At 33.1% G+C, this 72,089-nt stretch overlaps 4 protein-coding genes and 1 pseudogene across 8 annotated transcripts; 3 read left to right on the top strand and 2 right to left on the bottom strand.

Moving 5' to 3' along the window:
* Window positions 1-2,500: 2,500 nt before the first annotated feature.
* LOC150029059 (D-2-hydroxyglutarate dehydrogenase, mitochondrial-like) lies at window positions 2,501-12,835 on the bottom strand. Its single transcript, XM_090297909.1, has 9 exons — window positions 12,831-12,835; window positions 12,022-12,142; window positions 5,320-5,420; window positions 4,267-4,375; window positions 3,393-3,498; window positions 3,079-3,164; window positions 2,876-3,001; window positions 2,635-2,766; window positions 2,501-2,518 (listed from the first exon to the last, which is right to left on the bottom strand). Exons 1-9 carry the CDS (start codon window positions 12,833-12,835, stop codon window positions 2,501-2,503), a joined length of 804 nt encoding a protein of 267 aa, XP_090154035.1.
* Window positions 12,836-30,775: 17,940 nt separating this feature from the next.
* Window positions 30,776-41,752, top strand: STY17 (ACT-like protein tyrosine kinase family protein). 4 transcript variants are annotated; one of them, XM_068612544.1, is made up of 16 exons: window positions 30,776-31,216; window positions 31,587-31,701; window positions 31,977-32,077; window positions 32,240-32,359; window positions 32,637-32,691; window positions 34,926-35,036; window positions 37,046-37,096; window positions 37,487-37,662; window positions 37,748-37,855; window positions 38,647-38,720; window positions 39,115-39,290; window positions 39,959-40,054; window positions 40,711-40,791; window positions 40,902-40,955; window positions 41,045-41,179; window positions 41,256-41,752. In XM_068612544.1, exons 1-16 carry the CDS (start codon window positions 31,017-31,019, stop codon window positions 41,319-41,321), a joined length of 1,719 nt encoding a protein of 572 aa, XP_068468645.1. In that variant the 5' UTR covers window positions 30,776-31,016; the 3' UTR covers window positions 41,322-41,752. The 4 variants fall into 4 exon arrangements, 3 of the variants coding, with proteins under 3 accessions (XP_068468645.1, XP_090154523.1, XP_090154524.1); XM_090298397.1 differs by having other exon boundaries at window positions 30,786-31,216; window positions 31,523-31,701; XR_016518541.1 differs by lacking the exon at window positions 39,115-39,290.
* Window positions 41,753-42,831: 1,079 nt separating this feature from the next.
* On the bottom strand, window positions 42,832-45,319 carry LOC137811007 (thiosulfate sulfurtransferase 16, chloroplastic). Its single transcript, XM_068612547.1, has 7 exons — window positions 44,678-45,319; window positions 44,502-44,582; window positions 44,131-44,238; window positions 43,943-44,016; window positions 43,367-43,437; window positions 43,215-43,268; window positions 42,832-43,128 (listed from the first exon to the last, which is right to left on the bottom strand). Exons 1-7 carry the CDS (start codon window positions 44,773-44,775, stop codon window positions 43,054-43,056), a joined length of 561 nt encoding a protein of 186 aa, XP_068468648.1. The 5' UTR covers window positions 44,776-45,319; the 3' UTR covers window positions 42,832-43,053.
* A 3,588-nt stretch (window positions 45,320-48,907) lies between these two features.
* LTO1 (NAD(P)H dehydrogenase (quinone)s) lies at window positions 48,908-53,552 on the top strand. Of its 2 annotated transcripts, XM_068612542.1 has the most exons (6): window positions 48,908-49,328; window positions 49,429-49,685; window positions 49,778-49,890; window positions 50,515-50,662; window positions 53,076-53,213; window positions 53,305-53,552. In XM_068612542.1, the coding sequence occupies exons 1-6, from the start codon at window positions 49,013-49,015 to the stop codon at window positions 53,377-53,379; spliced, it is 1,047 nt and encodes a 348-aa protein (XP_068468643.1). In that variant the 5' UTR covers window positions 48,908-49,012; the 3' UTR covers window positions 53,380-53,552. The 2 variants fall into 2 exon arrangements, 1 of the variants encoding a protein (XP_068468643.1); XR_016518540.1 differs by lacking the exon at window positions 49,778-49,890 and having other exon boundaries at window positions 48,920-49,328.
* A 16,201-nt stretch (window positions 53,553-69,753) lies between these two features.
* On the top strand, window positions 69,754-70,604 carry LOC150029060 (uncharacterized; annotated as a pseudogene).
* Window positions 70,605-72,089: the final 1,485 nt, after the last annotated feature.

Genomic DNA, 72,089 nt, shown 5'->3' on the forward strand with positions numbered 1-72,089 from the left:
AACTTTTATCTTAAAAATAATCCTCCAAGCATAAATGAAAAAAGGATAAACAATAGATATTTATAAACTTTTTGTCAAACAAAAATAGATATTTGCTATATTATATATATATATATATATATAACTATTTATGTTGACGTTTTTATCAATTAATTTCTTTAAGTGCTGGTTTTTTTCTTCTAAACTCCTGATTCCTAAACGTTTTATAAAACTTTTTAATTGTCAAATAAATTACAGTTAATATAAGTGTTAACTCAATATTTTATTTCAATTCAGTATAACAGTATTGTCCTTTTTATAAGAGTATTGAATATTGAATAGTTTGGAAAATCAAGTTTTAAACCTTGTAATACATAGAGATGGAAGATTAAAATTATCAATAGTAGATTAAAACTCATCTTGTGAGTGTAAATCTATCTAATGCATTTGTTTTGTCTTTTATAAAAGAATAAAATAATAGATTATATTATAACAAAATAACAAGCCTTTTTTTAAAGAGTTTTTCTTTTTGCTGAAATATACACATAAGAGTAAATAATTCTTTTTCTATTCCTTATAATATTTTGACCAAGTCAACTAGTTTATTTTTTATTTAATATTTTGAAATTGAAAACCAAAACAGTCATATATATCTAAATAAAATAAATATTGTTTATACTTTTGGTGCTAGTAAAACATACCATAATAATAATGCAAGTAAAAATTTAATATTATTAAAAAAAATATTAAATAAAAAATAATTTAAAAAATTTAGTAAATTATATACTATTTTATAAATTAAAAATTAGTATTTAAAGTAGTTTTTATTATTAATAACAAAATATAAATTAATTTTTAAATTGATTAAATGAAAGAACATGTTGCTATGTTGTTTTATCAACATAATTTTTTAATACATGCTTAGATATTGACTATATTTTATTGAAATTACATTTTTTCTTACAAAACTCACTTTCTATTTGATGAATTTCCATTGTAACATTGTACTCTCTAACAAGTATAAGCTCTTAATAGAGAATGCATTTAAAAGAATAAATTCCATGTCTCGTTTAAAAGAAATGTAATTTAATTCATAAATGTATCATTCTTCGTAGAAAATAATGTTCAAGAACGATGTAGTAGTAGATTGAATAATTCTTCTAAAGAGACAATTTGAATTCTTAATTTATTATAGAAGTGTTGAAATTAAACCTATTTGATAATCCATGTCTCCTTTCATCTTTGTTAATAAAGATGATTCATTAAAAATGTGAATACCAATGTTTGCATCATGATTTAATACATCTCTCTTTTATTCTGTTCTCTTCATATATATTATTGATTATATAAAAGTTATTCTCTTGCTCAAAATAAAAAAAAATAAAATTGTGGAGTCTGATTAATCTGAGAAATATTTGTTATAATTGTTTTCCCCTAATTGACGCCTTGCATTGACTTTCCCAAGTTGGGCACTGGCAATTTAAACCTCCAAAAAATGCTATTCTCATGCCAAATTCTGGTTTGAAGATAAACATATTCCAGACGTGATTAGTGGAAAACTTACATCACAGTTTGTGCTTTAGAAAAACTTTGGATCAAAACATTGCAACTCCGTTCACAGTAGAAGTAGAAACTTTAAAGATAGATCTACTGTTTATAAACACATATCAATCTCAGTTTTTGTTTTCCCCAACATTCTCTAGAATCCAATAACAAACTCATTCATGAATATAGAAAACTCATTCCAAATTCCAAAGAAAGCGATGGTCCATTTTTATCCGCCTAAGCTTGCAAAAATAATGCTAGCAACAATAATTAACTTTGTTTGTCTATATCGCATAATTCGCAAAATCTAAAGAAAAAAAAATAATGCTAGCAACAATAATTTTGTTTAAATATTTTATATTTTTTGTTGCAATAAATTAAATAAATATAAGAATTAATATCTATTTTATATAAATATATTAAAATTAAATATTTCATGAACAAGAAAACATAAAAAAATTATTATATAAACTATTAAAAACTATAATAATTAATTATATTATCAACTTCTCTTTATTTCAAAAACATCATTTTTAATATAGTCTATTTTTTCTGTTGTGGGTTATGTGGATACTTGCCCCACCCCTATCTGCAGGAACTGCTTACACTGAAACATTTATTTAAAAATGTAGGGAATTTTTTCACTGATCCTTTATTTTTGAAAAAACAATTTTAAATAAATATTATTAAAAAAAAAAATATATATATATATATATATATATCGTAATTTTGTTTGTGGTAATATAAGTATTGTTAACTTTGATGATGAAACACGAATATTTTTTTGTAATAATGTATGAATAAAAATAGTTAACCACTACATATAATTCTTGTCTAAACTGCATGACGTTATTCTAGAAAACTAAGCTCATAAAAAGATACAATATTAAGAATATGTTTGGATTATGTGGTAATTAAAATAGAGATAGGAAGTTTAATATTAAAGTAGACAGAAGATGTGATAAAGCAAAGGATCTTACGAAAGATAATCAATCTAATAAAGAGTGGGGAAAAGGGTGGAAAAGATATTACTAGTGTTACGAATTCACTGCATATAACATAATTGGTTATTGTCACAATGTAACAAAACACTTGATAACATTGTCTCACTTTTAGGAATTGAGCAAAAACATAAAGTTTTGCAGATGAGCTTATGAAGTGAGGAGAGTGAGGAAGAACTTTATATGGGTTGAGTATGTGATTGGGGTCCATCAAATTCTTGATCGAAGCCATCACTTGCACCTGTTCAATTTGATACTACTTCAGACATCCATTCATTTCACAAGTTTACGTTTTCAAATAGAAAACTGCAACTTGAATCAATAATAAGTTAATAACATAATATACATACAGTTTCAAGTGACTTGCTGTAGTAAATCTCGTTGGCTTTCATTAGTCCAATACCATGCTCAGCGCTAATACTCCCTTGGTGCTTAGATGTCCACTCGTATACAAAAGGTTCAATGTACGACAAAATCTGCAAATTTTATCACTGATAATGTCATGAAAAGAAAATTTGCATAACCAAACAGTTGTGTGCTATGCTAGAGCTACCTTGTCATCATAATGAGGAGTAGAACCGTTCAAATGCAAATTTCCATCTCCACGGTGACCATATCCAATTACATTAGCTGTATTACCTACAATTCAATAACAGATAAACAAATAAAATACAATATCATTCCTCTATGCACGATTGTGACCCGAGATAACTCATCTTCCATAAAAGCTATAGACTTTCTAGGACACAAATGAAGGAATCAAGCATATACTTACTACATTATGTCTGCTAATTTCCTTCTTAACTATACCACAAACTCAGAAAACAAAAATATAACTACATGGCAAAGTTATAGTTTGTTCCTTACCTAGTCTAGAGCGCATTTCTTCAACAAGATTGTACATGTGTTCAAGAGGTATTGATAAATCATACTTGTAAACAGCTCCTGCTTTCATCAATGCCTCTGATATACCCTGAAATCATTAGATAAAATCTAATACAACCAAATTCATCAATATTATTTTCATAAAACAATTAAAAATTCGTATTAAATTGAAATTTAATTACTGATGACAAATTATTGCTGAGAAAAAAACAAAAGAATAACACTTTTGGGGGTTGAGGAATCATCCTCTTCAAATTCCTTAAGAAAAATAAGAAAATGAATCTAGTATCTACAGCGTGGCAGTTATGTTTCTTCCACTCAATATGTTCAAACAGTTAGCTATTTTGTACATCTCATCAAGAGTATACACTGAAAAAGCATCCACAAGTGTCAAATGACAACAGCTGAAATCAGAACAAATATGATCAACTTGGCCCATAAAATGAAAAATAAGAATATTAGCACGATCAATTTAGCAGGAAATTCATTCCAAGAGTAATAGTACGAAATGATATAGAAAGTTTGAAGTGAAATGAAACCTTCTCTAGGATGAAACCGTCCGTAGAGCATTAACAGCCAAGCAAGTGGATAGTAAAAGTGAGTAGACAACAATAACTTCATATGACATTGGTATAAAGATTCCAAATACGAGGTGTATAGCTGATCTAACTTGGTCATGCCTTTTCACTTTCAAAAAGGAAGTATGAATTCAAAAAAGGTAAAAATACTGACTGCAAAAATTAGAAAACCAGCCAAGAAAACTGAAAAGTAGAACATGACAGGGAAATATGCTTAATTTTGAAAAGGGATAAAGCATTTTTTGAAAAAAAATAATAATGGAGTGAAAAATGTCAACCTCACGTAGAAGCCAAAATGATGATGCTTGATTTATGTCTTGTGCAAGAACACCATCAGATATCAATTCATTCTCCATGGAACCAAGTAGAAATGCTTCAAGCTTCTGTCTGGAGGAGGTGTCCAAATAAAGTCACATCATATGTGAAGGTATTTTAAGTGCATGCTCATACTTTGATATGAACGATCGTGTGTAGAAGTGTCTAGATCCTCTCGTAAGAGATTTCGAAGAACGATTAGGGTTTGGACAAAGGGAACCGATTATACCAAGAACAAGAACAATAATAGAGAATTGAGAAAAGGAAACAAACTGCATATATTATTCATATCTCAAATAATAGTTCAATACTCTATTTATAGAGTACTAAATATCATAAAATCCCAATAAAATTCTAACTAATTAAATAAATGATAAAATCCTAATAAAATCCCAACTAATTAAATAAATAATAAAATCCTAATAAAATCCTAATAAAATCCTAACTAATTAAATAAATGATAAAATCCTAACTAATTAAATCTTAACAACCTAATAATAATATTAATCAAATCCCAAAACTTTAGAATATAACATATTGATAATTTAAATAAAAATAATAATTACTAAAAAAACAGGAAAATAACTTAAGGAACGTTTTCAGACAAATTTTAAGGTTCGTACTTCATAGCACAGAAAATTTCATTTGGATCAATTCAGGATGCTGTAAGTGAAATTACGGAGGATAAGACATTTCTAATAACTGTCCCCTAATCACTTAATTATCAGACTCTGCAATTCATTCTTCCACCCAAAGTTTAAGTAGCTTTTAATGCCAGTAGAAAGCTGGGACGAGAAGGAACAAAATTTAGAATTAAACAAATCCAGTAAGGTAACAAATTACACTAATCTTTGTTGAAGGTTGCTAAATTACAATTTAAATGGAAGTACACGATTGATCAAAAGTCAGAACAGCAGAAATCAATGTAATTTACTCTGCTAAATGACTGAGTGCCTCATGTTAAAATGCAAGGATTTTTATTCACGCACACACAAAAAAATGAATAGACTTTTTACTTGTCAGAAGATTCATCACTGCCCGTTGTCTCAATCAGAACATAAAGGTTATGCAATGACGTAGGTATTGGATTTCGTGCACCTTCCAGGTGATTTAAAACCTGTCAGAAACCCAATCAAATCAGGATGACTAGGACCAACCAAGGGGAAAAGAAAAAAGTTCTGATTATTTTCTCAGCAGTGTAAGACCTAGGATTTTTTAGCAGTAATTTGTCTAAATCCAAAACAAATAAATAAATCTAAACTACTAGAGTTGTTATGATTGGAGAAAATTGTAAATATTACAATGATCAGATACTATGAAGCAATTCACGTAAAGTTCATAATGAATTCCATGACAACACATAGACAAGTTTGGAGGTCATTGTTGGAAACCATAGATCAAAGTCAAGTCTCAAGTCCCAAAGCATTTTATTCCTATATCATAGTATTGGCCAGAACTTCCTAATATGTTTTTCTTTGTTGTGTTTATCGAAGTCTACGTTTACCTTCTGTTGACCACAGACATTATGCATGATCGTGATGTTGGATTTGAACAGCAATGTTAAAGACTCCATAGAAGGTGTTTTGATGATGATGTTTAATGTTGAAGATGTATTGAGTATTTTAGTTTTTATTACACGTGGTTGAGAGTCTCTCACACAAGGTTTTCAGTTTAGTACACAATTTATATTAAAATTAATCAAAAGAAAATTTGTTTTGAAAAGTTAAAAACATGTAAAAAAAAAGTTTTATAACTATGTTAATCCATTAAGGTCTTTAAATGTTCGATTAAACTGTTCTTGGGATGTTTCAGAATAGGATAATTGATTATCTTGAGTTGGTAATCAATGCAGACATATAATATTGTACTCTGATTGATAAGTGCATGCTTTCACCAAATTGAGTAATTTTGGTGGAGTTTGCGGAAGCTTTCATGGATTGCTCACGGACAAGGCTCTCACATGGAGATCACGGTTGCCTTGAAGGTGCAGGACAAGTATGGAGGTGAGAGGTTCGGCCAGCTCACTTAGAAGATGAAGGTTGAAGACTAAACTTGTCTATCCTAGAGATGAAGTAGACAAGAGTGACAAATTGGCACACAAATTTGGCAGCAATTTCACTCTATGATTAATCTTGTTTTTACATGAGGTAGGTGTTGATTTTGGCTTAATCCCAAGTCCCACATCTGTGAGTTCATTGTTTGGGAGGAGGTTTGAGGGTTATAAATTAACCTCTCCTCCTTCACTGTTAGATATCCCAATTTGTAATATCTTCTCTCATAATAATAAAAGTGAGTTGTTTCTGCTGTGTTCGGAGATTAGGCTAAATTGGCCGAACTCCGTTAACAATTTTTTGGTGTATTTTTTCCTCTTTATCTCTTTTATTATTCCGCTCTGTTTATTCAATATTATTTGTCGGGTAGCATCAAGAGCCGAAGGTTCGCCTTGGGTTGTTTGAAATTATTTGTAATATTGAATATTATATTTTGAGTTTGTAATGGCAAATCAAGAAGAAGAAGCATGGGTGGCAAGAGGTTGTCAACAAAGCCATACAAAGGGGAGAAGACGAAGATCTAAGTTTAAAGGTCGAGCCGTTGCCAAAGATGAGTGTGCTTTCTGTCATGAGAAAGGACAATGGAAGAAAGACTGTCCAAAACTGCAGAAGAAAGGGAAGGCTCCACAAGATGCAAATGTTGCAGAATGCAAAAGTGATGTGGAATCAGATATTGTGTGCATTCAGATGTGTGGGGACCTGCCAAGACTCCGTCAATCGGAGGTAGGCATTATTTTGTCACTTTTGTGGATGATTTTTCCAGGAGAGTTTGGGTGTTTACTATGAAGAACAAAAATGATGTGCTTGAAATTTTCCTTAAGTGGAAAGCTCAAGTTGAAAACCAGACAGGAAGGAAGATTAAGGTTCTCCGAACAGATAATGGAGGAGAATACAAGAGTGATCCGTTCCTGAAGGTATGCCAAGATTGTGGCATAGTTCGACATTTCACTGTTAGAAAAACACCACAGTAGAATGGGGTTTCGGAGCGTATGAACAAGACACTACTTGTGGAGAAAGTTCATTGTATGTTGTCTAATGCTAAGTTAGGCAGAGAGTTTTGGGCTGAGGCTATGACATACGCTCAACATCTCGTCAATCGTTTGTCATCATCTGCTATAGATGGCAAAACCCCGTTAGAGGTATGGTCTGGAAAACCTGCAACTGATTATGATTCTTTGCATGTTTTTGGTTCTATTGCATATTATCATGTGATTGAATCAAAGTTGGATCCACGGGCAAAGAAGGCTCTTTTCATGGGCTTTAGTCCTGGAGTGAAGGGATACCGTTTGTGGTGTCTAGAGGCAAAGAAGACGATTATCAGCAGAGATGTTACCTTTGATGAATCTGCCATGTTAAAGAAGGTAAATCCAGAAGGAGCTGATAGTACTCCACAACAGGTGGAGTGTGCCCGGAAGCAGGTGGAGTTTGAGCCGATAGTGGTGATCCCAACACGAAATACCACAAGTGACTCTCCTATGGCAGAAGAAGAGTCGGATGAGGAAGAGGTTCCTACCCAAGAATCTCAACAACAATCAGCGCCAATTGCAGTTAGAAGACAAAGACGAGATATTCAGAAGCCTGCTCGTTTCATGGATATGGTTGCCTATGCACTTCTAGTTGTTGATGACATTCCATCCACTTACCCAGAAGCCATTTTGAGTTCAGAGAGTGGTAATTGGGCAGGTGCGATGGAAGAGGAGATGCAGTCTTTGAAGAAGAACAAGACGTGGAAGCTGGCACAATTACCAAAAGGTAAGAAGGCAATTGGGTGCAAATGGGTATTTGCAAAGAAAGAAGGATTTCCTAATAAAGAAGATGTTCGCTACAAGGCAAGGTTGGTTGCTAAAGGCTTTGCTCAGAGGGAGGGAATTGATTATAATGAGGTATTTTCTCCAGTTGTTAAACATTCCTCCATTCGAATTTTGTTGGCCTTGGTAGCACATTTGAATTTGGAGCTAGCTCAACTTGATGTAAAGATCGCGTTCCTACACGGTGATTTGAAGGAGGAAATCTATATGACTCAACCAGAAGGATACAAGGTTGCTAGTAAAGAAGATTGGGTTTGTAAACTTAGCAAATCGTTGTACGGACTGAAACAATCTCTGAGACAGTGGTACAAACGATTTGATAAGTTCATGAAGGATCAGAAGTACAAGAGAAGCAAATATGATCACTGTGTGTATTTTCGCAGACTTGAAGATGGTTCCTACATTTACTTACTCTTATATGTTGATGATATGCTGATTGCAGCAAAGAGCCAAATTGAGATTGACAGGTTAAAGGCTCAGTTGAGTAAAGAGTTCGAGATGAAGGATTTGGGGGAAGCCAAGAAGATTCTCGGCATGGAGATAAACAGGGACAAGGAGAGGGGAAAACTTTGGTTGTCACAGAAGCAGTATTTGCAGAAGGTACTACAACGTTTTGGTATACACGAAGATACAAAACCTGTAAGTACCCCACTTGCTCCTCATTTGAAATTGAGTAGCCGTTTATCTCCGACGACTGATGAAGAACGAGAATTCATGGCGAAAGTCCCATATGCAAATGCAGTTGGAAGCTTGATGTATGCAATGGTGTGTACAAGACCAGATATTTCACAGGCTGTGAGTGTTGTTAGCAGGTACATGCATAATCCAGGCAAGGGACATTGGCAAGCTGTGAGATGGATTCTACGGTACCTCCAAAATACCTTAGATGTTGGATTGACATTTGAGCAAGATGAATCACTTGGTCAATGCATAGTTGGATATTGTGATTCTGATTATGCAGGTGATTTGGATAAGCGAAGGTCTACAACTGGCTATTTGTTCACTTTAGCAAAAGCGTCAGTTAGTTGGAAGTCTACCTTGCAGTCTATGGTGGCTTTGTCTACGACAGAGGTAGAGTATATGGCGATTACAGAGGCTGTGAAGGAAGCAATTTGGCTTCATGGGTTGCTTAAAGACTTGGGAGTTGGTCAAAAACAACTTGAGTTATATTCTGTCAGTCAGAGTGCTATTCATTTAGCAAAGAATCAAGTCTTTCATGCACGGACGAAGCACATTGATGTTCGCTATCACTTTTTGCGTGAGATTCTCGAAGAAGAGGAGATTGTTCTCCAGAAGATTCACACTACGGAGAATCCTGCAGATATGCTCACCAAGGTGGTTACAAGGGCCAAGTTTGAACATTGTTTAAACTTGGTTAATATCTTGCACATTTGAAGTTGGCGCTCGGAGGCGCAAATTTGAAGCACTGCAAAGTTTGTTTTTGTTACGTTTTGAGAAGATTTGTATTAGGTGGAACTTGAAATTAAGTCAAGGTGGAGATTTGTTGATTTTGGCTTAATCCCAAGTCCCACATCGGTGAGTTCATTGTTTGGGAGGAGGTTTGAGGGTTATAAATTAACCTCTCCTCCTTCACTGTTAGATATCTCAATTTGTAATATCTTCTCTCATAATAATAAAAGTGAGTTGTTTCTGCGGTGTTCGGAGATTAGGCTAAATTGGTCGAACTCCGTTAACAATTTTTTGGTGTGTTTTTTCCTCTTTATCTCTTTTATTATTCCGCTCTGTTTATTCAATATTATTTGTCAGGTAACTCTGTTAGGGTTTTGTTTTAGTGGGAAAATTACCCGTTTTTCCCAACAGTAGGCTCCTCCTTTTATAGCAATGGAGGACCGATCAAGTAAAATTCAAATGCAAGAGAAATAGCTTTGGAATGTCCACCTAATGCATCTAGGCACATGGATCATATGAAACATATTTAACATGTGTTGAAAAGCTTTATAGCACATGTTTCATATGGATCATGTGGAGGTAGCCGTGCAACACATTTAACACATGGAGCATGTGTTAATTGTGTACTCTTTTACCTTGCTTAAAACCGGCCTAGGTGAATTTAAAGGTTTTAGAAACTCTAAATTAACCTAGGTTGATTTTATGTGCCAAAATTAAATTCTAAGAAAATTTACAGTAATTTCCTATTCTAATTTTGACAGTAAATAAATTCTACTTTACACTAAGCTTATGGCATTTTGAACATATAGAAGAACGTTTCTCTGCCATCAGTAGAAGTGTTCCAATCCTCTTGAATTCTTCTAACCATAGCTCTTGTAGTTGGCCCGGATCTTCTATGTGTTGGGCTTGAGCTGAAGCTTGAACTTGTATTTGGGCTTAGGCTTTATGCTTTGATGAATTGAAGGTCTTCTTGAATATGTTTGCATATTTCTTCAACCTAGAGCTATCCTCTTGATTTGGGCCTACAAATATAAACAAAAGTCTAATTAGACCCATACTTGCAATTAAATCAATAAACAACCTCTAGGTCTTCATCCTCCTTATTATATGGTTGTATGAGACTGGACGGTTTCCATCACTGATTGAATCAGTTAACAAAACAGATAGAACTTGGACTCACTCTTACATACCTTTTATGAACTCTTTTAATTAGCGTTTTCTGAACTCTATAAATAGAACTTGGATTCACTCTTACATATCTATAATATTACTTTAAAAAGCGAATTCATTGAGCTCATTTGAGCTGTTTTCAATTCAAGATTACAATTTCAAAAGGTTGTGTTGTGCTGCTGAAATGCTGAAATTGTCTTGTCAATTGCTTCTACTGCGAAATTTCTGATACATTTTTTCTTTTTTTGAGTTGATTGGGTTGGTATCCTCTTGGATTGTCCCAAGGGTAGAACGCATCCTCTTGTGTGTGTTCAAGTGTTGATCTTGCACTACTTGCGTGTGTTTGTTTTGCTTTTGGTGAGTGCTTGTACAAGTATTTAAAAAATAGTGGATTTTTAAGCTATTTTAAGGTTGAATAACTAAGACTGGATGTAGGATCATTTGTGATTTGAGTCGGTATCAATTTTTTGTGAAATTATTTTTCTTCTTCTATCTTCTTTATCTTGTTGTTTACCAATTTTTTTATCAATCTTAATTCCCAAATCAATTGCATTCATTTTTTCAAACTGAAACAATTTTAAAAAACTTGAAAAAAGGGTAAATCTTTTCAAAAAAAATTTTAAAATCAATTCACTCCCCTCTTAGTTTATGTAAGTCTTATATTCTAAGTCTTATATTCTCTTCTAACACATGACATTATGCAAGTGACAAAAAGGGAACACATGCATGACTTTCTACATAATAAGTATATGCGAACTTTAAGTATTTGAGATGTTAAATCCAATAAAAAAAAAGTAGGAAAAATACTAAAACTCCAACCAAAATGCAATTTCATCAATAAGACCCACTACCACTTTTATCTATAGTCTTTATCTTCCATTTGTATCTACTAAGTATTAAATCACTACAAGACATGCAACTTTGAATTTGTAGATTGTGTACATTATGTGATAGTTATTACTCTATTTCTTACTCCCGTGCCAAACATCTCATCCTCACTCACCATCAATGCTAACCTTTTTCTATATAACACATTCAGAATACACAAAAGACACAATTACATGCTTATGCATAGTAATCAATTTCTAAGACACGGGATTGCTAAAGTATCATTTGCACTCTTGTACAGGGCTTGCTGATAATATCAAGCACAAAGTTAACATTAAACAAAATTTATATCAAGTTTTAGCATATGAGCATGCATAAAAAAAACTTAAATGCATTTATAAGTAGCAACTACCACACAGATTAATTTCACTATGGTATCACTTGAGATTACCAAATTCATAGACTGAACATCCAGAAATTCAAATGCAGATAAAATCTCCCCAAGTTTCCTTTTTGCTTCCTGTAGCAGTTTCTGAAGTAGAAAAACAAAAGCAATCTGATAAGATGGATGCCTGTTTCATTCTGAAAACAAAAGGGAAAAACATATTGGCGCAATACATAAGCTTATACAAGAGTATGATACATAAGCTTATACAAGAATTTCACCTAATTGGTAACATAAGGTTCCTATATAGTTTATTATCTTGTCATTAGAGACCTAGTTTCACCATTCTTATTCAAAAGTGTTTGTGGTAAGGCAAGGATAAAAAAATTAAAATTAATTTGGAAGACAAGGACATGTTTAGTCTAATAAAAGGTTTTCTGTTTTTATTTCTTTTGAAAAAAAAAAAGTTATTTTCACCTATTCCCACACAAATCTTTGAAGACAATAAAAAAATAGAAAAAAGGCATTTATACAATTATATGCATAAAACATGAAATCGAAAATGAAAATATTTTCTCAAACCAAATAGGCACTAAGGGCTCTTCATTAATGAAAAAGGAGAAGAAAAAAGAAAACATATAATCCTTCCCATTCAGTCAGTACAGTATTTTCCAAAACATATAGGTGGTAATCTAGGGCAGGCCATGTGGGTCGGTCCTGACACGTCACCAAAAGGTGCGGGCCGGACTCACTAATATAGCCTATTGATTCGCTTGGTCCACCCTGCATAACCTGTCAGCCCGCATGGGCCAACAACGGGGCAAGGCAGGTTGGCCTGCTGGCCCGCGTAAATAAAAAAGATATTAATATCATACCCCATTCACCCATTATTGCAGTGTGATCTTTATTTTATTTTATTTTAAAAAATTGAATTAAATTACTAAAAAAATAATGTTTTATTTTAATCATCTAAAGGAGTTAGTATTAAGAGTGACAATGAATTTAGTTTTAAGTAAAGTCTTATATTTAAAATTTGTTAATAAAAAAATAATATAAAGAAGAGATTTCAATAGGATAGTTAAAAAATTAGTCTTTTTCATTAAAAAGGAAAAAATAAATGCAAAACAAAGCTTTAATTATTTTCAATCAAGCCTTCTAACAACTCTCATACTTGAATTTTAATTTTTCAGTAGTAGGAATAATATTTTTTTTATCATTAATGAAATTTTAATTTTTGAAAATAAAAATAAAAATCTTATGCGGGGTGACCCTAAACTCGTGGGTTACTTCTTATGCGGAGCGGGCCAGTAAAATGAGTCCGTACTTCTAGCATGGGACAGGCCAAACACGGGGCGGTCCAACTCCCTAATCTGGCCCAATAAGGAAAGTCTCACTAAGGTAATATAAATAAGACATATTCCAAGATTCAGGTACGTCATCATATACAGGTACCATCTGAACTTGTGTTACGAGAAAACAGAGAGGTTGAGTTTCATGTATAAGGGTTGGATCACCCCAAAACGAGAAGACAAATAGGTACGATGAGTAAAGATGAGGAAGGAGCTAGTAAGGAGGAAAGTTGAAGTACAATACTAAAGAAGAAAAAAAGTAATTTCAATAGTTCTCTGTGCTCCAATCTCCATTCGAGAACACATCCAATCCAATAAGATTAAGCTAATAAGCTAGTCCTGGTTAACTTAACCTATTGTTTTTCTTTTCTAACAATTTGCTACGGGTATACAGGGAGATTCTTTTAAAAACTCAATCCAAATCCAATATAATTGATTGCATTTGAAATTTGAAATTTACATCTATTTAATTGGATCAAATTAATTTAGATATTTTGAATTTAGTTTATGTTTGGATTTAAATTAGATTAAATCTATATCAATTTAATTTGGATAAAATTAATATTAAAATTGGACTATTATATGATAATTTTAAATGAAGTTTTATTTGAATTATATTGGTTATATTTTGTAATTAAAGAATTCAAAATATAAATTATTAATTTTGGGAGAGGAAAATACCCGTGTACAGTGATTACTAAAAACATGGTTCAATAAGAGAGGATACAAGTGTTTGGTGGTTCTTATTGAAATTTTTTGTTTTTTTTCCCTTTATACATATAAATATGCTTTGTGTTTATCTATTTTTAAAATAATATTTTCATCCAATTGAATGGAAATATGGATTTTGATTTGAAATTGTTTTATTAAAATAGATTGAAAGTGATATTGATTAGTATGGTTATGGATCGGATTTAAATATTTGGATTTATTTTTCACCAAAAATTTACAATTTGGTTCATCCCTCGTGGGAGGGAATTTGCTCATGTTGCTTTTAAAGAACTATGATTTTATGATTTTATGTTTTTACCAGTACGGATAATCAAAGTTTTGACCTTGCATATCGAATTGGTCAAAAGAAAGATGTCATTGTATATAGACTGATGATGTGCGGAACTCTTGAAGAAAAGATCTACAGGAAACAGGTAATGTTTCCACTTCTCATTATTTTTTGTAGAGTATCAATGCAATCGTGCACATGAAGTGCGTGTGGGTTATGTATGTCATAGTGTTGAGCTTTGGTCTACGACACTACGCAACATCAGAGTTTGAGTTATTAGCTGAAGAACGGTTGATGAGTGATTGTGTAATGAAGGTAATTGGAATGAGCTTCTGTATATGATCCATCGTTGAACTGTGCTGTAGAACATAGTAAACATAACGAGCATATAATATATAGGCTGCACTAATTTTTTATTTTGCCAATAGTCAATGTTACAGTGTTATTTGCTGATTCCGTGATACATTTTAATGCAAACCTTGGAGTTAATGGACAGGGTCTACTTAATTTATCAGGACCAGGATTCACAGCGATTGGTTTTTATCCCTATTTTATAGTATTCATGTAAGACATTGTTTATTTTCACCACCAATCTGTGTAATTTTACCGCCTTTTAAACACTTGATTTTCCCATCTGATCTGTCTTTATTTATATGAATTAGGAGATCTCATTTCTTTTTCACTAGACTAACTTTTTTTTCACTAATCTTTTCAAATTAATTTGTAACACGTTTCTTATTTTTATTTTATTTTTAGTGACTAAAACTATAGGGCGTTTTAGCCACTAAAAATATGAAGATATATCCCTTCAATTAACATTTATCATTTGTAACCTAGTGATACACCTTCTAAAATTTCTATTGCTAACACAAAGAAACTTTTGTGTTATGTTAAACATAAGATGAATGCAGAATCTGAAGAAAATATCATTATGACTACTGAGCACGGATATCTTCTCTCTTTACACCATGCCAAGATCTTGGGCTTTATTTGAGGTGCAATGGACTTTTTTTTTGTCCCTTGTGCTATTCTTTTGGTGGCGCAGTTGCACTCTTCTGATGCTTTTGGTTTTCGCAGCACTTTGATTATTGTTAATTCCATCTTTTAAATGAAACCAATGTGGTAACTTGGTTGTTTTGGACATTAACCAATGATGATAATACTTTTTGTGCTTATGTTTCGGTTGAGCATTATTTGGCCTTAGCTCCTACAACTTGAGTTTGTTTTTTTACATTTTTTATAGGTTGGGCCTGGATCTGTGTTGCGTGGTCCATTGAAGAATGCAACAACTAATGATGTGTATGTTTGGATGTTGTCAAAATATTATTAGGTGATTTCTCATTCTCCACTTTTTGTGTGTAGTTCTTCTAAATTTCCATATTTATGATTGACAGTGACGATGAAGATTGCCCCTATGAATTACTTCACCCCTCAAGATTGCAATGTGAACTCTTCTCTGTCTTTCACACTTGAGGTGCTTTATGAAGTATTGATGGTGTAATACATTTGGTTGTGCTTATATATATCCACATTTGAAACTTGAAAATTTTGTATGTTACCTTTCTAGATCTGCAGAGTCGAGGATATCCTTGTTGAAGGCCTTATAGAAGGTTCTGTTGTTCATTTCCACCGGGTCAGCAGGACCATAAGTGTTGAATCTTCTGGCATAATATCTGCCTCTGGAATGGGTATGCTTATTTGTTGTGTGTGTGGTGGTTGTCACTTTTGAATTCTAGTATCTGGATTTCCTAAATTGATTGTGTAAAAAAATTTGCAGGCTGTACTAGTGGTTTGGGCCATGGAAATATTCTAAGTAATGGTATTGGCAGTGGTGGTGGGCATGGTGATGATGGTGGGGATGCATGGTATAATGATGATCATGTTGAAGGTGCAGTTCATAATGGGATGCAAACCTGCCCTGTGAACTTGGTAGTGGAGGTGGAAGTGGCAACTCTACTTATATCTCAGCTGGAGGTGGTATCATAGGTAAGCCAAAGTTTATGTTAGGGGCTAGTTAATGTTTCTTTATGAATAATGGAAAACGTTGATTGCCACTAAATTTATTCTTTTATTCGTATTCTTGTGTTTGTATTATCTGTTAACCAGGTATTTCTATTTCAATATTATTTTTGTTCTGATTTTGCATAATTATTGAGCATGTAGTCGGTTAGTTTTTTCAGTCAACATAGCTGCATTTTTAACCAAAAATAAGTTGTCACCAGTATCTGATGTTATCTTTGCTATTTCTTAAATAGCTTTTAATTGCCATTGATGTTTTTTTTGTTCCATTTTTTTTTTGTTTATTTTATATCTATTGTTTCTCTGTATCTTCAAAGGAATATATTTTTATAGTTTTTTTTTCCCTATCATCTTGGTACAGGCTTCTTAGGTGGGCATCGATGCAGAGAATAATATAATGAGAAGGCAGTTAACTATTTTTTTCTCTCGGTTAGAAAATGAAGTATGATCAAAGAGATAAGTCCATTTGGAACAAGGACAAGGCATCCTCAAGATCTGAAAAAAGTTTTAAAATAAAAAAGAAGCAAAAATATATAAAGGAACAATGGGAAGCCCATGGATGCTACTTGAAACAGCCTTGGGAAGAACTCATGAGAGAAGATAAGAACATAAACCCCATTTATTTAAGGGCAATGAAACACCCTTAAAGATCTATGCACCCTGCTGCACATGATAATTGCCAATTATCACTTTTGGCCTTTCTACTCTTGTCAAACCCTTTAAATTGGTCTCCAAAGGACTGCTCTAGCATAGGACAACACTCCCAGTGGAGTGGTCATCACTCATTTCAGATCTTGAAACGTTTGAGGTCTGTGGATTTGTAACAAACTTTTTCTGTTAATCCTTTTTGGCTAATGTATTTCTTTTTGTTGGATGTGAGGGTTGTAATTAGAAGATGCCTTTTTTATATATTGTTTGCTTTGGTGTTTTAAACTTAATAAGTTTTAGCTTGTAATTTCAATAATTTAATTGGAATAGTAACAATGTGAATCATGAATTGTCACGTATGATTTCATTGTTTACTTTTGTGATAATTGCAATGAAAGTCATATCGAGGATGATTTCTAATAAATTGGCAATGTAAAAATCTTTAAATAAAATCTTTAACCAATATTAGATTGTATATGCTAATGGTAATGATTCCCCTCATTAGAACACGTGACATGCTTCTCTTGGGATTGGAAGGGAACTATGTTCAGCTTCAGGGGGTGATTGTAGTCCCTAACTTCTGAAAACTTAAAAATATCATATTTTTTGTTTTAATTTATCAACTTTTTCTTTCGTTGAAGTTTCTATTTTCTGTCCCTATTTCATTTCAGTTTCTGCCTTTTTGCCTTTTATTCGTGTTATAATGGAAATTTCATAACTTTATTATTTTATCTTCATTATGATAGGGGAAAGGTGTTGGGTATTAAGCCAGGACTAATTGGGTTGGGCTGAGTAGACACCATGTTTTAGTGAGTGGGCTTAATCATTATGTCCCTTTATTATCTCTATTTATCTCTATTTAAAGAGAGATTATTATACTTGTAATTGGTGTGCAACAGGATATAATGTAAACCTAATAGTTGCCCGTGTGGATGTAGGTTGCAGTTGGCGACCGAACCACGTTAAATCTTATGTTGTTTATTTTTTTTGCAGTTGATTCGTGATTGTGTGTATTGCTTCCGCGTGCATTTTTCCCATCAAGTGGTATCAAGAGCTTTGGTTTGTTTACATACTAGAGATCCGATCAGCAGAAATTAATCGACGAGACGTGGAAATTGCGTTTGCAGTAGCGTCCCAAAGTTAGGGTTTCGCAGAGGCGGCAGCAGTGTTCCAAAGCTAGGGTTTCACAGAGGCGGCAGCAGCATCCTAAAGCTAGGGTTTCGCAGGGGCTGCAACAGCGTCCCGAGGCTTAGGGTTTCACAGCGGTGCAAGGAGAGGCTCCCAGATCTGCTTCACAACAGCGGTGACCAGCGACGGTGGTGGTGCGGAGCGCCAGTGTAGTGGGGACTGCGACCAGGTCTGTTGGTGAGTGATTTTGGGTGGTGCAATTTTTGTGGTCTTGATTTAAAAAAAAAAGGATTGCCAAGATCTGAAATTAGTTGTACTGAGTATCTCGTCTAGTCATTTGAGATGGCAGAAGAAGGGAAGTTCTGAATTGAAAATTCGATGGTACAAATTTCAGTTGGTGGAAAATGCAAATTGAGGATTTGCGAGTTCAGTTACTGAGCACATCAATAAAACGAATTTGATCTTAGCCAGACTTATGTCAGTGGGCATTAAGTTCGATGATGAAGTTCAAGCTTTACTACTGCTTCTTTGCCTGACAGTTGGTCCGGAATGGTTACAGTAGTTACAGTTCAGCGGGATCCGATGGATTCACTTTTGAGAAAATTTGTGATCTCATTCTTGGCGAGGATGTCCGAAGAAGGAGTTATAGGGAATTATCTAGTGAATCGCTATATGTCATTAGAGGTAAGAAAAATATCAGAGATAGTGGGAGCAAGAACAAAAGAAGGAGTCAGTCAAAGACTCAGGATTGCTCAAGTGTAACATGTTGGAACTGTAAGGACGTGGGGCATTTCAGGAATCAATGCCCAAATGATAAATAAGTCAACAATGCAGAAGACTTCGCGGACGAGGACATTTTAGTCTGTTGCGCGGATAGCAGTGTGGATTCCTGTGTCATGGATTCTGAAGCATTGCAGAATCTAGTTATTGGAGACTTTGGAAAGGTAAGACTAGCAGATAACAGAACTCTTGATGTTACGGGCATGGGTGACATAGTGTTGAAGACACCAGTTGGTTTTTGGACTTTGAAGGATGTCAGAGTTGCTCCAAGCTTGACGAAAAGTTTGATTTTTGTTAGGCAGTTGGACAAACAGGGACATGAAGTGAAGTTCGGAAATCAGCAGTGGAAGGTCGTCAAGGGAAATCTTGTCATGGCCTGCGGAAGAAAGAGAGGTTCGTTATATATAGTCAGATTACCGTGTCTGAGGGAGTGACCATCCCAGTTCAGAAGATAAACAAAGTCCGGTTCACAGAATCTCGTGGGCAGAAGAGGGTTGTCTTTACAAAAGAGAAACCCAGAGCCACAGGTCAGATTCAGGATGAACGAGCATGGAAAGGTTCAGGTAGACCAATCAGAGGTACTTATGGCAGTGGGAGCACGGGTTGTGCTTCAGCTGAGGTTCCTAGACGACAGTGGGTTAGGAGAACCAGTATTCCAGCGGTTGAAACTTCTCTAGAAAATTTCTTGTTGAATATGGAGAGTGTTTGTTCTCAGGTTGTTCCAGGATCTGGCAGTTCCTATAGGTGGGAGTTAGTAGGAACAGAGAACGGGAATATGGAGAGTGTTTGTTCTCAGGTTGTTCCAGGATCCGACAGTTCCTGTAAGTGAGAGTCGATAGGAACAGAGAACGGGTCAGTGACTGACGTGTTGGAACTCAGGGGAGTTTTAACGAAGTTTTCAAAATGATTAAGAAGGCTTGTGACAACTAGTGGTAGTGGTGGAACATTGAGTTTCGTCGACAGATTACAGAAGTACATGTACACAGTTGAAGCGCAGGTGAACATTGTTCCGTGACTTCAAGTGGGAGATTGTTGGGTATGAAGTCAAGACCAATTGGGTTGGGCTGACAAGACCAATTGGGTTGGGCTAACAAGACACCATGTACACAGTTGAAGCGCAGGTAAACATTGTTCCATGACTTCAAGTGGGAGATTGTTGGGTATGAAGCCAGGACCAATTGGGTTGGGCTGAGTAGACACCATGTTTTAGTGAGTGAGCTTAATCATTGTGTCCCTTTATTATCTCTATTTATCTTTATTTAAAGAGATTATTGTACTTGTAATTGGTGTGCAATAGGATATAATGTAAACCTAATAGTTGCCTGTATGGATGCACGTTAAATCTTGTATCTTGTGTTGTTTATTTTTCTGCAGTTGATTCGTGATTGTGTGTATTGCTTCCGCGTGCATTTTTCCCATCAAAAGGATGATTATTTTTATTATTAATGAAAATATATCAAGTTTCTGATTATATATACATGTCACCCCCAAAAATCTGCAGATCTTTCAATATTTATGTTTTCCACTCATCATTCGATATTACATGGCCTTTTTCTTTTGTTAAAAACATTTCTTGGAGTCATTTCATTTACAAAGCTTTAGCATTGCGTAAGACTCTTACAATTTATTACTTTGTGGAATTTTTACCTTTGCAGTTTTGAAAGGCTTTGCGGGCTTGTCTTTTCTTTTCTCAATCTTTCTACTGTGCCAAAAAATATATTGTATTTTTTACTATTTCTAGCTCAGTGCTGCTGCTTTGAAGCTGTACATAAGGTTGGAAAAAAAGAATGTCTTCAAAAAGGTTAAGGGTGTTATGATAGTAATTTGGTGTTGGTGTTGAAAGGATTCTGTGTAACTATAAACAAAATACAAGACTAGATCTGTGTAACTAAATGTTCTAATAATGAACTCTAATGGCATATTGGTAGTTGAAAGTGCTAGATTTGCTGCAGATTTTCAATTAAAGATGTCAACCTTAGTTTTGGCTTCAACTCCGCTTAGTAGAACCCAGTGCCCATTTAAGTTACATGCAACCTTTGGCTACTAATGTTTAAATGATGAAAACATTTAAGTTTGTTTTGTTGCAATGTCATAGTTGCAAGGTTTTGGTTCATCATGTTTTGCCTGAGCCTATTCTGATTTGGCTACATCAAAATTGGTGAGGCTATCTGGGTGCTGCTGGTGAACCATTTGACTGGGTTACAGCTTCATATGAACCCGGACTAACCACTGCTTTGAGATTACTGGACTAGTAGTGTTACTCAACATAATAGAAGCTCTGTTTTTCCTTTTTGTCTCATGTTCTATTGCTACTTTCTTGCTTTCCGTTTTTGATGACTTAGCTGATGCCTGTACTTCTGAAGTTTATACTCACAGGCTTTTATATTTCTTGCTTGCCTCCAGGAATGTCCTGCTGGGACTTACAAAAATACTACTGGATGCCATTGTCCGGTTAATGACCTACCTCACCACGCTGTTTATTTTCAAGATTTTTTATTATTGGCATGATGACAACGTGTTGCATAGGTGTTGGAGACAAATAGAGTTGAGGAGTCCCAGAGTCATGTTCACAGAATGTACTTTATGGGACCTAATACTTTCAGTGAACCCTGGCATCTGCCACATATAGCTTCAGAGCAAATAATGGATGTTGTGTAAGCAAAGCATTCTTCTGTTTGATCATTATATAGATTCCATGGTTAAATTTGAGGATTTAAGCTCTTTTACTTGTAAACTATGTTATTTGGTTATGATATTGAGATGGAGATTTTCCAACACTTGACATGGCAGTTGTGAGAGTGAAGTCAATACATTTGTTGATGCGATTAATGCTATAGCTGCTTATCAATGGTGGTGTTGAATAAACTTTAATGTAATTTGTGGTTTTTAAAGTTAGAAGTTACTAGAAAAGAGTAGAATGGGAGTTTGGATATGTAAAAGGTCAAAATTTGTGAGTGAGATTTTAATTGTGTTGTTAGTGGAGTTTTAAGGCCATAATGAAGACTTTTCTAGAAGAGCTTCCTAAAGCCTATAAATAGGATGCTCTCTCAATTGTAAGATGCACCCAAAGAAAGAAATACAATAAAGAGAATTACAAAGAAGAGTGTTTCTTTAGAGAAATTCAAGTGTGAGTGATTGTCTGTTTTGTTTTTTTACAATTTGGTATCAAGAGCCAATGGCGAATGTGACGGGTCAAATACCGCTACCACGGTTAACGAAGGCGACCAGATATGACAAATGGAGCATTCAAATGAAAGCTCTTCTCAGTTCTCAGGATTCATGGGAGGTGGTCGAAGAAGGTTTTGAAGAACCAACAAATACTACGGGTTATACGGCAGCTCAAACCAAGGCATTGAAAGAGATGCGATCGAAAGATAAGGCAACTTTGTACATGTTGTATAGAGCTGTTGATGAGGCAATTTTTGAGAAGATTGCTGGTGCGTCCACTTCAAAGGAAGCATGGGACATATTGGAGAAGGTGTTCAAAGGAGCTGACCGAGTTAAGCAAGTGTGTCTACAAACTCTGCGTTGCGAGTTGGAGAACATGAAGATAATGGAGTCAGAAAGTGTATCTGACTACATCACGCGTGTACAGGCTGTGGTGAATCAACTCAACCGAAACGGTGAAACTCTTACCGATGCACGAGTTGTGGAGAAGATTTTGAGAACATTAACAGACAATTTTGAGAGTATTGTGTGCGCGATAGAAGAGTCAAAGGGCCTTGCGACGCTCACAGTCGACGAGCTCGCCGGTTCTCTCGAGGCACACGAGCAACGAAAGAAGAAGAAGAAGGAGGAAATACTCGAGCAAGCACTTCAAACCAAGGCGTCAATCAAAGACGAAAAGGTACTCTATCATCAAAATTCTCAATATAGAGGGCGTGGTCGTGGAAGTCGTGGAAACGGTCGTGGTGGAAAAGGCAGCAACCATGAAGGGTACTATAAGGAGAAGGAACAGTCGAGCCAACCAAATTGGCGTGGAAGAGGACGTGGTAGAGGAAGAGGCAGCCGATCGAATTATTCCAACATCGAGTGCTACAAATGTCACAAATATGGTCACTATGCGAAGGATTGTAACTCTGGCAAATGTTACAATTGTGGAAAAGTAGGGCATTTTGCAAAAGATTGTCGTGCTGATATAAAGATAGAAGAAACAACCAACCTAGCCTTGGAAGTCGAAACGAATGAAGGTGTTCTCTTGATGGCTCAAGATGAAGTCAACATTAACAATGACACTCTGTGGTACCTCGACTCAGGAGCAAGCAACCATATGTGCGGTCACGAGTACCTATTCAAAGATATGCAAAAGATTGAAGATGGTCATGTTTCATTTGGAGATGCATCAAAGGTGGAGGTCAAAGGGCGAGGTACGGTTTGCTACTTACAAAAGGATGGCTTAATTGGGTCACTCCAAGATGTTTATTATGTACCAGACCTCAAGACCAACATTTTGAGTATGGGGCAACTCACGGAGAAAGGTTACTCGATATTTTTGAAAGATCGACTCCTACACTTGAAGAACAAGCAAGGGCGTTTGGTTGCTCGAATTGAGATGGCAAGAAATCGGATGTACAAGCTGAATTTGAGAAGCATACGAGAAAAATGTTTGCAAGTCAACATAGAAGATAAGGCATCGTTGTGGCATCTCCATTTTGGTCACCTACATCATGGTGGACTAAAAGAATTAGCAAAGAAGAATATGGTGCACGGGCTACCCAACATGGACTACGAGGGAAAATTTTGTGAAGAATGTGTGCTCAGCAAGCATGTGAGAACCTCGTTTCCAAAGAAGTCTCAATATTGGACTAAGCAACCTCTCGAATTGATTCATACCGACATATGTGGACCAATTACTCCTGATTCCTTCGGCGGTAAAAGGTATTTCATTACCTTTATCGATGATTTCTCACGAAAGACTTGGGTTTATTTTTTGAAGGAAAAATCCGAGGCATTTGAGGTGTTCAAAAAGTTCAAGGTGATGGTGGAGAGGACAACTGATAAACAGATCAAAGTTGTACGATCTGATAGAGGTGGCGAGTATACTTCAACGGCTTTCATGGAGTATTGCGAGGAGCAAGGCATAAGGCTATTTCTAACTGCACCATACACTCCTCAAAATGGTGTGGTCGAGAGGAAGAATCGGACCATTCTCGACATGGTTCGATCAATGCTTAAGAGCAAAAAGATGCCAAAGGAATTTTGGGCGGAAGCTGTGCAATGCGCCATCTATGTGCAAAATCGATGTCCACATGTGAAGTTAGATGATCAAACACCACAAGAGGCATGGAGCGGACAAAAGCCAACAGTTTCTCATCTCAAAGTGTTTGGTAGTGTGGCTTATGCACACGTACCAGATCAACGAAGAACGAAGCTCGAAGAAAAAAGCAAAAGGTATGTTTTTATTGGGTATGATGAGAAGACAAAAGGATACAAGCTCCTTGACCCAATAAGCAAGAAGGTGATGGTGAGTCGTGATGTGCACACACAACTCTTCAAATTCTTATCATCCTCAAAAGAATGGTCAAACTGAAATTAAAAACATAGCTCTTTCTACTATACCTAGAGTAATCATGAAGTGCACACACAACTCTAGAGATGAGCATGCATACAATAGAGTAGTCCACAAGACTACTAATATTTCTACATTTGAAATTATATGTGGACTTAATTCTCTTTCTCCTTTTAAGTTGTTAGCATTTCCTAAAGGAACTATGCCTAAGGAAAAAGTAACTACTATTCGAAATTTTACAAAACATAAGAGGATTAGAGGACACATACAACCATCAAAAGGGAAATATTGTGAAAAGTTGCCAAAAACAAAAGAAAAACAAAAATGGCAACTTCATACAATCAAGTTTTCTCCAATTGCTCACACTAACTCTTTTGCTTTGTTTCAAGATTCCCATAGATGGACATTTGATCCTGGAGGACGAGCCTAGTTTTCAAAATAAGAATAAGATTGTTGTTCGAGATCAAACATGTAGATCTGAGGACAGATCCTCTCAAGAAGGAGGGGATGATGGAAACCATCCAGCCACATACATCCACATAATGATGATGAAGAAGAAGCATTGGATTTGAGGACAAATCCTTTTCAAGAGGGAGGGGATGATGGAAGAGGCCCAAGCCCATGATAGAAAAAGCCCAAGCCCAAGCCCAAATACAAGTTCAAGCTTCAGCTCAAGCCCAACAAATAGAAGATATGGGCCAACTAAGCATCATTGGATGTCTTTCTTTTGTAATTACTTTTGAGTATTTTTAGTAGAACATAAAAGGGAGGTGCAGATATAAATATAAGAGGTGCAAATGTATAAAGCTAAGCCACACCTTCCATGTGACATAAAAAGAAGGTGTAGGTGTAGATTTAGGAGGTGCCAAAAAAAAGAAACCAAGTCACACTTTCATTGTGACTATGAATTGGCTCCAAATTCAAATGCTTCTCATTTGAATTTCCCTCCACTTTCTTTTGAATTTCCAGCCCTCTAAACACTATAAATAAGAGGGCTTGGCTCATGTATTTAGAAGATTGAATAGAGTATTGTTATGCTGCCAATTTAGTGCCATACATTACTCCTTGCCTAGCTTCTAGGTTTTAATCTTCATTTCACCACCTTCAAAGGGGCTAGCCGAACCTCCCCATTTCCACACTCTTCATGCACCTTCAAGGTCACCACACCTCTTAGAAGGACCTTGTCCATCTCCTCCATTAAGCTTCTGCACCATCATCAACAAAAATCCAAGAAGAGCTCATAGGAATGCCATCAGATCAAGGTTTGGACCTGTTCATATAATTGTTGAGCTTGTGAAGAGTGAAATATTTGATATTCGATTGATTTCCTACTGAATTGTGTTGGTTTAGAAGCATCTCTTGATCTTGTTCTGAGTTACATTCATTTGATCCAATGGAACTGTTGAGTTCGTTAAATATGTATAACTAGATACGTGCTGAATGATCAGTTTTTTTATTTATTATTTAAAACATGGTTAGTTGTACTTCTATAGTTAATATCTTATGTCAGTTTATTGCATTACGTTTGATTGTATTATTATTTTTTGTAGACAGGTTACATGATAACACCATTAATTCAAAACTATTTGGCATGTTGATAGCTAGTGGGAGATAAAGATTAATGTATGTTGTAATTTTGAACGAGTGTTTCTTTTTTATTTGTAAAATAGCTGACCTCACTGTAGATGAAATGACAATCAGAGGTTCTTAAAATTAAAATTTGAGCTTTCCACTCAACCCAAATACAAAATTGGATAGCAAAAATTGCTCACCAATGAATCATAGAATTGTTTCAGAGTAAAATGCATGCACATTCAAGATTGATCCAACATGTCAAACAATTTATTCCTAAGGAAAAGAGCCATACAACAGTGAATAAATAATTGGGCCCTTGTTGCCACACTCAAGTTGCACATCACATAAATATCAAAGAAAAAATAGCCCATGTAAGGCCTACAAATCAACAAAAAGGCATTAATATTACTCATACTAAGAGTACTGCACTACTTCAGTACAGAAAAAGCTCGCAGGTTTCACTTTGAACAACAGAGTTCAAAATAAAAACTTGTCAGTTTGGAAATAACACTAAAGAATCCAATTCCTGTCAGACCCATACACATTCAGTGAAATTTTTTTTTCATAATTTGTATAACTGATAATCATGAAAGGTAAGCTATGTTTGAAGGTCTTCCCAATTATTTATGGAAAAAGATTCCAGTAAAAAATATATCCAGATCAAAGATATCGCTATCATTTAGTATAATGAACTAAACAGTAAGGACTAAAGAGGAAAAACATGATAACAGGTTAACGAAGTTCCAATTATAAATACAATTATTTTGGTTTCTTTTTTTTTTTTTTGGTTTGGCAGAAGGTTTTTTAAAATTAATTGTGATGGTATTAGACTTAGAGAACCACATCTCAAATGCAACATCACGGAAACATATAAATAGTTGTTAACCTCAGATACAAGATTTCAGACAAACAAATATAACAAATTGTCATATAACTCATGTCCCTATTATAACCAGAGAATGTTAACCAAATAAGGGAAAAAAAAAGAAAAAAATATTACACTTTTTGTGCGAGTGTTTGTTATTATTACCTTGGGCATGTTATCTCGGTTTACCGAACCTCATGCCGATTAAAAGTAATTAATGAAAGTAATTAACGGACGAAACCCATGTGGAATGTGGAAGTGAAAAGCGACAATAAGGGTAGGTTACACGCGCGTGTGGAGAAACGCCGCGGGGAGAGAGGGGAGAGCAACGGCGCCACCATGGAGTGGTGGTGGGAATCATGAGTGAAGGGATTGGTTTGTGTTTTGGCTTTTGCTTAGTTTTAACAATTCTCATCCCTTATAAATTATTATTATTATTATCATTATTTTATGTTAATGTTTTGCAAGTCATAGTCTATGACTATTTTATGTTATTTATAAAAATTTATGCTATTCTCATCCCTTATAAAAGTCATATCACAATTTTATGCTATTTTTCATTGATTAAACATATAATAAATGCATAGCACTATTTTATGTTATTTAAAGATTCATCTATGTCACTATTTTTATTATTAAAATTCTCATCAATCAAATATAATTATTTTATAATGTCTAAAGACTAATTTATTAAATATGACTATTTTATGTTATCTAAAGACTCCTCAATTAAATATTACTATTCTATGTAATTTAATGACTCATTTATCAAATATAGAATAAATGTATGCAGTTACTACACAAAAATCAAATTTTATTACAAGAGCAGATCATCTGATTGTTGTTCATCTTGCTTGAAACCCAAGATGTGTCTTGAAGTATATTATTCCACTTTAAATTTGTTCTGAATTTGCTGTAAAATTTACAAAAGGAAGTGGAATTATTCTAATTTAAGAACTATTATTGATATAAACCGATAGATGACTAAGGACACAACAAGAACTTCTCAAAAGGGGGTCAATCATCTCATTATATAAAGTTGGGTCCCACCAAAACTCGAGAAAGCATCAACAGAAGAAGAAGCTAAACCATAGCACCTAAAGTTCTTCCTGCTAGTCTTCTTAAATGTTTAGAATATGTTGTAAATAAGTTGGGCTCACTTGAGGGTCCAAATAGCAAATATAGGCTAGAATAAGGTATCTTAAGTATAATAGGGGGTGTGGGTAACATTTTAGCTTGTTCCTAGCCCCTTTGAAGACATTTTGACCTAGTTTTCTAGAAGGACAAATCTAGGATGCGGGATTGACTTAGTAAAAAATCCTAAGGTTGCCCATTTTTTCCCTTTTCCCATTCTACCTTGTTCTCCAAGGCTCCTTCACCTATAAATAGAATGCCTACCTGGTGTATTTTACAAGTTGAAATTATAGTAAAAAAATTATGCACAATTTTTTTTTGAGTAGTGAGTGAGTCTCCTCCAAATTGATCTTATCTTGTGGGTCATGATGCTCTCAAGTGGCGGCCTCCTCTCACCTATCTTGGTGGTTCCACCCCATCAAGTGGCGTGATACACCATTACTCTACCATCCATAAGTTCTTCTTTCATCATCTCTTCCATTAATCTATTTCCATTCCATTCTTTCATAAAATGTTCTTATTTTTGCTTTTTTGAATTACATTCGGTCTTTTCTTTTGTTCTTATTTTGCTTGTTCAATTCTGCACCATAATTGTCATCATATTCACCATATAATTGTGTTTTCCTTTTGTCTTTGTGAAATGAACCTTCACATCTACTTAACCATTTGTCCAGTGAGAATTTTCCTTAGGTTTTCACTCTTAATTGTTTAACAATCTCAATATAATTCTAAAAGTGTCACCTAAATGAACAATCCTAAAATCAACTCACATCAGTTATCCACTTAAGTGGTCTCTGCCAAGTCAGTAAATAAATGACTCATTAACTATTATTTGAAAATCGTTAACTGTCACGACACTTAATTCTTGCTAAAACACATTTTTCGTAGTTTCCCTATTATGTTTGAGAAGATTATTTTAGAACTGTATAGTGTAAAGGTTATGAAATATTATCTTTTATTTAATATTTTTTTCTTCTAGTGATTTGGTAATTAAGATATTGTCGTTTTGGTACTCAAGAGAGTAAAAGTAGCTAGATAGCTAAATACTATATAACCCACTGCCAATGTTTATGTTCTATTCCTGTTGTCTTTAGCCATAATATTTTCTACTAGTAGTTTTGTTAATGTCCTAAAATTTTGCTAGTAGCTTTGTTAATGTCCTCTCACTTATCTTGGTGGTTCCACCCCATCAAGTGGCGTGATACACCATTACTCTACCATCCATAAGTTCTTCTTTCATCATCTCTTCCATTAATCCATTTCCATTCCATTCTTTCATAAACATGTTCTTATTTTTGCTTTCTTGAATTACATGTCTTATTTTTTGAAATTTCACATGTTAAGCTCAATTCTTGTGGCCTGCAAATATTTTCAGGTCAAACTATCGCACCATAAACTTCATTTACCTTATCAAAATAACAGCTAACAAAAAAACTTCAAAAGTATTCTTAAAATTAATAAACAAAATACAACTTAATAAGCATAACGGCAGGTCTAGGCACCACGAGGTGCATATCACTTTTTTTATCTTTCTTCAGAACAAGGGACATGACCATCTGCATAAATGTCAATAATAGAATTCTTGTTAAAATTAAGATAAATTCAGACAATATCATAAAGACATATATTCATTTATCATCTATATACAAAGTGTGATAATTCATGTAAATTGAAATAACAATAAATAGAAATGGACTGAGGTTTAATCACATGGTTTCAAAATTCAGATATTATATCTATATTTCATAATTTTACCATATAGTAAGAAAATATAGTTATAATAGTAAAAAAACAATTCTTTAGAAGTGGTTTTTCCTTCTCAAATAGTAAAATACTCATTTCAAAGCTTCGGAAAGCTATTCTTAGATAGGTGAATTAAGCTTTAGAGTATAGTTTATTCTTCAAGAATAATTTTGTTAGACATGATTTTGGTACTATGCTAATATAATTTAGGAGTTAAGATGAATATAAAATTATAACAAAGGTTAGTTAAAAGTCTAAAAGTAGAAAATGTTTTAGATGTAATAATAATCCTAAAAACATCTAAGAAAGTTGTGGAGGTTGGAAATATAAACAAAATAATATCTTCAATAATTTAAAGTTTTAAATTTTTTTCCATAAATGCTAAACTCTAATATTACTAAACATGTTTATTAATTTTCCTAAAAACAGCACTTTTAATTGTAGTCGTTTTTCAGTTTCATTACCAGTAAAAGACATCCTTTCCAATTTTATTTTTCAGGAATATAGTAACTTTTTTTAAAGCAAATTATCTAGATGAAAAAACAGTTAAATTAAACGAAAAATCCCTCAGAGAAAGGTACATTACATCAGATTCCTAAACTTTTGCTATTAATTTTGTTTGTTTTATATTCTTCCCATTACAGATCGTGCTCTCAAAACGACCCCTAGTCCTAGTAGTAGTGCGATGAAAAAGAAGCTTCTATGGTTTGGTAGGCCCACAATTTTTAATCCGAGAGGATAAGGATTGAGGATTACAAAAAAGCCCATATTCCCGAATAAACCATAGACAGAGTCCCCGTGGGCCCATTTTTTTTGTATTTACTTATTTTTCACTCGTTTTCCAAATTTGATATTATATTATTACAATTATTATTATTTTATTTAGTCCACAATAAAAGAGAGAAAAAAGCATCTTGATTTATTCGGAGATGAGATGCGGAAAAGAAATATTTAATTATCCAATAAGCAAAGTTTCAATTTGCTGTGTGTGCCCACTTTGGGCGGAATGCGGGGCCCACGCTGACGTGGATAGCTGGGAACAAACACTCAGCGCCGAAGCAAAAACACTCATTAGTACCTGGAAAGAGAACCCAACCAAAGAAGCAACAAGATTAAAATAAAAACGAGACTCAAAAAGAGTTTTCCGTCAACTGAATCTCTATCGTCTCTCCCCTTCCCCTTTCCTTCCCTTCCTACCGTTTTCTCATCTCTCGATTTCGCTTCTTCTTCCGTTCTCACGATTCTCTTTCTCTGTTTCTCTCCCTCGCTTCTTCTTCTTCTTACTGTGTGTGGTGCTGATCGCTTGTATTCATGGTGATCGAGCATGACATTGAGAGCTGCGGGAGCAGAGCAGTGCAGTTGTCGCACGCTAGCCACCCTCGACACCAACGCCAGAAACTGGAGGTGTACAATGAGGTGCTGCGGCGGATTCAGGATTCCGATTGCGAGGAGGCGCATGTTCCCGGCTTCGATGATCAGCTTTGGCTTCACTTCAATCGCCTTCCTGCTAGGTCTTTCACGATGTTTCCGAATTATTTAACTAACTCGATAACTAACCCCTATTATCATGTTCTCCTCTATATTTGATTCTCGCTTCTTCCTTTTTTGTAAAAGCGGTGAAAATGATTGATAGGGGAGGTTATGACCAGTGATTTTGTATATTCCTGATTGTTTGTGTTTTTTAACTGATTCCTGCTACTCGAGTGTTTTTCGTGTTATTTTTAATTTTGATGAGATTTGAGAAAAAAAAGATGAACAAGGAAGAAGATATCTGAGTGATTCTTTTTTTTGGCCTTTTTTTACTTTACTTTTGTAAGTGGATTTGCCAGAGTGGTTTTTGTACGAGTCTGCTGGTTGGTCACTCTGATTGCTACTACATAGGTACGCGTTGGATGTAAATGTTGAGAGGGCAGAAGATGTTCTAGCTCATAAGAGATTGCTCAAGTTGGCGGAAGATCCTGCATCTCGACCTGCATTTCAAGTTCGCTTAGTACAGGTAATTAAAACACACATTCATAAAACACCGATGAATGGTAATATAAGGTTATTTTCTTTATTTTGTATTTTCCCTAGTTTTGACTAAGGCTAGATGTTTTCCCATCAAATGAAGAATTCAGTTTTTTAGACGTTGTGGAGGATACATGGAACTGTTTTTTCCTTGACTACGCTGTTAGCTGTTAGCAAGTTTGGAACTATGCAATCATTTACTTTATGCGCTCTACTTCAAGTACAGAGACTTGCTAGTTTATAACAGTTTCATCCTTAATGCAGGTATATCCTTTTGGTGGTGCAAATTATGCTGATTCCATTCATTCAGATCCTTCTGAAATAGAAGATGCACAGAGTTCTCTTAACTATTCTTTAAAGCAGGGGTATGGCATGTGTAATTTTGTTATCAGTTTTATTTCCATCCTTGCAGTTGCTCAATAAGTACAATCCTTTTTTATTATCTAAGCTCTTGTTTTTATGTTTTCATTTGTGCCAATTATTTAATTTTTAATGTCATTTCTTTGTCTCTCTCTTGGGTAAAACAGAATTCATCCACCGCCCACATTTGGTTCATCCTCTAATCTTGAAGCTCTTGCCCTTCAAACAACCAAAAATAACATTGAAGATGGGGGAAGTGCTATGAGTGTAACACCATATTTTCACAGGTAATGGGTATCTCTCTTCAGCTTTAGTTAGTATCGCTAAAATGTGTCTTTTGTTTATAAAGTAGAAACATGTATTTTATGATAAGGTTGATAAATAGACTAGGATAAAATCTCACACTTTGAATATAATATTTTTGAACTGCAAGTCTCTTGGTTTATTATTTTTGTCCAAGTTTTTAGAGAGAGCGATGTTGCAGAATATTTAACTTTTAACAGTTAATAAATATATAATGTTTAAAAGTTTAACTAGTACTAATCTTTTACTTATAAATTTTAGGCCCATGCACGAGATTACCTTTTCAACAGTTGACAAGCCTAAACTCCTTAGTCAGGTGGTTAATTCTCTTTATTTTTAAAAATGTTGTGATGCTTTTGTAAACGGTTCTTTAAAATTACTGTTATTTTATTTCATATAATCCTTGTTATATTTTCTTTTCTACTGTATTATTCAGCTTTTGACATGATAACAAGCAATATCACTCGCTTTTCTCGACCATCAATTGGGTTAGAGCACTTATCGTAATGTAATTCTATGCAGGATACAATTATGACTGTAGTGTCTTTTGTATTTATTATGGGCAAATTATTTGCCAATTGCTGTCAAATTAAAATTATATGTTAGAGAGTTTTCATTGTAAAGTACTACAAGTTGTAATTTTGCCCAAATATTATTTTTTCACATAGATTAGATTGAGAGTTTATGAAGGTACAACTGTCAAAAACTAAGAAAATCATTCACAAACGCATATAATAATATTTTCAGATGTCATCTCTACATTTTCTGTTATTGTAACTTTTTAAACTCTAATAGGGATGCACTCCTGTAAATATATGATTAATTGTGTAATATGAAATGCAAAGAGAGGAGTGTTTTACTTTAACTCTTTTTTGGTGGGAGTGGTGTTAATGATTACTTGGGCCTATTATAACTTCTCTTTTATACTCTGAAAAGGGATAATTTCACTTGTGCTCAAAACTGTATTATCCGGATAACTAGATCTAATAGGTTTTAAGAAGACCTCCAAACACTGAGAGGACTACTTCTTGATTTTGCAAATGTTGTGGCCAACTCATTGATATCCTCACACTAGGATACAAATCTTTGGAGTTCTTAAGCAAGTTTAGTTTTGATACATTATCAATGTAAATAGTTTTTCATTCACATCTATTAAGAATAAAGAAAATAAATATAGGATTAAAATCCCTTGTATAAAATACACACATAGGATTGTTTATTTATAGATGAAAATAATAGTATAATAACGTAATAGATTTAGTGAAAATATCTACTAATTGATCATTCGAATTAACAAACTCATCTTGATTTCTCCATACACAATCTTTTCTCGAATGAAATGACAATCAATCTCAATATGTTTGGTCCTTTCATGAAAGACGAGATTTGAGCTAATATGAAAAGCACCTAATTATCACAAATGAGTGTCAGTTGAGTGACCTCTCCAAATTGCAATTCTTTGAGTAACTATTTAAGCCAAATAAGCTCACAAGTAGTTGAGGCCATAGCTCTATATTCTGCTTCAGCACTAGATCTTGCCACAACATTTTGTTTCTTACTCTTCCAAGAAATCAAATTATCACTAATAGAAACACTATCTGGAAGTGGATCTTCTACCAGACAGAGATTTTGCCCAATCTGAATAAGATACAACTACAGTATGATTATTGTGACCATATAGCAAGCCTTTTCCAGAAGAATCTTTGATGCACTTAAATATACGAATGACTGCATTCCAATATTAACACATGGGAATTAAGGAATTTACTCACCACACTAGCTACAAATGAAATATCAGGACGAGTAACTATAAGATAGTTCAATTTTCCAACTAATATTTTGTACTTCTCAGAATTTGAGAGAGGCTCCCCCTGACTAGGTATGAGTTTGACATTAAGATCCATAAGTGTGTCAACAAATTTTGAATTCATTAATATAGTTTCCTTCTAAAGATCCAATGCATACTTCCTTTGAGAGATAACAATACCACTGTTGGATTGTGCTACTTCAATCCCTAAGAAATATATGAGTTTGCCAAGATCTTTGGTCTGAAAATGGTGACAAATATGTTGTTTTATTTGAGAGATGTCATGATGATCACTACCTGTAAAAACAATGTCATCAACATATACTACTAGATAGATACACCCAACCTTGAGTGACGGTAAAAAACTGAATGATCTCCCTCACTGCGATTCATACCAAATTGCTGAACTACACTACTAAACTTTCCAAACCAAGCCCTAGCAGACTGTTTGAGGCCATATAGAGATTTGCGAAGATGACATACCAATCCAACATAACAAAATAACAAACACTATGGACTAAGTTCGTTACATTCAACAACATCTAATGATGATTTATCACATTATTAAATAACACTTGCATGAGGTGTCAAATTCATTGCATGATTTAACAAGGTTATTGGATGTCAATGTAATATTTTTCACATGAAGAGTGGATTGAAATTAAATTCTTCATTTGTAAGATAGAATGTAACAACTATGTTTTATATTATGGCAGTCTATCACCCTTTACTTTGCATTTCAGTTAACATCAATACTTGGTGAGATGGGATTGAATATTCAAGAAGCTCATGCATTTTCCACCACTGATGGATTTTCTCTAGATGTCTTTGTTGTTGAGGGATGGCCCAATGAGGTAGGATGAAAGTAGTCAAATAATTACCGCATAAAATAACTAGCAAGTATTTTGGGAAATAGAAAGACTTTATGCATGCCTTGATCAACATCTAGCCATGAGTATTTGCAATTTTGATTTTGTAAAAGGATATATAATACCTTTAACTTCTCATCTCTTCATGGTATGCTTACCTTTTCATTTCAATAGATGATGTGTGATTACTTATGTTGTCTCTGTGGCATTTCTGACAAACTTATTTTACAGATATAAATTGATAAATATGATGGTTTATGACAAATTTAGAAGACCGTGGGGTATGTTATTGAATAATGTGTCATTAATTTATTTTTGCTTTATTAACATGCTGCAAACGATATCTTCAGCCAACAAATGTAAAACTTTCCAATTTAAACAATTTTGAAGGATGCAAAATAATTTGAAATCATAGCTAATGAAGAGATTTTTTGTTCCTCTATTAAAAAGAGAAACGTGAGGAGAGGGAGAACGAGGCTGATCACAAAGTGAGGGATGCTGCCACCTGATGTCCATCCCAATAATAGCCAAAGCATGATTGTTGTTGTTGGTGTTGGAGCCAAATTTTTGGGCACCTGTTAAGTAGAACAGGGAAGGAGGATTTCATTACATCATTGCCCGATAAAAGTGGAGCATGGTTCAATTAAAAGTAAAAATTAAGAGGAGTACAAACTTTGTTCTACAAGAAAGGCCAAAGACTAGGATTGATATATAGTCCAACAACATATTGTGCTCCCTTTGTGGTCTTTAGCGTGTTTTTAGTAATAGGGAATGCATCATTAGACTTTGCCACTGACTGCTTTGGATATCCTCTTCTGGCTTATTGAAACTCCACTCCATTAAAATATAGTTGTTTCCCATAGTTCAAATAAGACAGGCATCTATAAGTCTCAGTAGTCTTTATCATCAGGCTTACAAACAAGAAGACTCAAGTAAGGCATAGAAGGAGTCCAACACACCTCTTGCTCTTTTTGGATCACTATCCACCCAAACTCTATAGGTCCTTATTGCGATGCAGGGTTGTAGCTGCATTGATGAATTATCATCAACTTGTTATGTTGATTGACACAATCTCATCTCGCCTTCTTTCGTTGGTACGCTGACTTACTGACTTGGATCCATCCTACTGATGTTCTGCCATCATATTCTGTTTTGAGGAAGATATATACCTGGATGATGAGCTAATCCATGAATGCCACTATAATGCATACACTGTTCCTGGAGAATTTGAAACAATGGTGATTGAATAGTTTGTAACATTCCCAGGCTCATATCCTCTGAACCTGGGTGAAGGTTTTATATAGTCTATTCTAGTATCTGCGAGAGATATTAGAAAAAAGTATTGTGTTCTAGAGTACTAGACATTAGTCTAATCTACAAATGTGTTGAGTGGGCTGTTTGGCATAAGAAATCACTAGGGCAACTCTGTACTTGATGTTAGTGCTTCAGAAAGAGCAATGCAGGATAAGATCAAAGAGGATATACCCATCATGGGTTCAAGTCTGATGGGTCTTCATGCTGCCTTTAATAGGATGATAACAGGAGCGTACATAGAGAAGTACCATGTGTGGCCAAAATGTGTGTTTTCAGATGTCAGAAAGCCTTACCATCTCAGAGAGGCATGGTGACAAGAGGGATATAGCAATAATGGAATTGCTATATCAATAAAATTTTAGAGGAAGGTTTGGGGACTCTTTTTGTGTACATCCAAATTGACAAATAACATTTTGTTGAGTTACCTTTTTATTTGCAAGCTTTTATCTTTTCCACTTCTTTTGTTTACTAATGTAATGGCTCCTTGCAAGAGTGTTGAGCTGTCGTAATTTATCAGGATTTTGAATCTTTTGCTATTCAATACATTGTTTGTTTTACTTGCAGTTTTTACATGTTCATGATTGCTCTATTTTTATCTAATATTTAATTTTATTTCCGTTTTCAGTTGTGTTTTTGATATCCAAACTTATTGTATCTATTGTATATTTTTTGGCCATTAGGAAACTGAGGAGCTGAAAGGTGTGTTAGAAAAGGAAATTTACAAGGTTAAGGTATATTCTCCTTTTTAATTATTTTTGCTGGAGATGTAATATGACAACCATTCACAAGTTTACACTTAACACCTTAACTTTTGGGATTGAGAACTCATGAAAATTTCAAAATAACAAGTATTTTTGGAAATATCTTAATTATTTAATAGGTGCTATGAACTTTGATAAAATTACACATATTCAAGATTAATCAGGTAAGATGAGATTATTGTAGTTTGGTTATGTTAGAAAGGATTGATATTAATTTGAAGTTTGAACTACATTTGAGTAATGACAATGTCTGTTAAAATAAAGTTTTCTTTGCATCCATGCACTTCATGCAGACTACTGAATTTCATTCCTCCTTTTGTTAAGCACTTAATGATATAAACTTTCTTATTTGCTTTGCAGGAGCAAAATATGTCCAATCAGGGCATACATTATGCTGCCAATGAACATTACCAGACAAGGATAGAACCATCCCCTCATTGCATTCAAATACCAACTGATGGAGCGGATGTCTGGGAACTTGATACCAACCAGCTGAAATATGAAAACAAAGTTGGCTCTGGGTCATTTGGTGACTTGTAAGTTATTTTTGCTTGATTATATTGGAACTCTACTGATCTTTGTAGCTGAGGTCTCTCTCTGCATTTCTTTGAAATTCCTTAGGTACAGAGGTACATATTGCAGTCAAGATGTTGCTATCAAAGTTCTCAAGCCTGAGCGCATAAGTACAGATATGCTGAAGGAGTTTGCACAAGAAGTTTATATCATGAGGTTTGTTTACATGATTGAATGTAATCGGGGAGCTTATATTTACCATTACCGAGATATTTATTTCTCATGCTTTCCTGCCTTGTGTTTGTAGCTTCCACTTTCTTGTTTATAATTATTCATTTTGTATTATATTAGATGATAATCTGGCTTGCACAACCTATAACTACAACGGAGGAATGGAAGTGATGGAGGACTTGATGTTCTTTGATATATTGTGCTATTAGTTACTTATTTTCTATTGAGGATTATGCCTTTCTTACCATTCCCGTAAAATATGAACTAGTCCGACATTATACTTCTGGCTAGATCTTTTCTGACTTATTTTTATTTCAGTTTGAAAACCAACAACCTATACTGCTGCTTGATTAAAGTGAATCATGCTGTAATTTATTTATTTTGTTTCTAAAAGTGCTGACAATTCTGTTATATGATTTCAATTCCATGAAATCGGCATCATAGATAGACTGTTAAAATGCCTGTATCAAAGGTTCATGAACATTGTCTGAATTACAATTATGGCATTAACTTCCATATTTGTCTGACTTATTTTATAGACCATTCTGAAAAGGAATATATTAACTAAAAATAATATCTCAATTTCAGATATTCACTGCATCAAATTCTTCTGAAAATATCTAATATTATTTCAATCCTGACAACTTCACTAGTTCATGAAACTTTTTATTTATCCTAGTTTGTGAGTATTAGTGGTTGGTGTGGTGATATGGTATCCTTGTAGTCCCTAGCAATCATTTTTCCTTTACCAACTACCATTTATCTTGGGGTTGCAGGAAGATTCGACACAAGAATGTTGTTCAGTTCATCGGCGCATGTACCAGGCCCCCAAATCTTTGTATTGTTACTGGTAAATAGGAAAGAATCCTGAGACTTTATGATGTCACACAATTATGTTTCAAGGAATTTGTTTGTTTAGAGGGTGTGCTTTGGTTTAATGATAACGCTACTGTTTTGTGGATCAACGAATTTAGTTATTGAAACAACCTCTCTGCCATAAGTAGAGGCTGCATACATTTTGACCCTCCTCACACCCGTTAATGTTGGAAGCCGTGTGATGCCTTCCTTTTATATTCTTATTCCTGCTTTATATTTTTAATTTATACTAGTTTTAGAATTGGTATAATATCTGTGCTTACCTATATTTGTTTTATCAAGTAATTCTAAGATGATTTGGGTGCCTTAATGAGTCCCCTGGTAATGCAATGTTAATGCTTATGTGCTCATGTTTATGACTTTATCAGAGTTTATGTCTAGGGGAAGCTTATATGACTTTCTGCACAAACAAAGAGGTGTATTTAAGCTTCCATCTTTGCTAAAAGTAGCAATTGATGTTTCCAAGGGAATGAACTATTTGCACCAAAATAATATAATTCACAGGGACCTCAAGACTGCCAATCTTCTGATGGATGAAAATGAAGTAAGAGGATTCCATGAATATTGAATGCACACATTGATACTGTCTGTTGCATTTTCTGTGTTATTAGGTCCATGTTTCTATGTTCTGTGTATAATATTTTGGTTTTGTAATATAATTTTGCTACTTTTATGTTCTCTATTCTCAAATATCGTCATACTTATAATCTTTTATGTTTTCGACAAAACTAAAGGAGATTTGTTTCCCTATTGGAGGTATTATAAGTTGAATTTGGGATTTAACTCCTTTAAAGAAAGGGAGTACATTTTACTGAATAAAGAACAACTGTAGTCATTGATTACAAAATCAATGGTTGAAATTGTTATAAAATACATGCACATATCTCAATCATTGTTTTCCAAATCAACAGATCTAACTGCACTTTAACCCATCACTGAGGAGCCAAATGCTTAAATCTAAAAGGCTACTAGCCTTGTGCGTATCTTTCACATTTCTTATTCATACTAGTATTTGGTCCTATATTTATCATTGAATGAAAATTGTTTGTCATCTTGAATCACAATAATCACTATAGTTTATTATTTGTACAAATAAGTTTAAGATGGGTAACTGTGTGATGCTGGGCTCTTGTTAGAATACAGTAAAATATGAGGTACGAACACGGACCTGAGATGAAAACATCACTAAAATAGGTTGTTGTTCTTCAACAGGTGGTAAAGGTTGCTGATTTTGGGGTTGCTAGAGTGCAAACTCAGTCTGGTGTGATGACAGCTGAAACTGGAACATACCGTTGGATGGCTCCCGAGGTATGGATTTTCTTGGATTTCATGGTACTTCCTGATTGATGTTTTTGGTGACATCATTGATCATGGTGAAATACCAATTCAGGATCAGTATTTGTTTATGGTAGGCACTTATGTTCTGCCTGGTTGAAAATTGAGAAATATGGTGGTGGACAGGGAAAACATTTTTTTTTAATAATTTTGGGTTGTGTGGTGAGGGCAAGGTGAGCATGAGTGTAAGAAAAGCATCCCAGGTGGAATTCAGTTCTGGGCAAAGTCGACCCACTAGAGTGTTTGTGATGGAGAATTTTAAACTATTAAAAATATACTCGTTGGGATTATCTTATATTTGTTATATTGATATGGAATTTTTGTTGTTGATGTGAATATTTTGTCATATAGATATTGAATTTATTGTGTTTGAGTATTGAACTTATACTTACGATTTTATTTCAATTTTATCTTTTATTCTTTCTTGGCTATTTCCTTACAAAGTATGCAGTGGTTTGATTCTTATTCCTCAGTTCCATTCTTATTTACATCTTTATATAACGTGCCTTAATACTTGGACTATAAGGCATTTACAATTTAGGGCATGTGCTTTGGTTTGCTATTTTTTAAGAATTCAGCTGTTAGTGGTACCTTAGATCCCTTTCCATCGATTTGACTTTTATTTGAAGGTCATTGAACACAAACCATATGATCAGAAGGCAGATGTTTTCAGTTTTGGAATAGCTCTCTGGGAGCTTTTAACTGGAGAAGTGAGTACTTTCATGCCAGACAGTGGGTTTTCTGCTTTGTGATTTGTTCTCTTTTTGTCTCAAATGATGATCAGTCTTATACTTATTGATATGCTATTTTTGTTAACCAGCTACCATACTCTTGCTTGACCCCATTACAAGCAGCAGTCGGCGTGGTGCAGAAGGTTTTTATTCTTTTTCTTTTGCAAATAATTTCATCGTAAACAATTTCTTGTGTATGCATAATGATTCTATGTGCTTAAATTACTATTAGGGCCTAAGGCCTACAATTCCAAAAACCACACACCCAAAACTTTCTGAACTGCTTCAGCGGTGCTGGCAACAAGATCCGACTCTCAGACCAGATTTCTCTGAAACAATAGAAATTCTTCAGCTCATAGCAAAAGAGGTAAAATTAATTATTAAATTTGAAAACCAATGCAGAGTTGGACCAGCTGAGTAATTCAGTTTTATTTTTCTACCAGGTCAATGATCACAAGGATAAATCACCCCATGGCTTTCTCTCAGCTCTTAGACGGGTCCATCATTGATACTGATCTTGATATTAGATTATTACACGACAGTATAGCCTTTTTGTCCTGTATAGTAGTCAGACTCTGACCAAATATCTATTGAGTTGGTTGTTTCTACTCTTGAAAAGATTCGGTTCTATTATGCTTGCCTTAAATTTCTTTTAGAATCTTCGTCTTTCTCCCAGTTGTCTATTCCAACTTGTTCGCCTGTGGATAGGATGGATACAAGATTAGTGAAGGTCGAAAATTCAAGGTATCATTTACAATTAATTTTTTGCTAATTGTATTCCATGTGTTTTGACTGGGAGTTTTTTCGATGCACTCCCTTGTATCCAAACCCTTTAAGTGGACTTGTATAGGCGTTGTATGTTGATACTTGAGATTTACCAAGTTTAACTGTAATAAAATCGGCATATTATGTTATGCAATTTTATTCAAAGGGTATTAAACACTGGTTGTCATAATTTGTTTAATGACAATATATATATGTATATATATATATATATATATTTGTATATTTGTATTAAAATTGTTCTTTTAATGGCAGTTTAGAAACTGGACATTAGCAATCAATAATTAAAAGAAAATATCGTTGTTCTTTTAAAGGTGGTTATAATAAAAGTAAATAAAGTTATTATATATAACAGTTTGTGATTCGATGATAGTAACAGACTATTTACTCAACTATTCTCTCTTCGTCCTAACAAGTCGTGAATTATTTTTCTTCAAACACGTTTCCTTTGCAAATAACACACAAGCTTATATTGATGCAAGTCTTCTGCTAGCGCTGATGCTACCAAATACGCTAAGCACTAAATTCCAATAAATATTTTTCTTTAAAAATAAATGGGACCATAAGGAAATAGAACTATGTACAAATTTTGACATGTATTGTTTTTCTCACGTTACTTTTTTCTCAATGAATTATCAAATTTGTTTAACTAAATATTTATCAAGAATTAATCAATAATTTTTCAATTGGAATTGTTGTGTGGATAAAAAAAGAAATAAGAAAAAGAAAAGAGGGAAAGGAATAAAAATGAATGCAGTAAAAAAGGTATTATACGAATTGACAAAAATAATAAATATGTAATAGTATAAAACAATTCCCCAGTTTAAATTGTATTTTAAAAAATTATCTTGATACAGGGCTGGTCCGAAAAGACAAAAATGTTCTGGCATCCAGAGAACACCACCATCTGCAAATGTATCATCACCATTCTCAAATCAGTAATCCACTAACCAATGTTTACCATGTGCACATGGAATGATCTTAAGCAAATTTGCCATGAGCTTCTAACTTATGAAATTATAATAACTATCGAGTGCTGAAACTGAGAGCCGAGTCCTATTATATTGGATGAACCCAAAGTTTACCCAATACTTTTTTCTTACCCAATTTTGGAAAGAAAAATGAAACTTGTTACCAAGTTGTATCAAGTTTTGGCCTCACATTTTTTCATTAATAAATATATCATGGTTCGAATTGGAAGTAGAGGAAGACGAACACCACGTCAAGGCATGAGAGTTTCTTTGCAAAGTTTGATAAACATTAAACTTTTTTATTGTTTATATTGACAAATTCACACAACCCTCCTTTTTCCACATTTACATGAACTTTTCTGGTATCAGATTTCCTTTTGTTTTCATGCTGATTAACACTGTCTTGGTGAGATGTTTCCGCATTTCCATGCATGCGACTCCTCCCAAAACTTATTCTATATACAACTGCAGGTCCAACAGGAACACTTCATCGTTCTGTTGGAAGTCCATTTTGTGTCCAAGCTTCAAAACCACCAGCCATGTCTGTGATTCCTGTGAACCCCTGCATAATCAAGAAATTTTAGTCACGCCGTGTACAATCTTTAGTCACTTCAAAAATTAAGCCGTTGAAGAAAACAAAATGCTCACAGCAGCTAGCAAGTCACTTGCAGCCATGATAGATCTTTTACCAAGCTGGCACCCCTGTGAAACCACAAGTCAACATCTGAATTAAGCAAAAGTGCTTAAAATAACATAGAACTTAATCACTCAACAAGAGCTTTAAGAAGATATGCACTCACAACTATAATTTCATCATCTTTTCTGAAATTTGAGGACACCTCTCTAATGAAGTTGCTGTTCTTCGTCATCCCTGAATACATGAATGATGGAGAATCTATATTGAGATCATGGAATATAATAACACAGCAAGAAGAAATTTTCAGATCATAGAGTAAAGTTTTGGTATCGTAAGATATTAGAAAAAAAAATTACCTAGAACCACGAGTCTCTAGTGATTTGTATAGAAAAAAAAATTGGCTAGGGGTTAAAAAGTTAATAGAAGAATCTAAATTTAAAGAAGAATAAGCTATTGGATCAGGTAGCTATTTTTTCTGAGTTGTATAAAGCTTTTACTCTGTCAGCAAATTAGCAATTATTTAACTTTTTTAAATAATTTTATAAAAATTAACAAATTAAGCAATCACTATTGAAATATAGTGAAAAAAAATCTTTAAATAGATATTAAGCAATCATACTTTTTCTTTTTTGTAATGAAAACAAACTTCGAGATTAGGAATGAACAAAGTAGTTATTACCACTAGCCCAGTATCACTTAGATTATTATTATGAATTAAGTTTGAAAATTGAAATGGAACCTGATCCAACTCTGAACATGAAAGGTATGTTAATTGCGCCAGGAACGTGTCCTTCAACGAACTCTTCCGTGGTCCTGCAACAAAACAGGGGAAAGAAAAGATAAAATTTGGGTTGATTCTACAATATGATTTAAAAAAAGTTCTGCACTTCTTCTGTTACCTGTTGTAATTAATATTCAATCACTTACCTCACATCCAAATATCTATGACCAGCTAGAAGAAGCTCGTATGCTACACGCACAGGCACAGAAGTTGGAACAACAGCCTCCAAAGTCCCCTTCAGTGCAACTTCCCTCCTTCAATTAACCAAAAACCAGGTTCATTTGATTGAAAAGATTAAATAAAATAAGTGAAATGAAATATAATAATACTTAACACTCTATTTAGACTTAGCACCTTAGCTTCCAAATATAAACATGATCCTATTTTGTTTAATATTGTTCTCATCTTTTTCTTCTACTAAGAGTGTGATGAGGTAGAATACAAGTGACTCTACACCTTTTTTCCTTTTTTCACTCATAAAAATAATTTGTTTACACTCACTCATGAACACGCTTACCGGAAGTTTGGAAACTTGGGTTGTGGAACGTTCACGTTTATTCGTCCCCTATGAGGATTCATGGAGTTCAGAACTGAAAACCTGTGACAACACTTTCAAGTTTTAGAAAATGTAATGAAAAAGAAGAGAGAAAGATGATATGATTATTGTATGAAAGAATGGGTAAATTATTTAACCTGGTGCGGCACAGATTGGGTGAAAAACGAGGAGAACAAGAGGGAGGGACACGGAAACAAGCGGCGGAGACATCAAACGTTGCTGTTGTTGTCGTCATTTGTTGATACTATTTTGGAATGGAATGTGGTACCAAATGCAGTGTCTATGGTTGCCGCTTCCAAGCTCATATTTGAAAGGGTGCTCCAAAACCATTGGCCCCACACCTTTGTATTTCTTTATATTAATATATTCATATAATATAATGTTTTAAAACTGATATTTAATTTTTTCTTAAATGTTCATGAGATCATGAAGAACTTTGGTGTGTGAGTGAAATTGGAGATCCAAATCTATTAGAGATATAATAATTTATTATATATAATATATAAATACATGTAAACTTCACTTTATAAATTTGATTTTTATTTAAGTGAAGTTTTCATTTACAATAATAAGTGTGAAAATGAGCCAGAGATCAAGATATATGATATGAAAACAGTATAAATTTTTATTTATGAATAAATAAAATATAACTGTTGAGAATATTAGAAGAGTTAGAGTCACACATAAAGGAGACAATGACTTTGATAATTTCGTCACGACCACGCAAATGGTTTTTTCAAGATTCTTCTTCTTGATTTTTCTTATATTAATCCATCTCCACTGTTACACAAGAAATGATTGATTTATTTATATAGGATATATAACATTTTTGTGAATAAATGGATTATTGGAAAGTGTTGTTGTGAATGTTCACAATGGTCATTTTATATTTGTATGAGCTAATTTGTGAAATAAATTTGATCGTGAGTTAAGTATCTGATAATAGATATTAAAAGATGAATTTTAAACTTAATTAATTTTATAAAACTGGTTTCTAAAATAAAGTTTTCATCTTAGTGTATTATTGATTGTTTTGTTATATAGAAATTTGTGCAGAAAAATGAGAGATGCAGTTATTGTTTTGGATAAAATCTGCGAGATGACACGTAAATGTGTGGTATTTTAGATAAACAAGGAAGTGGAGTTGGCCCACCACCACCACTCTGGATAAGTATCCACCTCACACAGCCCATCGGATTTGGGTGGAGAGATTCTTTCACACGTGGCACCACATCCTCTACCCACCTCATGGACCTTCTTTCTTCGGCCTACATATTTTCACACCTAGATCATTTAATGGGCTTTCACCACCTTGAGATCATTGCTTTCTGCACCCCAGGATTTTAAGCTGCACCCCATGAAGATAGTGAAATGTCTCAACTCTTGCTTCACATTTGTAAAAAAAATCTGACTTTTTTTTCTTTTCTTTCTTACTTTATCTTCCTTCCTTCCTTACTTTAAAAATAGTGTATGCGGGACTTTTTCAAGACCACATACTTAAATACTTTTTTTGTGTACTTAGATTCTTTTTCATTTTTAATTCAAAATTATATTGTACACTAGTTTAGTCTATGAAAATGTTTTCATTAATTTATAAAAATATTGTCATTATTAATAAACATAAATTTTGTATTAAAAAACAAATGTTATTTTAAAAAAATTGTATTAGAAATGTATTTTGTAAAATAATCAATTTGATCTTAATTAAAGACTTAAAAAATAAATATTTATAAAATTTATATTTTGAAATAAAGAGAAATATAGAGATGATGGATTTTTATAATTCACACAACTGTATATAAATAAATAGATTGTTTCTTTAAAAAAAAACGACCATTCATGTATTCAAAATTGTATGAAAAAATAATATAAGTACATATGTAGTGTATAGAATTGTTAGTATATAGATATTAGAATCCAAAGTTTCAATATATATTATTTTCACACTGTGCTTTAAAAATATTATTCGTTAAAATATAATGTTAGTTAGATTATTAAGGTGGGTCGGTTAGTTTATTTTTTATGAGAATGGAGCTCCTACACCCGTATATTCAGGTTCTTGAATTTCAGTTTTACTCATTAGAAGTTTATATTTCAATATATATATATATATATATATATATATATATATATATATATATTGAAATATATTATACTGGTGCTTTTTATTAAAAAAATAGCATTATATTTTTATAAACTCTGTCCTGTCTATATATTTATTTTATATTTTTTATTGAACATTTTAAAATACAAATTTTTAAAAAGTAAAACTGAAAATTCAATAGCCTAATGGAGTGTAGCAGCTCCATGTCATCAAAATAAACTAACACCCATCTTAATAACCTAACTCACATTATATTTTAAAAAATAATATTTTCTGAAATTATTCTTCTGGAATTAGTAACTTTTCATGAGTAATATTAAAAGAACAAAAATTAATTTTAACTTATGAAAGTTTCTTTTTTCAAACATGTTCTAAAAAGAGGATTAGCAAATAATAATTACCGTTAATAATAATAATAATAATATATCTATAAATTCTTTAAAACTATTTTCTTTTACACAACTTTTTATTTATTTTATTTTTATGTTGTCATTTCATTTTATTATTTTATTTTAATTATTTTTTTATTTTCTAATGATTAGAGAGTTATCGGAGATTGGATTTAAAGAATTAAATAAAATAATTACTAAGCAGTCTTGTGGATTTAAAAAACAGTTTTTTGAATTTAGATAAAATATATTGGTAGAATAGATGCAAGAGAGCAGTTTTTTAGATTTAAATAAAATAATTTTGTTTTGGGAATGTGTTTTTGCATATTCTCCTCTCCACTTTATCCAAATTTTCCGTTTTACTTTTTTACTATTATAGATTATTTATCATTCTACTTTTTGTCTATTTTTTAGCCTCTCTTCTCCCTGTAGATGTTATGTTTTGTAATTCTTTAAAAAAAAAAACAGGCTTCGATTTCACTTTTGTTCAATGCGGTCCATGTGAACATACTCTTAAAGCCGTATTCTCTCTTTTTGATTCAAAGTTTATTAAATCAGTTTACTCTTAGTATAAAATATAAATATATATTTAAGATAATATTATTTATTCTACTCGTGTTTTTCTCATCGTAAATCACACAAAAATTCTCTATTAAAGAGATAAAGTTAGTAATACAAATTCTAACAATTATTAGACCATATATTTAATTAATTCATTTACTAAATATCCCTCGTGTTAAACGAACTATCATTATAAATAAATATTATTTAAAAAATTACAACCTACCTAAAATAGTATCTCATAACCTTATAATGTTTTTTTGTCATTTATTTTATATTCTCTTTTTTTTCTAGATTTGCTGAGAGATCTCAAACATTTCTTAAAATCCATACATTATTAAAAATATGTAATAGCAACTGAATATTCTTGACTAGATATCCATGTTCACGCCTTAAGTTGTGCCAACATGAAAATTTGCACACAATTTACTATGCCCTTCTTAAAGATAACTTAATTATTATTTTCCATATTTCCCCTATGTGACATCTTGATAATGTAGAGAAGAAATGTACCACTAATCCTAATTAATTTATTTCACATTCAATTTTTGTTTAATTTTTATAAAGTTAACGTGCTATAAACATAAAATATTAACAACAAAGGAGAGATGGAAAATATACGAGAAAAGAAAAATAAAATAGATCTTAAAATTAATTAATTTAATAATTATTTTTAAAATTTTAAATTTTCAAAATAATTATTTATTAGAAATAAATTATTCTATAAAAAAAATTATAATAAGTCCCTTTTTTTCTTCATTTAAAAATTATAAATGATCAATTTTATAATTCTATACCACAAATTATTATAATAAATATTAGTATATGAATAAATTACTAAAAAATTATAATTATTATATAATAAATATTTTTATTATAATAAATCAATTAATATTATAAATTAAAATTTTAAATATATCTAATTAAGATTAATTAAGATTAAATTATTATCATATATAACTAACTACTACTACGTTGATTAGTATAAAATATTCAAAATCACCTTAACTTTTTTTTCTTTTTATATTTTTTGAATTATTATAACGATCTTTCAATTTGCATATTTTTTCCATTTAAGGAATTAGTAGACTAAAAATAGAAACCTATTCACATTATATGAGTAAATCCATTTAAAAAAAATGTATGCATCTTTTAATATGTATTTATATTTATTAAAATAAAATATAAATTTATCGTAATAATATGTGTTAATAATAATATTTTTTTTATTTAATTTTAATATTAAATATAATTATATATAAATGAAAAAAGTAAAAAATATCAATACATATATTTGTAATTTTAATAGTAATAATAATAATAATAATTTTTCTTTGACTCTTGGTCTTGAGATTGTGGATCTGTGAAGGATAGGAATGGTGAGTGAAGAGTAACCGGAGACTGTTAAAGCTTTCTGAATGGCTACTACCTTAGCCTTCGCCGCGCCGTCACTATCTTCCTCTTCTCGCGTTTTTGTTCGTCGCGCTCCGATTCCTTACCACCGTTCTCCCAACCACCTCAGGTTGCCGCCTCTCAAATGCTCCTCTTCCGAGCCGGAAACCGCCATGTCTCCCGCAGACTGGACTCACAAGTTGATTGCCGGGGCTGCTGGTTTTGGATTCCTCGAAACCTCGTACCTCACTTACCTTAAGCTCACCGGCTACGACGCCTTTTGCCCCGTCGGCGGTGGCACCTGCTCCGACGTACTCAACAGTGATTACGCAATTGTTTTCGGTATTGCTTTTTAACGTGAAATGCGCCATAACTAACTGAATTTAACAAATTGATATTGGAATTTGCGTTATGAACAATATGGTTGTTTTGCAATTTTCAGGTATTCCTCTTCCGTTGATTGGGATGGCTGCGTATGGCTTGGTTGCTGCGCTAGGTCTTCAATTGGCTTCGAATAAGTTGCTTTTTGGGATTAACAAATCAACTGCACAAGCAGTGTTGCTTGGAGCGACAGCCTCCATGGCAGCTGCTAGTGCGTATTTTTTGTACATTCTAACCACGAGATTCTCTGATTCGTCTTGCTCCTACTGCTTACTTTCGGCTTTCTTGTCCTTCACCTTATTTTTCGTTACACTGAAGGTCCGTTCTGTTAATCTTTTATCAATGTGTTTATACTTATTTCCCGTGTTGTTGCTTAATTGGTACTTTCTTTTTTGGAATTTAAATAATAGGACCTTGGATTACAAGAGGTGTCTAAAAAACTGGGTCTACAACTTCTTGTTGCTAGCATAGTGATTCTCACGCTGAACACCTCCTATAACAGTTCTAAATCTGGATCCTCAAGGTGAATTTGTCACTTGCTTAGGACCTTTTAGATCACTTTAATTTGTCTATTCCATGTGGTGCAAATGTGCAATTTTACTATAATGTATCAATCGATCACATTGCCATGTCTCAAGCTTGGACAAAAGTAGATGAAAATCTAATCTCTAACTGTCATTTTCTCCTGGCTTTCCTTACTGTCTGCCAACATTTTCTTGTTCTGGGTATACCTTTTTTTCCCATAAAATTTTACTGTCTAGCTTTTAGGTCGTGGTCAATATTTCCTTACCTGGTGTTTCTTTTTATTGGATGTTTCAATTTTAACTGTCCTTCGTTTTTATCTGCCCAAAACCCACATATTAGAGTTTCAGCATAGATAGATATCAAAATGGAAATTGAGCCCCTGTCTATGACATTTTAATTTATATAATGTTATAACAACATGATGCGCACGGTAAGAAAAGGGTGATTTTTTTACTTACAGGATTTTGGTGTGTATGTTAGGTTTATTCTTTCAAATAAGCTACGCCTGGTTATATGTTTGTTTTTGCCTATTCCCATTGGAAATGAAACCAAAGTGAAAGCTTGTGCTTGCAATGTACAATCTGAAATGCTCAAAATTTCTGTTATCTACTAATTTTGACAGCCTGGCTGAAATTGAACTGCCATATTATGCAACTGAGATTACAACTCCGTCAAGCCCTTTCGCACTATCTCTTGCAAGGCACTTGCACTCCGTAGGAGCTAAAATGTATGGTGCTTTCTGGTGTTCACATTGTCAGGAACAAAAAGAGGTATATGGTCACTTATAATTCCTTTCAAAGTTTTTATACACTAAATGAAACCTAAATCATCAAAATCTGTGTTATGCATTTCTCTACCTTAAAAAGTTTAATTTGTCGTGAATTTAGTGAGAAGTGCATATCTCGTGTAAGTTCAGAATAAGTTTTTAGAATTCAACTTGAGAAATTGACAGCTAACTCCCATAATTACTCAGTAGAATAATTAGTGTTAGTTACTTAGTTGGTTAGTATGTTGCTTATTTGGTGAGTCAAGTGGCTCATTATGCATATAAATAGGAAGAGGGGTTTGAGAGGGGAGTCATTCTTTGTGTAGTAAATTGTAAATGAATTGGGAGTGACTTGGACCTCTTGAAAAGTGCAGGAGTGTTCATTTCATTGTCTTTTCGATATTCTTAATTCTGAAACGACACTGGGGTCAGGAGAAATTGGGGCTCTTAAAATTTATTTCTGGTGTGCTTTTTCTAAACCAGTTTCTATGATTGGGAATTAGGTTTTTTGATAAAATTTATCTAAACGGGTTTCTTCAAAGCTCTGATATTAAAGTTGTGGGAGGAGTTGTTAGGATAAGTCTGAGGCATTGATTTGATTATTGATGAAAGGAAAAACTATCAGTCACTTATCAAAGCAGGAAGGAGAAGTTCTCAAATGATGGTCTTCTTTGAAGGAGAACAATCAAAATGCAATCTGGTGGACTTTTCATAAGACAGTGCTCAAGAAATTCCAACTAGAAACTTCACCTTGTCTTCCAGACTCAGAAGCTGAGGAGCAAGAAAGCAATTCTGGAGATGAAGTTCAAGGAGAAAGCCAATAAGTGGTGGAGTGGGGGCAAAAGCTGATTAAGAATGGCTGCACAAGATGAAGAATTAGAGAGAATAGAACTAGTGGCTCAAGGGCAAGAAATGAATACATAAAAGGTACTAAAACTGGGAGAAACCCAATAAAATCTTCAACTACCCAACAACGATCCGGATAAAGAATCAGAATAGAAGCAAAAATGAAGTTCTTTAAATCAAGAATTACAGGGAAAGAGATTATTCTGTTATTTGAGTTTCAAAGAGGAGGCAATATTTTAGGGAAACCCTATGTTTGGGTAGTACCATCAACCTACTACAGAAGCACAATAAGGTGGAGGATCATGATAATTCTCAGTTACAACCACGTGTAGTAGTTCAGTTTGTGACACAGCCAAGGTTATCAAATTTTAGGGTTAACTCGTAAACCCTTACGAGTTTAAGAGTCTACTTTAGGCTCACAAGTTGATTAGTGAGTAAACCGTTTGTAAGTAAACTCGCAGTAGACTCAGTCAAAATCGGTGAACTCGGTGCAAACTCGCGAGTTCGAGGCTGAGTCACCGAGTCTAGAAAAAAAAAGTCCAAAACGGTTCACATAGTTGCGTTCACGTTCTCATCTTCATCACTGTCGTCGTCTTCCTCGCCTCGCTTCGCCGCACGCCGCGTCACACTCCTCCCAGGTTTCACGTTTCTCTTTTCTTAGGTTTAGTAAATTAGGTTAGGACAGATTGGGGTTAGGGTTAAGATTTTTAAATTGGGTTGGAGCTTTTTAGCTGATTGGATTTAAGGTTATTTTTAGGTTGAGTTTGAGAATTTTTGGGCAGATTAAGAATTTTTTGGCAGATTGGGGATTTTTGGGCTGATCATGAATTTTTTATTTATTAAATTTTTTTTATGAAGTAGACTCGAGTCTACGAGTCAGGTTGACAGGCCTTCCATAAGTCGGGTTGACAGGTCTCCCACAAGTCTGAGTAGACTTTCGAGTCTAATAACCTTGGACACAGCCATGGCTCCTTCTTATCATATCTACATACAGAGGCTCGGATACTCTGTTTCACGGCAAAATAATACCAGAGATAACACTGCACTATAGGAGCATTAAGGCATGCACATGTATGTTTGACCCAAGAGGACTGCAAGGTGAAACGGGATTAGTCTTCATAGTTCAATCACGTATTAGCTTGTAACTTCTGGAATGACATTACTTCCATCATGCAATCCATTCTAGCCTTTGGCACCTGCATCTTGGCCATACTGAATGGAAGAAAAATAATCATGATGTGTGCTTTGCATTTCTCTACCTTGAAAAGATGGAATTGTTGTCATTGTAGTGGGAAGTGAATTACTTGTAAAAGGCCTTGAAGATCTTGACCCTTGTTTTAGGATTAGTTGTCAATGTATTCATAAATATCATGGCTTATTCTTCATGAACAATTTTCCTATTTTTGCTAGTGTTACTAGACTCCTCTGCTTTGGATCTATCCCCGTATTCTAACACAACTTTTTAGCTATGCTTGATGATGTCCAGAACTTACAGTTCATAAACCTTGCTTGCTGCAGTTTATTTCCTAAATTGTGGAAGCATAACTATTCACTTTAACTTGCTGATACAGATGTTTGGGCGTGAGGCCGCCAAGGAATTGGATTACGTGGAATGCTTTCCCGAAGGATACCGTACAGGAACTAAAATGATCAAGGCATGCATAAACGCCAAACTTGAAGGTTTCCCTACGTGGATTATTAAGGGCCAGGTAAAAAGACAATAAGCTGTGATTATAGCTATGCATTCCTATTTATTCTACCCCAATTTTAAGTATATATGGCTTGCCATTTCTCCTGCAGGTTCTAAGTGGTGAGCAAGAATTATCGGAGCTGGCTCAAGTGTCTGATTATAACCAATCTGTTCAACCTAGTTAAGGCTTGGACTAAAAGTAACAAAGATAGCATTGTAGAATTCTTAGTTGCACATTGTACAGCTTATACATGAGTAGTTTGTCCTTTTTAGGCATATGTGACGTTACAAATTCCTTCTCATTGCACTATAATACTGCCACTTTATAAATTATAAATTATTAGATGTCTTTTAATTACTATATGTCCATTATGATATCAATGTATATTTTTTTTACATTTATTTTAATTATTATATGTCCATTATGATATCCATATAAAGAATAGAATCCATATTTGTACTTTTATACTTCGGTCACATGGCAACATTGTTGTAGTTCAAATCATTAATTTTTTTATCAAATAATTGTCAAAATTTAACAAAAAATAAGTTAAAATATTAAAAGTTTAAGTCATTGACATTTGACCAATAAATATACTAATAATGAGAAATATTAAAAGAATTAAAGTCAATAAAAAAAATGGTTGATTCTCCCTGCACCAAATCAATTTAAATTTATATCCAACACATTGACGTAAAATGTTCGTTTTACCCTTGCTTTGTTTGGATTGGGAAGCGAAAAGTTGAGTGTGGAGGAGTGGAAATGTGAGAATATGAGAAAAAAGTGTGAAGAAAGTTGATGATGTTTGAATTGGGATATGTTAGAATGGTTGTGTAAGGAAAGTTTATCGAAATACGTGAATGATGTGATGATTATAAAAGTATTTTAAATTATTTTTAATGGTGTAAATTGTAAGATTACAAATTTACCCTTGTATATAAAAAATAAATAAATAATTATTAATGTCGTTCATATTTTAGCTAATTAAAATAATTTAAAATTTTAATTATAAATAAAAGAAAAAGTAATGTAAAATTCAAAGAAATAAATAATTAAATATAATTTTATTTTTTCCATTTTATTAATTTAAATTAATTTTGCTACTTAAGTTAATTTATTTAGATAATTTTAATATTATTTATGATTCTTTAAAGTATGTTATATATACACAAAATTATTATTATTAAGAATTTTTATTATTATCATTAACAAAATTAATATATTTTAAAAAGTAAATTTTTATTTAAAACATAGCATGAATATTAAGTAGTTGTCAAAATATATAATATAAAGTCATTACATTTGATCCGGAAAGAGATAAACACATATTAATTTGTTTGTAATTTTGAAATTATGAAAAAAATGAAGAACATAATAATGTTAATTAGAAAAAGAAAACACATCCCCACTAATAATATTTTAATCCTTCTTGTGGAGACCTTCAAATGGTTTTCTCGATGACATATCTTATTCCGTTGTATGACAATAATTGCATATTTTCATCGGCAACATCTTCAATAAACCATTTGAAAAAATTACAGTCTCCTACAATCATGCCACTTCTAATCTATTTTGAAGAAAAGAATAAAATTGAACAATAAATAAGTTTAAAATAGCATTCTTAAGTTTGTATCAAACCGAATTGAATAAATTTTACCTTTTAGTTGAGACAACCCCAAAATCGTTTTCCAATATTTTTTGTTGTTGTTGTTATTCTCAAAACAACAAATTGTCCACAATCACAAATAGGAGCAACGAAGGCACTTGTGTTCCCAGTAGCATGGGTAAAAGTACCACGTTTTTACACACTACAACCAGTACAACTAGACGACCATGTGTTGTGATATGCAAACATTGAAGGTCAGTTAACCAATATTGTTGAAGTTGCGCGTATTAGGTAATGGAACCCAAATTTGATTTATGCATAATAGATATAAAATGTTAAAAAAGTTACATTCAAAATAATATCATTATGTAAATAAGTACCATGAAAAGTACCATAAAACTTTAATATTAAATAACAATTTGTCAATGTTCAACGTAAAAAATAACAATAACAATAACAATAAGAATTCATTAATGTTCAACACGAAAATTAGAAATAAAAATAACAATGACAATAACATAATGATAAGACAATTAATGACCTTGATGACGTCGAATGTCATTCAGAGTATCCTCAATTCGGTCTATCCTTTGATCAACCTTGTCAATGCGGGTATTCATGTTTTATATCCCGAACAAAATTTGGGGTAACAATTCAATTTGACTGGGGATTGCCGGCTCAGGTTGATGACCTTCAACATCTTGGTGTGGCAATTGATCCTCTTCATCATCTTTTTCGTCATCCTACCAAGTTGCCATACACCATTGACATGAAATATATTTAATTTTGTCATACTTCTTTTCCCAAAGTAACGATTCCAGCATAGCATTATTGCTTGCTTATTTGACAAGTCGAAGCCATAGACTTGCAAGATTCGTGTTATCAAAATTGCATACGGAAGAGGCATGTTGTTATTCCGACATTTGATCATGTGTTGCATGATGTAATGAGGCCAATTAATCATTATATTATTTTTGATGCACCACAACATGAAAATATCTTCATTCAATAGTTGTGCGAAGTTGCTCCCTGAAGGGCACCAGATGTGCACCCATGTGTAATGTAATAGTTGGTCATTCATTTTCAGACTACTAGCATTTCTGACATTTTGACTTTGAACATCTTCACGAATCATGGACGGTAATGCTAGTGCTCGATCAAAATTGACTTTCTCAGGGATCGTCCCAGAGGTTAACTTAACACCGTCATACCTGAGATTGGCAATGTTCGTCCAATCCAATTGATTAATGTTTATTCGCTTTCCGCAAATCTCAATGGCAAGGTGGCCAAGAGGTGTGATCTTCATATTTTTATAAAATACTCTAACCAAGTCCTCATAATACAGAAGTTTCATTCCAAGGAAAGGTTGTAAACCTTGGAAATTTAGAAGTTTTTGGAATTCAAACCCTGGAGCAGCAAAAATGTGAGTATGCATAACTTTTGGTGATAAGACTACTCTTTCGTGAAACAATTTTTCAAACATCATCATTTGACGTTTTGTACTAAAGTATCTTGAATAACAAGAACTTCTTCAATTCCCATTGCTGGGGGAGGAGGAACGACATGAGCTTTTGTTGGAGCTTTACCCTTACGGGTTCTGTGGCGTTTGTGGGATGATGATGCCATGTATAATGCAATTACTACAATATATAAAATGAATGAAATGTTCATGACATCAAATACGAAACTCAATTTTAAGTAAACGAAAGTTATTATAATATCATGAACAGAATAGTAGAAGTTACCAAACACAATAGTACAACTTCATAAACAAAATATTACATTACCTTAGAAAAGACAAACAAAATATTACATTACCCTAGAAAAGACAATACTAGAAGTCCTCAACTAGAATACTAAAAGTTCTGATCATAATTATCCAATAACAAACATACACGGACAAATTACACAACAAGTCAAATGAAATAGAAGGACAACATGTAATTGAAAGACATGAAGATAACGCGAACACAGAAATATGAAATCAATGCCTAGTCATAAATGCAAACAAATTTGTCATGTGACGGTCATATGACATCCCAAATAGTTGCTTAACTCTTCCTGGATGCTCACATAAAAACCCGTAGCACTGATCCATGACCTGTTCATCCTGGATGTTAAGCTCCAGCAGCATTGCCTAAATATCAGACTCAGAGAATTGGTACGATGATGGATATCCACTAGGAGAGGATTTTATTAATGAAGGAAGAGGATTTTCACCTACACATTTGAAGTTCTTCCTTCTAGTCTTCTCACAAATTAAAAGAAGTCAAAGAGAAGATCAAGCCTAAAGATAAAGAAGTCTACAAACTCTCAAATAATAGGCTTCATATTAAATATCTCTCTTTATAGTTTCTTTTAAATTGTAAATAATATAGAATAATGTTTAGAAAGGTGCTTAGAGGGAAACATGAGACACCTCTTTTGTAAAAGCATCTTTAGGCTTTAGTTTAGCAAATTCTAGAAGCTTGGGGAGTGAGCTTAGTAAGGGGGGTGTGATCTTAGGAGTTTTTTGGGTAGCTTAGGGAATAAGCTATGTAAATGACCAGCCCTTACTCCTATAAAAGGAGGGCTTAGGTCCTTCACAATTCAGATTGGAATTTTATAGTAGAGAGACTATACTCAATTTGGGAGAGAATTTGTGAGTTTTGAGTCTTCCTTTTCTTTGCCTTATCTTGTGAGCTATGGTGAGCTTCAAGTGGTGGCACTCCATCACTTATCTTGGTTCAAGGTTCCAAGTGGCGTGAATGGCTTCTTCCAATTCTCAAAATCCAAATCCAGCAAGCATCTTATTCTATAAGTGTTCTTCTTCCCTTTTCTTCAATTTTCCATTCGGTAGTTTTGATTCCTAGAGTTTACTTCTTTTTCTACCGTTTATTTTGTGTTTCCAGCATTGTGTTCTTAATTCTGTTTTGGTTCAGTAGCTATCATTTAAATTCTGTCCAGTTTTAATTCTTGTTCTTCTTTCCTTTTGTTTTGATTCAATTTGACAATACATGGACTTCAATATGAGTCTTGGTTGGTGCTTAGTTTTGGTGAGTTCTTGAATTTAGAACATTGATCCAATTCTAAAGTAGAGTGCCTTTTAAATCCAGCTCAAGTTGTTCCTAAGAATGTCAAGAATCATGTGTTCTTGTAGTTACATTCACATCATACGATGCATGGCAACGACGATGGAGTACGTGCTCAACATATAAGTCATTTTTTCGTCTAATTTCCGCAGGTATATCTTGTGCTGCGGTTGCTTGTGCACGAGCAATGTCAACCAACTGAGAGGCATTCTGAATTCCATCCTTCATTGACGAAACACATTGTGTTGAAGATTTGTATTCAACAAAGCAAAATGTTCATAAATTTTGTCGATGGTGGATGTGCTTGCAGAGCCCGCAGAAGGCATAGAAGGAGTGTTTGAGGGAGTGTCAGAAGGAGTGTCACTTGATTGAATATGAGGAGCAAATGACCGTGGGACGTAGTCATCTGCCTCTTCAAAGTTGGGTTGCTCAGGTATATAATCATATTATTGTCGTCAAGGTTGACACTGAAATTACTTATGTCAGGAGGTGAATTGATGTCACGGGCTGTCCTGACCCGAGTTCTAGTGGCTCTGTCATTAGATCCCAAATCCTCCATTAGGTTATAATGATGAATGGGATTCACACGCCATTTCGCCGCAGATGGTTTGGCCTACATACATGTCACATATTAGTACATTATGCCCAATGTGCAGTCAAATGTATTTGTTGTAAAATATACTTATCATCGTACCTTAATCAAGTCATTCCAAACTTCGTCCTCTGCTTCAAAACGTTTGGTGGTCTGGTTCCATGCAAAACCACTCATTGCACCAAACAAATCATGTACTTCCCTCCACCTGTCCTTCAGGCCTTTTTGATGATTTTTGGCATGGTTTTTCTTAATAGAGGATAATCCAACCTTGTGTAGAGCCATAAAAATGTTAGTATATCCCTGAGTTGTCCAACTACCGTTAATTTTGCAATCTCGACGTACCTCTTCAATCATTGCATTTAGCAGAATTAGGTTCATCTCTGTCGTCCACTTAGTGAACTCTCGATAACCACCTTATGAATCTGGAGCAACATTCTTCTCATGATCCATCTAATTTACTTAAATAAAGTTAGGATGGAAAACATTGGAACAAAAGAGAAAATATATTATTTCATCAAATTAATTGTTTACATAATCTTGTCACATTTCATTTGCTATAGTGTCCCTAATATGACACCTTAGCCTATATCATGCTCACGAGCATGGTAGGGGTTGGTTGTACATCTTCTTCTAACAATTCAAGATCTACTTCTTCAATCAGAGACTCATCATTGTCGACCCCGCGAAGAAATTTATGCAGAATACAACAAGCTAAAACAATTTTTGTCATAGTATCGACTTTATAATGTGGCTCAGTCCCACTGACTATAATTGGAAATTGTTTTTTCAGCACCCTAAATGTTCTTTCAATTACATTTCTAAGTGATGAATGTCGAAGATTAAACATCTCTTTAACATTTTGTGGCCCTCTTCAAGAATATTCTTTCAAAAGCTATCTAACCCCGCGATAAGGTGTTATTATATTTGGTTTCAACATAAAACCTGCATTACCAAGATAGTATTTTCGTGCAAAGATTGTGAAAAGTTGCATTAGTAGTATATACGACTATAACCTATTTATTGTTCTGCACACCTAATCCCCTAAAACTAACCTTCTGGAATAACCAAAGGATCGTCTCGTACCAAATCATCTTTCAATATCCTTGAATCGGAGGCAGTTCCTTCCCAACCGGCTAGGACATGTGAACTTCATGTCAAAGTCACAACCTACAAATATGTTTTGGGTTGACCAATCTTTTCTCCCCCAAAAACGAGGTGCATCAACACGTGCAACCTTAACACGTACATGAGTCCCATCTATGGCCCCTAAACAATCCTAATGTAAACCAAATTTCATAACTTTAATTAAACAAAAAATAAATAAAACATTATACATAATTTAAAGTAATGTTATCATAAACAAACCTTAAAGTAGGGGTAAAATCGAATGTTGTTAAGGATGTGTCGTTCTACAACCGTTCCATTTGGTTTAATTAAGAATTCTCCCTCCAACCTTAAAATTGCACTTAAAACATTATGAAAGTGACGGGAAATTGTTTCTCCATACCGATGGAAAAAGAATGACACACTTCGATTATTCACATTAGGCCCAATAATGTGCAGAACAAGTACAGTTGCCCGTATTCTTTGACATAATTGAAGGAAAGCTTCTGGTCTCATGCGAATAATATCATGACATTGTTTAGTGTGAACCAAGTACTCCATCAATTCTTGTCTATGACACTCTTTTTGTGGTTGAAACTCACTCATAGAGTTGCTTCTAGTACGCACCGTGCGTAACAAATTCAATCCAAAAGCAATCATAAAAAGGATTATCACTAATGCACCTTCATTATTTTTTTTTAATTTGTTTTTGGCTTTGTGAAATTAAATTCATATTCGTCGGAACAAGATCATCATAAATTGCAACTATTTCCTCAAAATGTACCATTTCTGCCTCGTTATAATGCCTTGCCGAATTCATAATATTATCCATGTAATCTTTAACTTTTATCCACAACCATGATTATGTGCAAGTGTCAATACAACATACTGAACGCGATTACCGTTTTGATGTAAAACTACACCAATACAGTCACCCTAACATCTAATTTTAATAAAAAAATTTATGGTAAATGACTTTATAATTTCATTTCTGTAATATAACAAAAATGATATAAATATATACATAAATTATATTTTTCAATATTATAATTTAATCAAAGAACAAATAAATATACACAAACAAAATAAAAAATTACATAAAATTAAATAACAATAATAACTACGTACAAATATTCAAATTTCAAATATTTATGTAAAATGTAAAAAAAATAACCGTAAACATTAAAAAAATTATATTTCATTTCTGTAAAAATATTAATTTTAAATAAAATAAATCTATTTTTATAATAATTAAATGTTCACAAAATAATAAGTATCTACACATTTTATTAAGAATTCAAATTTCTTCTCTAAACTTTTTCAGCTTTTTTTAATTATTACAACTTTTTTTATAATGTTTTTAATTATAAGATTAATAATTTATGTAAAATCTATAAAAAAAACTCTAAACATTATAAATTTTTATTTTCATTGGGTAAAAATATTATTTTTAAATAAGAAATCTATTTTTTATAAACAATTAAATTTTCAAAAAATAATAACTATCTACATTTATTATTAAAAATTCAAATTTCTTCTCTAAACTTTTTCTGCTTTTTTTTTAATTACTACCACATTTTTTATAATGTTTTTAATGATAACATTAATAATTTATATAAAATCTATAAAAAAAACCTAAACATTACAACTTTTATTTCCATTATGTAAAAATATTAATTTTAAATAAAAAAAATATTTTTTATAAAGGATTAAATGTTAAAAAAATAATAACTATCTACATTTATTATTAAAAAATCAAATTTCTTCTCTAAACTTTTTCTGCTTTTTTTAATTACTACAACATTTTTTATAATGTTTTTAATTATAACATTAATAATTTATGTAAAATATAAAAGAAAAACCCTAGAAATCACAAATTTTATTTCCATTCTGTAAAAATATTCATTTTAAATAAATAAATCTATTTTTTTTAAGAATTAAATGTTAAAAAGATAATAATTATCTACTTTTATTATTAAAAATTCAAATTTCTTATCTAAACTTTTTTTGCTTTCTTAAATTACTACAACATTTTTTTTTAATTTTTTTAATTTTTTTAATTATAAGATTAATAATTTATGTAAACTGTAAAAAAAAAACTAAACATTACAATTTTCTATTTCCATTATGTAAAAATATTCATTTTAAATAAATAAATCTTTTTCTTATAAACAATTAAATGTTAAAAAAATAATAACTATCTATACATATTATTAAAAATTAAAATCTTTCCATAAAATAAAAATCTTAAAAAATACAATAATAAATGACATAAACAACTCAATAGGAAAAATTAATTTACTAACTTATTAATATAAATAACTACTCTAGACCCTAGACAAATTAAATTATAAAACCATAATCATCCAAATAGAATATAAATCTAAACCACAAATTTAAAACACAAACAAAAAATACATATAAAAATATAAAAAAAAAACTGAACAACAACCGAAGAAGATCAATTCAACTAGGATGAAGAACAACACCACAAGAACACAATACAAAGTTGTGTTTGAAAACAAAAATAAGCAACAAAAAAATTTGAAAAAAATTTGAACATAACTTATTAACCCATGTCTTATAAAAACACCATAATCGATTATCCAAAATTTCAGAGGCATAATCAATTATTTCTAAAATTAAAAAACCAACATAATCTATTATTCAAAAACATAATCGATTACCCTCAGTTTTACACAGAGTACATAATCGATTATGTTCGAAAAAAATAATTATGCCACGAGCATAATCGATTATCCACTATTTTTAACAGCATAATCGATTATGTACTCTGTTCTTTTTCACTCATAATCAATTATCTGCTATACAAAACCAAGGCAATGCTAACTTGAGACCAAAAAACCACTACGAAACTCACTCCCCTACCACTATGATGTCTCACAAACCTCTCCAAGCCCAGTGAACCAATTCACAAGTCTGTAAAGATACTTTGAGTGAATTATGAAGTTTCACAATTCTGAAACAACAATTTATTGGCACACATCTACTCTCACCTGCTACATTGATAACATTCAAATGCACTTTGTGGTCAAACGATTCCTGAGCCAAAATCAGGAATCTCATGTCATGCGTAAACAATGCAACAATGCATGGCAGTGGTAGTGTTTTTTCGTTGCATGGAAGACAACCTCGTGAAGAATAAATGAAGAAAAGGAAGGGTAGATTCGTAAGTTCTCATGTGTGATGTGGATTTCCCTTCACTACTCTCTCCTTTCTCTTCATTCTTCAGATGATCCCCTAGTCCCTCCACTTTCTCTCCATCACCTCCCTCACCCACATGCAACCCTGGAACCAAACGGGGGTGGCACTCACACATCCGTTATCGACAACAGTGTCACCCCCATAAGCAAACACATGCTTAATGATTTAAAAGATTTTGTCTCCGGATATTCATATCCGTAAGTCAAATCACAAAGTTTTAGATATGCAAGTTCGGAACTAATATGTCACTTTCGAATTTGACCATCTAAAAGCTTACCTGGACAACATAAATGACCTTCTGGATGTCAAGATCCATAAGCAAACATATATGAATTCCAAATCTCGATCCATAAAACAATTTACAACATGCCATTCCAGACATGGAAATCCAAAACTCGTAACTCACTTTCGAATATGGTCATCCATAAGTTTAAATGAAGCACGAAAATGACCTTTTAGATATCTAAATCCGAAGTATATAACAATCTCTTTTGGATTTCTACATCTGTAAGCAAACATGAAGCCTTTCGGATATCGGGATCCGATAACTGTTTAACACCATTATCAGCTAAAATGAAAAATGTAAATGGTTTTCCTTCTCTCAGAAGAGATTTGCACCCCACTTAAAAGTATGGCTTCACTCCACACCACAACAACCAGTTCACCACCACCACCACTCAAAATGCGCAACACAGTAAAAAAAACACTCTTCTGCAAAAAAAAAAAATCTATACTTGTTACAATTCTAGGTAGCACAAACGAAAGTTTTTTCCACGTATCATTGTGCACATGGCATTGTGCACATCTCATTGATATCTTCTTTCTGGCGATACATCTCATTTAAACCTATTCTCTTCTTTTGCTGAGTATTTTGTTTTGCATTCTAATCCCTAACTATCCTATTCTTTTGGAGCGTTCTACTATGGCAAACTACGTCCACACATCCTGCCTCTGTTCACAAGGAAGGTCATGCAACCAAATAGGTTCGTTTGTATTTCCTTTTTTATTTTTTTATGCATTTTTTTGTGCTTTATCTTTTCATTGAGTTCTCTGCATGTTAATATATTTTGCTTCTCAATAGTCTGTTTCTTGGGTTTTGCCTGATTTTATTTTTCCTATTTTTTATTTTTCCACTGTTCACACTTCTCATACATTTTGTGGTAATTTTTATACACTTTTCTACATGTTAATATGTTTCTCTTCTCAATAATCTGTTTCTTGGGTTTTTCCTAATTTTATTTTTCCTGTTTTGTATTTTTCCACTATGCACACTTCTCATACATTTTGTGGTATTGTTTTTACACTTCTCTGCATTTTAATATGTTTCCCTTCTCAATAGTCTATTTCTTGGGTTTTGCCTAATTTTATTTTTCCTATTTTGTATTTTTTCCACTGTGCACACTTCGCATACATTTTGTGGTATTTTATCTACACTTCTTTGAATGTTAATATCTTTTCCTTCTCAATAGTTTGTTTCTTAGGTTTTGCTTGATTTCTATTATTTATTAGTTTGGATTTAAAAATGTTCTTACATGTTAATGTTAATTTTTATTATATAGACAACATCTATGTCCAGAACTGTATTGATTGCACAAGAGTGGAATATAATGTACTGTCTGAAGAAGCCTTACTGTTAAAGAAAAAGTACTTTAGAAATATCATGATTTGATATTGCTGAAAAGACGTTTTGAATGCATTACAATTTTGTTTGAATGGTAAAGGATGTTAGAAACAACAGACTCTCCATGCCAGGGACTCAGCCCACTGTGTGAATCTTTAAAGCAAACTCATGAAAATGAGTTTCTTCAGATCACCGTCATGAACACTATAACAGGGTTGAAGGATTGTAGAGAAGTAAACCTCATTATATATTTTAAATTCTTGATCTTGGTTTTGTTTTGACTCATATTTACATTTTATTAAAACAGGTCAACACATTCATAGTTCTTGCAACTATAAAACATGTTGTGGACGATGATGATTGGTGGTATACTGTCTGCATCTGTAACAAGGCAGTTAACCCCAACTCCAAAATGTTTTTTTTTTGTTAAAAATGATTAAGCACATAATGAAGGTCACCTTTAGGTACACGCTTTGAAATATCTATTACTGATTTATTCAGTACAATACTGATGTGTTGCTTTGATCATATTGTATTTCTATGTCAAGTATAAAGTGCAACTTCATGTGATTGATGACATTGATTCTACAAGTTCCATGCTTTTTGACAAAGAAGCAAGCTCCCATCTGAATAAATCATATGCTAAAATATTTGAAAGCCATGATAAGGTTATCGTTGTGCACCTTTACATGTGAATTATATATAACCTGTTCATTGGTTAATTTGAATTTCATTTTTTTTAGAACGGAAATCTTCCAAAAGAATTTGCAGAAATATTGGACAAAAAGGTTTTGTTCAAGGTTGATTAAAAATGGATAAAGGCTTTAAGTTTGAGCAATCATTTAAAGTTAAACAAATTTGTGTGGATGAAGAGATCATTCAACGTTTCATCAGTGACAATAACAACTCATTGGTAAGTTATGTTGTCGTGTACTATGTGTGTAATATAAAATATAAAATATATGTTCTTTACTGATTTCTTTAAATCATCATTTGTTTGATAAGGAAATATATGATCAGGATGGTAATAATGGAAAAGGAAAGTTGGCTATGACTGATGCTTCTTGTGAGAACATCAGAGAGGTATAAATAAATTGTGATAAATAATAACATTAATTGAAAAGATTTGTTTTGAACGTGTCTGTATTGAAACAAGATTTGTTCCAAAAGTTTGGGAGTGAATGCAATGAGTCCCAGTCTCAAACTGTTGATTTGAGCAATGATAGTGTTACGGTGATTCCACTTAAGAGACAACCTCCACCCCTGGTGCAAGTTTTAGAGGACAATGTGCCACTTAAGACATTCAAAAGAACTATTAAAATTGAGAAGTGACAATTGATGTTTTGAGGATATGAGACCAATTACATTACTTATGTAATATTGCAGTAGATTTGAATTGTATGCAAAAAAATTTAAGAACTATTTGATGTTTTGAGGATATTATGATTAGTCTTATGTATGACATTTGATGCTTTGAGGATATTATGATTACTCTTATGTATGACATGTTATGTTGCATTGTATAGTTTTGTATTGCTATTTTGTAGGTTTGTTTGTTTTGTTCCTAAATGGCTGAAGATTGTGAGAGTATGCTGAAAGTTCTATCATAGCATAGTTGCAAAGTTGAACCATAATGTTCCACGACATTGTTATAAGATTGAGGATTGTTCATGTATATTATTATTAATTTGGCAAAGTTCCTGATCGATTGAGTTAGGTGACTGAAGTTGTTTGTACAATTTTTTTAAAACACATGAAATTTGTATTAGACATACAATATTTTAGACATGTGTAATTTATTTGACATTTGATTATTAATGTGAATAAGTCAATGATATGCCTAGGAGCAGTCTATATTTTTATACTGTTATTTGTGTCTGTCAAATGTGTTATGTTATTCATGACTTTAACCTATATATTTGAACTTAAACATCGTAATATAAGTCTTGATTGCAGTTTAATGTTTTATCTGATTTTTTTTTGTAATTTTCATAAGTTTTTCATGTTGGTGAACCTTCAATTGAATGTGTTCATTTTTGAGTTATTCTCTGGTACGAAGAACGTGTTGATAAAGCAAAACGTTCAGGAGAAGTGGAATTTTCTATATATTGCCGAAAGGAAAAAGTACAACTACCTTTTTTACAAAGACCTCCAGAACTACTAAACAATTTATTAAACGGTGAAGATTCTAGAAGCAAGCATTTCTTAGACATTAGAACTTACAACAATATGTTTTCATTTACTTCAATAGGTGGGAAGATTGATTCTTCTATGAATAATGGTTTTGCACCTCCTCAGTTCATACTTAGTAGGCAAAATTATCACTGTATTGGAAGTTTGTTACCAGTTGCAGGTTCCAATCCCAAGTTTGCACAGTTGTATATATATGATACAGAGAATGAATTAAGTAATAGAATGAGCCATTTTGAGTAAGTATGTCTGTATTTACTGCTATCTAAACGTTCAAATGCTCTCATTGTTTATTGTTAAATTGTTGCATATGGTTTTAGGTTAACTAACAGTAAATCCATACTTGAGAAATCCTTGGTTGGTGATTTCATAAAGATGGTTGATCAATACAATATTCTTGCTAAATCCTTTCGAAGAGTAAGAGATCTGTCTTTGAGGATTCACCATCCAAGAGTGTATAACATGTCGTCATCAAATGAGATAGCTACTTTAATTGTGGGGGATTTCGCAAACATGGACGTAGGCAGAGATATAATTGAGAAGAAGTTTAGTGGTGGTTTATCAAGGCTTCATGAAACACACATTGCTTTCATCCCACTACAATATCCTTTGATGTTTCCCTTTGGAGAAGATGGTTATCAAGAAAATATTCCAATAAGGGAATGTCATAGTGGTAGTGAAAGTAGAAAAATAATGTGTGTTTCCTTAAGGGAATTTATTGCCTTTCGGATTCAAAACATTGTGAGTTTGGTAACATAGTACATGTACGTAGGCTGTTTCAGCAAATTGTGGTGGATTGTTGTACCATGATTGAAGCACAACGTTTGTCTCTCATTAGGTCAAATAAAAAACTAATTCAATCTGAAATTTTGAATAGCCTACAAGAAGCAATTAATAAGGGAGAAATAGATCCTTCTTGCGTTGGTAGACGTATTGTTTTGCCTTCATCTTTTACTGATGGAATGCGTTACATGTTCAACAATTGTCAAGATGCTATGACCATTTGTAGAAGATTTAGTTATCCTGATTTGTTCATAACAAAAACATGCAATGTAAATTGGCTTGAAATTCGTGATGTTCTTGGACCAAAAGGATTAAGTCCATCAGATAGACATGATATTGTTTGCAGAGTCTTCAAACTTAAACTTGATCTAATGATGATAGATTTCAAGAAGAATAAGTTCTTTGGTCAAACAACTGCATATTATTAGATTAAATATTTATACTCAAATGTTTAACAGTATGAGATTACCATAATCAATTGGCTTATCCTCTTCTTTTGTTTCAAGCATGTACACCATTGAATTTCAAAAAAAGAGGTTTACCACATGCTCATATACTATTATGGTTGGATGGATCAAACAAGATGCATAATGCAACAGACATTGATAATGTCATATATGCTGAATTACTTCACCCACATTTGTATCCGAAATTGTTCAAAGTTGTTACAAGCTACATGATACATGGACCATGTGGATTGGCTAAATTAAATTCACCTTGCATGAAACAAGGTAAATGTTCAAAATTCTTTCCAAAAATGTTTGCAACTGTGACTACTATTGATGAAGACAAATACCCAATCTATAAACGTCAGAATAATGGAATATTTGTGAAAAAAATGGTATCCAAATGGATAACAACAATGTTGTTCCATATAGTCCACATCTTTTTATGAGGTATCAAGCACATGTGAATACAAAATATTGCAACAAGTCAAATTCTATCAAATATCTTTTCAAATATGTTAACAAAGGACTTAACATGACTACAATGAAAATTAGAAATGGTACTACAAAAGATGAAGAGAAAACCAATGTTGACGAAATCAATAATTATTATGATTGTAGATACTTATCTTCGTGTGAAGTTGTTTGGCGAACTTTTGGCTTTGATATACATCATAGATGGCCAGCTGTACAAAGGTTGTCATTTCATTTGTCGAAGCAACAACAATTTTTGTTTAAAGATCATGACAATCTTGATCAATTGTGGCAAAATAATGAATCTATGAAGACCATGTTTCTAGTTTGGTTTGAGGAAAAAAAATATGCTGATGGAAGGAAGTTGACATATGCTGAATTTCAAAGCAAGTTTGTATGGATTGCTCAATAGAGAAAATGGAAACCAAGGAAGCAAGGCTACAACATTGGTAGACTAAGCTATGTACCACCTGGATGTGGAGAACTTTATTACATGAGAGTATTATTCACTATTCAAAAGGGTTTTCTTGACTATGCGAGCATAAGGATAGTAAATGAGCAAACATTCAATACATATGAAGAAGCTTCCTATGCACTAGGACTATTGAAAGATGACAAAGAATTCATTGATGCAATAAAAGAAGCAAGTGTATTAGCTTCTGGTCATGAACTCAGGCGTCTATTTGTTTCATTATTGTACATGAACACAATGTCGAAATCGGAAGTTGTTTGGAAAGCTTCTTGGAAATTAATGTCAGGCAGAATCTTATACCACAAACGAAAAGAGTTCTGATTGCCAGGTATTGAATTTTTAAAATGCTATAATTAATTACATATATTCACTACAAATTATGAACCTTATGTATATTTTGATAAATAATGTAAGGTCTTCAGCTCGATGAGAAGCAACTACATGATCTTTGCCTATTAAAAATACAAAAGTTATTAATTGCAAATGGGCGCTCATTACAAGAGTTTGTTTGTTTTCCTCAACTTGATCCTTCTGATTCATCTTTATTTCAAAATAGCTTTATTATGGACAAACTTAAGTACAACAAAGATGAAATGACAAAAGAGCATGCGTCATTGTTGAAATGTCTCACTATTGAGCAATTAAATGTTTATGAAGAGACCATATCATCAGTTGTTTCTTAAAAAATTGGTTTCTTCTTTCTATATGGTTATGGTGGAACTGAAAAAACTTTTATGTGCAGAACATTGTCTGTTGCAGTTAGATGTACAAGAAAGATTGTTTTGAATGTAGCATCAAGCGGAGTCACTTCTTTATTGCTGCCTAGAAGGAAGACAACACATTCTAGATTTTGCATTCCTATTCTAATAAATGAAAAATCAACTTCCAATATGCCTTAAGGAAGTCATCCTGCTAGACCTTTGATTGAAACAAAATTGATTATTTGGGGTGAAGCACCAATGATGAATCGAATGTGTTTTGAAGCCTTTGATAGAACTTTAAGAGATATTATGAGAATAGTTAATGAAGGAAATAACCAAAAATCTTTTTGTGGGAAGGTTGTGGTTTTGGGAGGTGATTTCAGACAAATATTGCCAATTGTAAAAAAAAAGGATCAAGATATGATGTTGTGAAGTTAGCAATCAACTCTTCTCATTTGTGGCTGAGTTGTCGAGTCTTAAAACTTTCTTAGAACATGAGATTAAACAATGCAAAATCTAATGTAAGTGCAGACAATATCAAAGAATTTGTTGATTGGATCCTCAAAATTGGAGATGGCAGAATTGGTTTGAAAGAAAATGGTGAGTGTGTAGTGGAAATTCCACATGATCTATTGATTGAGGCCATAAAAACACCTTTGTTTTCATTAGTGAATTTTGTTTATCCTAATTTGTTGACTGACATGATGTGTCCTGGTTTCTTTGAGGGTGAAGCAATACTTTGTTCGACAACTGAATCAGTAGAGCAAGTGAATGAATTTATTTTATCTTTGTTAAGTGTTAAAGAAAAAACTTATCTTAGCTCAGATACACCTTGCCAATCAGATGAAGATCAGGAAATTGAAGGTGAATGGTTCACGTCTGAGTTCTTAAATGGGATAAAATGTCCAGGGATACCAAATCACTGCCTTCATTTGAAAATTGTTGTGCCTATTATGCTTTTGAGAAATATTGATCAAGCCAATGGTCTTTGTAATGAAACAAGGTTGCAAGTTATTGATTTGAAGAAAAATGTTATATGTGTTGAACAAGATGCTTTGATGTCTCCAAATCCAAGAGGAAAGCTTGAAGACCTTGCTGTTAGGTGTGTCTGTGTTGTCTAGTTGTTTGAAAGTTGTTAATTCACTCCTTAAGATGATCCAAGTTCATTTGAATCTTTAACCTTTTGAAAAGATGTGTTTTCTAAAAAGTTGTCAAAATTTCAACAGGTTGTTTTACCTTAGTAGTTTTTGAAAAAGGTTGAAAGTTGTTTGACTTGGTTGACTTTGCTGTCAAACCAAATAAATCGATTGTTTCGACAAACAATCGATTTTTTTCCTGAAAACCTTAACAAAATTATGTTAAGTGGTTTTAATATGTTTTAAATGATCCTAACTAACTTGGCTCCTTTATTAAATGCTTTTGACCACTTGGTTGGTCTATATAAAGGTGGTTTTACGCTCCTAATCTTGAAGTAAGAGAAAGAGTTTATCAAAATAGTTTTTCCAAGATTTGAAAGAGCTTTGGATCATTCTTAAGTGTGTGGAATAGGATTGGGTTGTAATTTTGAACTTTAAGCTTTGTAATACCTATGTGTATTCTATTCCCTTCTTCCTTGATTACTGTATTTCTGTAGGTGTGTTGCCAAGGAGTGTTGTGTGTTTCTTGAGGGGTTCAAGGTCACTACTTTGGTGTGTGGTGTTTGTAATCTGGTTTTGATTGCATAGTGGATTACTCAGTGGTTTCTGAGGACTGGATGTAGCTCTTGCAAGTGTGATTCTCTCTTTCTCTGATCTCACATATATCTGTTTTAAGTTGTTTTTATTAACTGCTGATAAAAACAAATGATTGTTTCGACAAAACAATCGGTTGATTTCTGGAAATCAACTAAAATAGCTTTGTGCATTGCTTTCCTTGATTCCTTTCTCTGTAATTCTTCATTGGCTTTGATTATACCTTCAAAGTTTGCGAAAATATCTTATAAACAATTCACCCCCCCTCTTGTTTAAGGCCATATATTCTAACAATTGGCATCAAGAGCTAAGTTCTTGAAAGTTATTCAAGTTTTCGATCCTAAATCTTTTTTCTATGGCTGAAAAACTACCTTTTGGGGAGGGTGCCTCAATTAATAGACCACCTCTGTTTTCTGGACTGAATTGTCAATTATGGAAGGTTATAATGAAATTCTTTGTTGAATCTATAGATAGAAAAATCTGGAATGTTATTACAAATAGCTATCTCATGCCTATATCTGAAAATGTTTCTTCTGAAAGAGAACATCTTGATTTTGTAGCTATGAACATCATTGTATCTGCACTTGATTCTAATGAATTGCCCAAAGTTTCAGAATGTAGTTCTGTCAACGAAATGTGGAATACCCTTGAAGAGTATCACAAGAATCCAAGGAGTGCCTTGATGGACAAAGAAGAATCTTCTGCTGAATCTTTCTCTTCAAAATCCAGAAAGGAGGTTTGTCTTATGACAAAAGAAGAATTTGGATCAAGTCAAGCAAGAAGGAAAAGAAAGAAAAATAAAAAAGAAGTCAATCTGTGTTTGATGGCCAAAGAAGAAGATGATGCAAGTAGTGTAAGTTCTTGTACTTCTTTAAA

Source organism: Phaseolus vulgaris, chromosome 2, assembly GCF_051622355.1.
Source record: "Phaseolus vulgaris cultivar YP4 chromosome 2, ASM5162235v1, whole genome shotgun sequence".
Taxonomy (NCBI): Eukaryota; Viridiplantae; Streptophyta; class Magnoliopsida; order Fabales; family Fabaceae; genus Phaseolus; species Phaseolus vulgaris.

Excerpts from the sequence above, each read along its gene's own strand:
- STY17 (XM_068612544.1), top strand. The coding sequence starts at position 31,017 with ATGGTGATCGAGCATGACATTGAGAGCTGCGGGAGCAGAGCAGTGCAG. Across the intron at positions 32,078-32,239 it reads AACTATTCTTTAAAGCAGGG|AATTCATCCACCGCCCACAT; the intron begins GTATGGCATGTG and ends TGGGTAAAACAG. Across the intron at positions 32,692-34,925 it reads AGCCTAAACTCCTTAGTCAG|TTAACATCAATACTTGGTGA; the intron begins GTGGTTAATTCT and ends TTTGCATTTCAG.
- LOC137811007 (XM_068612547.1), bottom strand. The coding sequence starts at position 44,775 with ATGACGACAACAACAGCAACGTTTGATGTCTCCGCCGCTTGTTTCCGT. Across the intron at positions 44,017-44,130 it reads CATAGATATTTGGATGTGAG|GACCACGGAAGAGTTCGTTG; the intron begins GTAAGTGATTGA and ends GTTTTGTTGCAG. Across the intron at positions 43,269-43,366 it reads AAGATGATGAAATTATAGTT|GGGTGCCAGCTTGGTAAAAG; the intron begins GTGAGTGCATAT and ends GTGGTTTCACAG.
- LOC150029059 (XM_090297909.1), bottom strand. Across the intron at positions 3,499-4,266 it reads CATTTTGGCTTCTACGTGAG|GGTATATCAGAGGCATTGAT; the intron begins GTTGACATTTTT and ends TAATGATTTCAG. Across the intron at positions 2,767-2,875 it reads ACAGCAAGTCACTTGAAACT|GTGCAAGTGATGGCTTCGAT; the intron begins GTATGTATATTA and ends CAAATTGAACAG.
- LTO1 (XM_068612542.1), top strand. The coding sequence starts at position 49,013 with ATGGCTACTACCTTAGCCTTCGCCGCGCCGTCACTATCTTCCTCTTCT. Across the intron at positions 49,686-49,777 it reads TATTTTTCGTTACACTGAAG|GACCTTGGATTACAAGAGGT; the intron begins GTCCGTTCTGTT and ends TTTAAATAATAG. Across the intron at positions 53,214-53,304 it reads CGTGGATTATTAAGGGCCAG|GTTCTAAGTGGTGAGCAAGA; the intron begins GTAAAAAGACAA and ends TTTCTCCTGCAG.